Genomic DNA, 65,112 nt, shown 5'->3' with positions numbered 1-65,112 from the left:
TATCGGTCACGTGAATTTGCCATAGTGATACGCGCATATTACTATAGAGTGGGAGTGGTGGCCTAGTGGTTAGAGCACAGAGCTTCGGTCCCAGAGGTTCTGAGTTCAACTCCCACAAGCTGCCATTCTGGGTCCCTGAGCAAGACCCTTAACCCTCAATTGCTCCCCAGGCGCCGCACAGTGGCAGCCCACTGCTCCCCAAGGGGATAGGTTAAGATGCAGAAGTGAATTTCTCCATTGTGAGATCAATAAAGTTCTATTATATATATATACACACACACACAATATTTCTGTGATACTGAGGAAATTAAAGGGGGGACATGCTCTTTAAAGTTTGATACAGCATTATCTGATAAAGATCTACTGTAATGTGGAGAATTTTTTTAAATCAAACTCAAAGGTTATCAAAAAATGGTCAGATAGGGCATGTTTGTGAGGAAATACTGTTAGTTCTTCGGAATCAATGCCATATGTCAGCACAAGGTGGCCCTAGACACCAGGTCCCATATTCTTGGTTTCCAAAGGTCCAAAGTATGAAGGCAAGAGTCCGTAAATTATAATTAAATTATTATCGCATTGTAAGCAAAACCAATTGACTCTTAGATAGTTTCAAAGGCTACATTAAGGTTATGAAATTTAGTGTCAACAGGAATGTTAAAATCCCCCACTATAATAACATAAGTCTGAGAACTGATCTAAAAACTGAAAGGGCCTGGTGGACGAAACATAACAAAGAGAACACGTTTTATTGCTTTGCAGTTTGAATGAGGAAAACTGAGGGTTAAATGTTCAAAAGAAGTTTTGTTATTAATTGGCCTGGGACTAATTAATAAATCAGATTGAAAGATGGTTGTTGCTGGTCCTCCTAATCCTGTAGTTCTGGGAATGTGAAAATTTAAATAACTGGAGGGAGTTGACTCATATATACTAACGTAGTCCTCTTGTAGCCAGGTTACAAAATTAATTCATTAAGTAACAGGGTCTTTGGAGGGAGAGACCTTATATCTAATAAACCACATATTGTTTTATTTTTTTGGTTCAAGTTGTGGCCTGTTGGTTTTTATTATATTTTTTATGATTTGCTCGTTTTAGATCAGTTATTAATTTGCTTGGTTTTTGACGTGGGAAAGACACTGTCTCCGTGCGGTAATGGGTGGGTAACAGTACAGAAGCTGCAGAGAGGTGTGTTAAACTATGGCTCTGCTTCCTGGTCTGGACCCTGGGTTGTCAGCAATTAGGAGAACTAATAAATCTGGCCAGATTTCTAGAAATTAAAGCTGCACCATCCAAAGTGGGATGGATGCCGTCACTCCGGATCAGAATAACAATCCTACTGCACTTACACTTAACCAGCAGTTTCAGGTAGGATTTGATGTTGCCCGTTCTGGCCCCTGGCATGCATTTGACTATGGTCCCTGGTGTCTCTAGTGCTACGTTTCTGACTATGGAGTTGCCAATTACCCGAGTCGGCTTCTTAGCACAGAGTGGGGAAAATCTGTTAGAAACGCAGACGAGTAGGTGGAATCCAGAGCTTTGCTTCCTGCGTATTGTCACCCAGCCGAACTGGTTACATGGCTGCTGCTGCTGGAGTACTGCTATGTGAAGCTAAACTATGTGCTCCGCGCTAACTAAGGGGCGGCTATCTGCTGGTTTTTCAACAGCACGGAGCCAGGTCTCCAATTCTGACACCCTCGCCTCCAAAGCTATAAAACACTCCATTTATTACATGCACCATTATCACTAAAGGAGACAGAGGAATAACTAAAAATCAGACAGAGAGAGCAGCAGAGAGGGGGAGACTTAGACAGAGACCGAGAAGCTGATGATAGGATAGGAAGCCATAGTAAGGCTATGTAAGGCTAAGGCTAAAGCTAGGCTAGGGTTGGCAACATCTTACAACGCCGAGAAAAGCAAACTGTGTCAAACACGAAGTGCAGCAACAGAGATTGAGTTTTAAATATGTGTTAGAAACAGAGAGATGTCACTGCACAGAGATTTAAGATAAAATCGAGAGAGTCTGGAACACCAAATCCCACGAAGCAACAGAAAACAGCAAGTGACGCAATACGCCTTACTGCAATCTATGGAGCTCAACAGCTCCTCAAGGTTTTATCAAATTATAACAAAGTATAACAACTTTACATTGTTATAATCTGTCCTATCTAAAAAATAAATAAATAAATAAATTCTGCAGGGGACCTGAAAGGGTTTGGCCTTCATTGTATATGACCGAATTCATCAAATTATATATTTATGTATAGAAATTGCATCTCTGTTTCTTGCAAAGTGCAGTCACATCACATTTGCTGTAAATCTGTGATTTCTAAATAAACACTTCAGTCACTAAGGAGAAATAGAGAGGAGCAGTGTGTTCAGATTTAGAAGCATATTGTACCCATCATGAGATACAAAAAAACAACCCTCTGGAAACTTTAAAGTTGACTTAAAACAGCAAAAAATACTCCAAATGGTTTTAAAAAGACATTTTACTTAGTTTGTACACTGTTGACGCTCTGACAGGATGGACCCAGGGTTCGTCTAAAGATGAGTCTGACCATTGTGAGGATCGTTCCACCATAGAGCCGTCTAAACAAAACAAATGAAGACTACAGCAGAAGTACAGTAAAGGGTACAGATATGACACAGCAGGTAAACAGTTCAGATCACAACACTTGCTCTTAGATCATCGGCACGAAGTTGACGGGGATTCATGGCGAGGCTCGGGGACACAATCACAGCTCAGTGAACAAATATGGCACCTGGACAGACCTAACGTTGCAGGAGGCTGTCTGTTGAGCATCTATTCACTGAGAGTCGAAAGTGATGTGATGACAGTATTTTCTATTTACAGAAACATACACAGCCATTCGGAACAGTTTATTATGAAAAGAAAGAACACACAGTAAAACACTGAGGGCTGGAGACCTGGGAACAGAAGGTCTAACTGGTGGACTAAACTCCTCTCTGTGAACATCTACAAAGAATCAAATGCTGATGAAATGGGAATATTTCCATCTGTTAAATGATAGGACTGAGAACGTGACACATGGTAGCTCCAAATAGAGAAATTGTTCTGCTGTAAACTGTATTTCATAGTACCTTTTCACTGCAGGAACCTTTTCCTGTGACCGGGGCAGTTTTCTAGGCCTCTACTTCTGCCATCTCAACTTAGGGAACCAGGATGAAATCACAGTATTAGAGTAGAAAGTTACCCCAGAACACTGCCCTGTATGTATTCAGAACAATTTATAGTTGAGTCACATAATGCAGCGGAGTTAGAGATGGAGGCTGGGTAGCAGAATGCTAAAAACAGCTATACCGCCGCCTTCTCCTGTCAACACTTGTCTCTTGGCTAAAAAGATTCATTATTTACCTGTGACAGGTACACACACAGTAAGCATGTACGTCCAATAAAAAGAAAGCTGTGTTTTTATTTTGGACGTTTCCAAAGCAAGGTCTCATAATGCAGCTGGACGCAGCAGCTGGCAGAGAGCAGACTTCCTGTGCTCCTGAAGATCCTACTTCACCAATTTCATCTGGGCAGGAAAATTATACTTTACCTCCTAATAGGGCATATTTTCTGTTAACATCAAATGGTAAATGAGGAACAATTCCCATTCTTGTTTGCAAACAACATTCAGAAAGTTTCTCATATTATAAATATTGCTATAGTGCTTATATTCAAATACATTGGTGAAATTTTATTGATTATTAAAAAATTTAAGAATTTATTCATGTTACACATTTCTATTGACTTTGAAGTGATTTTACTCCAGTTTCTGCTCCAGTTTTTACTCCAGCGTGGTAGTAGAGCAAACCCTTTGTGTGTAATCCTCCACCGTCTTTGCTCTCTGCCACTGCTCCAAAAGCAAGCAAACATGCACATCTGCCAGTGCAAAATCTATTTCACGTTTGTCACAGCTAAATCCTTCCTCGAAGTTTGGAGTGACTCTACAGTACCTGCTGGGACAATGTCCTTGGTTAAATTTTATTGAGAAAAATCACCGCTTCCTATTGTTGCAATAGTGGTCTTATAAGACGTGAATGTTATATTGGTCTGATTTTTCCAGTGCATTTAGCACAGCTTAATGTGCTGCATCAGAAACTCCAGAAGTCACCAGTGAATGCCTCAGCCGTCACACGGATCATCGACTACCTGATAAATGGATCAAGGTTAAAATTGTGTTCTGAGTTCAACTCCCACTGACTACCACTCTGGCTCCCTGAGCAAGACCCTTAACCCCCGATTGCTCCCCAGGCGCCCCACAGTGGCAGCCCACTGCTCCTCAAGGGGATGGGATAAATGCAGAGGTGAATTTCTCCATTGTGAGATGAATAAAGTACCAATTATTATTAATTATTATTTGTTCATATCTTACTAAAATCCGTTCGTGTAAAATCGATATCTTCTAATTCGGCAGGAGTGGGCGCTGAAACAAATAATTAAAATATATTGTAATAATAGCAACAAAGATATATACCCCTGCAACCAGGCCACGCAGACTAACACAGCCCCTGAATGTATCACCGTTGACTTCATGCTAAAACCCCCTGCATCATGTGACTAGACTATCACGTGAGCTGAGTAAGGCTATCACGTGATCTTTGGTCGGTAACATCACAGGAGAACAGTCTACAGACAACTTAACAAGCAAGCAACCAGAGAACTCCGGAGCAGATCTAAAACACAGAATGATTACAATATATTTAAAAAAGTAGCTAACGGTTGTAGATTAAAATCAGAGAATTAAAACGTTTACTCACCAGCGACAATCCGGTTATACTCCTGCGATTCAGTCAGAGCTTCAAAATGGACCTGTGCTGTCCTTTTACATGTGAAGGGGCCGTGAGACATGTTTTAGGATTTAGCAGCGTGTCGCTTTCAGACCGGAGGCTAGCTGTGGATTTTATATTAAGGTATACTTCAAGCTCTATTCCCGCCTCCTGAGGGATGTCATGGGTGCGCCAGACCATTTGATTGTTGATCGATGACACCTAGCCCTCAGGGGATGGAAGCAAACCTTTTGATTCTAGAGACAAGAGGACGTGTCATGCAGCATCTAATAGGTTTGATCTTATTTACTTCTTGGGTGCAGTATACCGATATGCCAATTGGGGAGATGCGCGTCGGCGCCACATCATTGTCCGAGCCGCCTCATTGTTCGAACCGGTGTTTTAAAAGACACCTGGCCGAGCAGGGGGGTGGATGCAAACCTTATGATCCTATGAACATAATGAAGTGTCCTGCTGGGTTTAAACCAACTATGCCCTCTCTAAAGTCTGATTGAATAATCTTTTATCAGATTTTTAGTTCCTGGGCGCATTATGCCGGTTTGAGACGCCGACGCCTCATGCTGGGGCTCGTCTCATTGGCCACACCTAGCCCTGAAAGCCTCCCTTTTGATTCTAGAGAGGGGAGGAAGCGTCATGCAGCATCTAAACTTGTCTGATTGAATAAGCTTTGATCTTACTTTTATTTCCTGGGTGCAGTATGCAAGGTTGAGACGATGCGTTGGTGCCTCGAACAAACGCATCGGGGGGCATTCTTTTAACAAACTCCTCCTGAAAATGACCGGCTCAGCCTTACATTCAGTTGACTATATGACGGGACATATTACATTCTCGGCAGAATTACTGAGCGCGTCAGTAAATGCGTTTAAGTACCGTTTGCTTAGAGGCGAGAAAAAACTGATGATGGTATTTGGTTTTTTTTATTTGCAGATTCCCCATCCTTTTTCCGTTGTTCTGTATGAGCTAAATATTTATGTGGATAATCTGTTTTATTACCCATCAACCACAGCCCTTCAGTGTCAAGAGACAAGTTTTGATTCTAAAGAGTAAAGTTTCCTATCCTGCAAAGTGTCTTATCCTGCAAACGCAGAGTATAAATCTGGGTTCATACAACTAAAGTTACACGTTTAGGTATAAGTAACCCTACAAAAAAACAGATTTCCTGACCGTCACGATATGCATAAAAGAATTATTAAATACATAAAATAATAATCAAAAAAAATAATGTCATAAATCGTAGGGGTGTCATAAATCATAGGGGTCATACATTATTTTTTGACATAAGGTGGGCTCTAGTGTTTTTTTTACAGTAGACAGGCAAGCAAAATTATTTATAAAGCCCAATTCATACACTGGCTTATTCAAATCAGTCAAAGTTTGGATGCACTTTTCAGTTGAATCCAAGATAAAGGGCATCCAAAGCTTTACTGTTTTTGTATTTAAGTAATTTTCATTCAGAGGGGGAAAAATTAAATAGTTTGTAGTGAACCCTTATAGTCTTATCGACTATTTAATTGTTAACATAACGGATCTGGGTGCTCATTTCAGAGATAGACTTACCACTAGGGGGTTGCCTAGGGCCCCATGTTCCTGGGGACAGCATAAAATTCCTTTTATAAAAATGTGTTTATTATACATATTATTTTTAGCACATATTATGCTTTTGACTAGATTCCTTTTGCTAAAATCCCTTAAAAATTGGTTATTGTTATCATCCATTTTACTGCGCAAATGAGCAGGACCCAGAAGACAGCACAACATATGAAATACAGTACCCAGAGAAGAGACAAAGAGAAGAAAGAAGAGCAGAGCGGACTAGCGTTATGTCCGAACCCTCTCTGGGAGCTTCCACCTGATTTGCATCATGACTAGAAATAAGACAGGGTTATAAAGTTTTATCAATTTATTAAAATAAATTTAGGTGAACAAATTAAAAGGTCATTCAGATCAAAACATTGTTTCAAATTCCTGCAGCTGGTTCAATTCTACATCTTGACAGAAAGTCAAAATATATCAAACTGATGCCAATAATATAAAGTACTAGTGAGTGTAAAAGTCAGACCCCTTTTTTATATTTAACATGCAGCTCTGAGTTTTTAAATATGCACCGTAAATAAGAAAAAATATCACAAGCAATCACAAATGTACCATTAATTAGTTAACTGTTTATCTTTCTGTATATGTGAGATATGTAATATAAAGTAAAAACAAAGTATTAACAATTACGGATGACGAGCTGTCAGTCAAATGCTTCCTGACACTACTACCTGTGTGATCGTGTCTGCAAGGCCCTATCAGGAGGAAGCTTACAGAAGAGGTTTGTCTCCGCCCAACCTATCAAAACACATTTTCCTTCGCGCAAGGAGAAAATCAGTTTGAGCGCAGAGACACTTTCAAGAGCACAGCCTTCACCCAGCGTGGCTGCTGGATAGAAAATCGGTTGCCAGTCTGTCGCAGGGCAACACAGAGAGACAAACAACCATTCACACACACACTTACACCTAAGGACAATTTGGAGAAGCCAATTAACCTAGCATTCATGTTTTTGGACTGTGGGAGGAAGCCGGAGTACCCGGAGAGAACCCACGCATGCACAGGGAGAATATGCAAACTCCATGCAGAAAGACCCAGGGGTGTACTCAAACCCAGGACCTTCTTGCTGCAAGGCAACAGTGCTACCCACTGCGCCACTGTGCAGCCCAGAATAGATAATGTGTGAGGGACAATAGGATGCCTCATAGTTTGATTTAAAAAGATAATTATCAACCCACTGAGGCCTAATCTGAAGTCACATGAAGTGAAAATGGGAAATTTAAGTAGCAGGCTAGTCTAATCTGCTGAAAAGTCATTGCAGCAATTACAAATGGTACTCAGTGATTTTACTGCACCCGTGTGCTTGAGAGCGTCAGTACGTACTCCTAATGAGATGATGGGTTTTATCCTGGAGCTCCTGCACAGTCTGAGATGTAACCTAGTGGTGTCGGGGACACTGATCAACACCCCCTCTACTGATCTTACCAGAACAATATTGCACAAGTTTACCTGACTTGATATTATAATCTGATTAAAAAAATGTCCCCTTGATTTTTTGAGGAGTAGGTGGAGGCTAAAGTAACAGTTTTATGTGGTTAATTCAACAATATATAAAACATTTTAAAGTTGGATAGTATTAAAAACAAAAAAGGAGATTTTTGTTGTTTATTAGCTGGTTGTTATGACAAGAAACCAATCCTAAAATTAAAATAATGTGGCAGTCAGAAATCTTACTGCAATGAACAGATGAAATTAAACTCTTCATAATCAGACTTTTTGAACCAGGAATGGTTTCCCTGTGTCTTCATGGCTCCACTCGTGTTGCAGTTTTCTTCTTGGCCATCCTGATAGCGATGTTTACACTTTGCAGAGTTATCAACCCAGAACCAGAACTGCAGGGTGCAGATGTAGTGAAGGCCGAGCCACACGAAGGGACTGTCGGCCTTCTCAGCCTCCAGCTCAGCAAAGGCCTGAGTCTCCTGGTCCAGGATGGAGGCCAGATCTCTGTGGTGACGTCTGCAGTAGTTCAGGGCTTCTTCCCAGCTCTTGTTCTCCTTGATCAATACAAAGGGGGATTCTTGGAAAGAAAAACAAACTAAGTTTAAAGATTATAATGTGTTTAAAAAAATTCAAGGGGTTCAAGTAAATGCTAAACTATTAAGAGAAGACACAAATATTTCAGCTTGGTTAGAGGAGATTGTTCTCCACAGTCAGGTCTAACTTTCTCTATCTGCCACATTTCTGAGTATAATACTAGACAAAGATACGACCCAGAATGTGAACACCAGAGATGCTGTTATGCAGCAGCATGTTCAAATGTTACAGTAATCTGACATGTTTGCATTAATTAAAAGCTTGACTTATTCTTTGAAAATGGAAATAGCTAAAAACTATTTAATGTGCCTTTCCATGGTTGAAAGTGATGAATATGGACTTTTAAAAGTCTAGGGGTCACTAGAGGACATTATTGTCTAATTTGCATATTTGGTCATATGTGATCCAGGCTGATTGGCATGCTGTCCTTGTTGCAATACAACAGATTCTAACGAGAAAAAATCTCTTCAGCATTGCCAGACCTCTCAATTTTGATCAAAAGTTAAGAGTGAGATTATGCTAATTTTGGGGGTGGGGCTTGTTTGGGGGCAGGACTAATCAGACCCTGGAAGAGCCGGTGGAGTCAACTCCATTTCTTTTTTATCTCACCAGACATTGAAGTAGACATGTATTACTTTTGTTAAAAAGAGAAAGAGACATTAATACTTTATTGTTCAGTTAGTGGATTAAAACATAAAAACACACAATTGTTCAAATAATACTGAATAAAATAAAGTAGTTTTAAGTTATTGACTGAATTATTACACTGTTAAACATTCATCTATGGCAGGGGTTCTCAACCTTTTGCAAGCTGGGCCCCCCCAAAGCTGGTTCGTGGCAGTTGGGGCCCCAGTGCCCCCCGCCCAGATCCCCCATCCCCCCACCCCGCCCCGCTCTACCTTGCATAGATAGATAGATAGATAGATAGATAGATAGATAGACAGACAGACCTAGGCGATTATTTTTAGGCCCACATTATTATTATTACCATCATCAGTAGCGGTAGGTAGGCCTATTATCATTTCTAAGCTATTGTTATAATTGGCAGTAGCACAAGACTTCTAATGTGAGCTTGCAGGCATTATTATTATTATGAGTAGTATAGGCCTATCACCATTACTAGGCTATTGCTATATAATTGTGAGGTTACATGCTTTTTTTTTTGTTATTATTATTATTATTATTATCATCAGTAGGCCTATCACCATTACTAGGCTATTGCTATATAATTGTGAGGTTACATGCTTTTTTTTTTGTTATTATTATTATTATTATTATTATTATCATCATCAGTAGGCCTATCATCATTACTAGGCTATTGCTATAATTGGCAGTAGCACCAGACTTCTAATGTGAGCTTGCAGGCATTATTATTATTATTACTATTATTATTATTATTATTATGAGTAGTATATGCCTAACATTATTACAAGGCTATTGCTATATAATTATGAGGTTACATGCTTTATTGTTGTTGTTATTATTATTATCATTATTATTATCATCAGTTGGCCTATTATCAATACTAGTCTAACTATTGGACTGAATGTATTTTAACGCAGATGCATTCAAATAGTCACCAGAGTAAAGAAATGTATATTATATGTGAATTATGTGCGCCGTTTGGAAGTAATTTTGATAAAACTTGCTGTATAAGCGAAAGAGCACGAACGTTCTGCATTCGGGTTGTTCCGGAATGCGACGTCACAAACAGAACTACCGTGCATCAGCCTGCAAATACTACGTCTTTTGCTACCGATTTGTTCAATTTTATTAATAACTCTTACTCTACGTACAAAAAAATAAATAAAAAAAATGTCTGATACATCTTCAAACTCCCCCTCAAGCATCGGCGACTGAGATAAGGAATATATATACGAAGAAACGGAGTTTGAACAAGGTGAACCTGAGGAGACTATATCTAACGCTGGCCAACACATAGAGCCCATGCTCCATTGTAAGTACCCCTCACAATCCTCGCTCGTTAAGTGTGAATTGCATAAAACACTTTTGTCACTGCTGGCAATCCAGTCCTTTCACGTTTCTTTTACGAATGTATCCCATTTCTTTCGGACCTTTTAATCATTCGGCCAAGTATGTAGCGCTACTTTCTGGCCGGCACTAGACCGCGGTGAAGTTGGCTTGACATGGACATTCAAGCTCCGCGGCGTCAGCGGAGCACTCTTGAGAAACAAAAATCAAATCAGATTTATTGACGGTCCCACCGCGTATGGGAGAAAGGAGCAGCTGAGACACGCTAGCCGAAATCGGAGTCCTTCAACCGGATCAACCCTGAGCTAGATCCCGCTGACTCCGCGGAGGTTGAATGTCCAATGTCAAGCTAACTTCACCGCGGTCTGCACTACAGCTGCTAACTACGGCGATTTTTTTTAATATACATACATGTACAATGTATGCAAACCCTCTGGCATGAGTCTGTGAAAAGGATTAATAGGACAAAAACACCGAAATAATCCTTAGTGAACAATGTTTGTTTAAACCTACCGGGCGGCTCGTCCTCTTTTCTGAAGCGCTGTGTGTCTGCTGTGTGTCCGCTTTCTGATGTTACACAAACATGTCTGAACGTCCATCCATCCATTTTCTGACTCGCTTAATCCCTCATGGGGTCGCGGGGGTTGCTGGTGTCTATGTCCCGATATAAAATAATTCTTAGCCGTCCAGTGGGTTCATGGTTCCATGCTCTCTCATGTGTATTGCCTGCCGTGTTTATAAGGCAGCTAAGCTACTAGCTATGTCGCCGTACAAGCCTTGGCCAGCATTTCACAGACTCCCTCCGTCCCTTCAGGCTTTTGCTGTATAAATCTGGCAATATGATACCATCAACCATCAACTTACTCTTAAAACGATCTTGTGATACGTTATCTAAAGAAGAAAAATATGCCGAGAACTCGTCAGGTTCCTTCCAGTCCAGCGCGCATGCGCGAAAAACCCGGATGAAAACCGCTTATCACCTGCATTTGCGCTCACTATCGACAAAACAATCAAATTTGTTCAAAACTTTTTTTTTTAAATCAGTCCAAACACATTTTAATTTTTATTCAGGAGTTATGTATATACAAAACTTTAACTTTTTATGAAAGTAGTTTAGTGATAAAAAAAAAAGTGCAAATTTTTTTTCCCAGTTTTTTTCCACTCCCATCCTGTAGCCTACTCGCGCCCCCCCGGGAGAGTGTCGGTGCCCCCCCGGGGGGGGCGCACCCCACCGGTTGAGAACCACTGATCTATGGCATTGATGGGATTTTTTTTATCATTGTAGATCTATAACCTGATTGGAGTTTGGGGCTGAGTTTCATCAAGCCTTTATGGTCTGACATTTTCCCCTCAGCAGCAACACTAAAGCCCACAGAGGTTCACCCTGCGTCTTTACGCACGATCCAGCTGCTGATGTCTCCCTCTTTTCAGCTCAATGCACTTCTAAACTGTTACAGTTTATAACATTCTCATCACCTTTCACAGCGATGCCGCGCTGACCAGACAAATGTCTATTGCTCTCGTCAGTGCGCTCTGGGCGGTGAGGTCGGCGGATTTTTACCCCCGTTGGTGCGCTGTGTGCGAGGGATAAACAGTGGGGAAAATGCATAAATGAATACTGTAAAGGGCTCCTATAAAGGGAACAGGGGTACTGACAGATCTGAGATGAAGCCCCTGATGTTACAAGTTCTTTAAAATGACCCTTAAAAGTGCAAACCTGAATTAAAGCGCAAGGCAGCACGCCCACCAAAGCGCCACTGATTCTATGTTGTTAAAAACAAAAGAGCATGAAACACAGCTACTAACTCTCCTATTGACTTTAACTGGCACATGTTGCTACCGATGTGAGGACATTAAACGTAGTGATTCACGTTTTGAATGGTGAACGGTGATAAAAGCACCTGCTCCGAGGGAAAGGAGGGGGGAGAGGAGCATCGCTGAGGCACAGAAATATGTGCATGTAGTTAAAAAATGCAGAATTAATAAAAACAAAACTTATAAACAGACTAAGTGGCTTTTTAAACTACATCTGGTTAGCAGAACTGTTTTATGATCCAGCGTGGCCAACGAACCAGCTTTGGGGGGGCCCAGCTTGCAAAAGGTTGAGAACCCCTGAGTTAGGCCACTGACCGGGCCACCAGGAAAACTCCCGGCGCTCCCGATTGCCAGCCCCCCCCTGCTGCTAGTTATAACTCATTTACTTGAACACGTACAGTACATATACAGCATGTACCCTAAAGGAGCAATAAGTAAGATATTTACTGTAAAATCAATATAAATCATTCTCATTTGTCACCCTGGATGGAGGTAACATTCCCTATAAACAATCGATCTTCTCCATCAACAATGTCTTAGTCAAAGTTTCCTCCTTTCAAACCTAGAGGTATGGTCCTGAACTACTTCCGTTCAGTGTGTAGCCCGTGTTTACTTCCTGGTTCCTGAGCCAAACATATGGGAATTCCCAGGCTTCTCAAAGCAGAGCACAGCATTTGGTATTATATTTTGGCAAAAGAGCAGCAGCCTGCAAACATGGAAGCCAGTAAGAGAAGCAGACCAGAAAAAGAACAAAATACAACATTATATACCACATTTTTGGGACTTTAAGGCGTATTTAAAATCCTTAAATTTTCTCACAAATTGATGTTGCGCCTTATAATCCGGTGCACCTTATATATGATTACCGTTGTGCTTACTGAGTGATTTCATGCAGTACAATGCACTGAAAAAATCTGTTAAAATGTGTAAGTACGAGTTTCTTAGCAATGAAGCCGCTACGCTCAATGGACATTCGGAGCGGTACACTGTGTCATTACCTGATCTGACCCCTGAGCTGTCTACAAGACTGCCTGACTGTAATGTCCGAGCCTGGGGTATGTGCTAGCAACAATAAACCTAGTAAGTTAACTCAATATAAAAGTTACGTTTATTTTTGGCCTGATGTTAAAAACAGGGCGGTGTCGTCCAACTACTCTGTCCTCCCAGCAGAGATGGATAGCTCTCCCTGTCAGGAGAGAGCTGTGTACACGGAGAGGCGCATTGCAAAAAGGGACATTTTTCTTGAAAGTAGTACGTTTTCCTTGATTTCAACAGCTAGATAAGACTATTTGCCAATGGAATGAGTATTTTTACTCATTTAATATTATAATTAGATATCCTGTACTTGAAATAAGATAATGCAGATGAATTGTTCTTATTTTAATTGCAAAAATCGTATTCACTTGGGAAGAATATTTAATGAGCCTTATAATCCGATGTGGTTTATGTTTGGACAAAGACACATTTAGACGTGTTAATTCACAGTGCGCCTTATGTTTCAAAAAATATGGTACCCGTCCTGTCTAAGTAAACATTCAATGGAGTTTCACAGCCGCGGGACCATTGAGTAAATTGGCGGGTCTCCATTAAAGGCACTGTGTATGTGTTGTTCCAATTTTAACTATGTGTCATAATTACTCATTGTTCCTTTAAAGCAGAGGCAGACTGGGACAAAAATCCAGGCCTGGTACTTCATACCATTCCAGGCCACCACCAGTTTAACATAATAACCTGCAGGTAAGTTTGCGCTCTTATATTGTAGCTGATGGTTCCTGCTCTGACTTCTTATTGCAAATGTCCACCTTGGCAGGAGGCACTTCTGCAATACTATAGCTGCTGACTATAACTGACTTTGCTTTCTTCATCACCTTTGTCCTATGGAAGCTACTCTTTCAATTATTTTGAGGATGATTGGCTTGTAATTTGTCCAGTTAATGGATTTGACACTGAAATGGTAAGTGACAAATTGCTCACTGCAAAAAGGGAACTCAAAGTAAGAAACTTTTTCTTGAAATTTGTGTATTTTTCCTTGATTTGAGCAGCTAAATGAGACTATTTGCCAATGGAATAAGATTTTTGCACTTAAAATAAGAACAATTCATCTCCATCATCCTTATTTCAAGTGCAGCATGTCTAATTATCTTATTTTACAGGTAAGAAATACTAATTTCATTGGCAAATAGTCTTATTTAGCTGCTCAAATTAAGTAAAAATATACTCATTTCAAGAAAATTTTACTTGCTTTGAGTTCCCTTTTTGCAGTGCTTCCATCTTGTTGTGCTTACGGTTGACATAAAAAGAAATGCATGTGCTGCTGCTCTCCTCTATGATCAGGCAATGTCACATCCAAAAGGCTTCTTTCATCTTAGATGCAGCTCTATGCTTAGTGTGATTTCAACTTAATGTGTTACAATTGTCTTCGCTAGGTTCAGATGTCACAGAGAAGGATACTCCTGTCCTGAAGAAGAAAGTAGCCTTTTGAGCACGCTGAAAAACATTGCATGTGGGGTTTTTTTAAGTACATTTGCTCCATCTAATACCTTTTTTTGTTCTTCATCCCAGTGGCCTTAATCTGATCTTTAGTAAAAATATGACCTAATTTCTATAGTGAAAACTTTCTTTCCTATGACTGGATAAATGTTTTCCGTGTTAAGTTCATTTATCCTTATTAATGTGATCTTTTTGGCACTTGTTATGGAAAATATCATTAGTTGTTATAATAATCAGGCATTTTTATGGGAAATAATAAGAGGTACTTCTTGCCTCTAAACTGTGTCTCCCCTCTGAGGCAGAAAACACACAGCTCACAGGGTGTTTGCTATAAGGTCTGAAAGCTATTTTATGGTTCTTGAGGTCATCTAGGTTGACCCCTGATAGGACAATCTGGGTGCTAAATCAGCCTTACTTCGTGAACACCCTCGAAAGAACAGTCTCCGTGTTTTAGGAGTAGAAATAACTTGGAGCCACAATGTCTGCCCCCACAACCCCCAAACTAATCGGGAGGGGTTGGTCAGTCTGATAAAAGATGGGTTTGTGAAGAAGACGGTAGACAAAGAAGCTTGCAATGGCTGGGAGAAGGATGTCGGTAACATACTGAAACTAAGATTGTAAGTTTTTCTGTGTGTCTTTGGAATTACAAATGAAGTAAATATGCATATTTTAAAAGTTTGTCTCTTCGAATCTGTTTTTCCTTTACTATCAAATCTTATACCGGGGTAAGACAAGCCTTCAGAAATAAGCAAGAGCAGGGCCATATTAATTTAAACACTCTCTAATTCCATCCTCATTTTTTTCACCTCAGGTCCCTGCTTTGTATAATAACGTTTTTTGTTATTTGTTTTTGCAAAATTGGCACATGCCTACTTTATCACCTAACAATGAACATTTTAATGACTTACTATTATACAATAGTTGTGAGTTTATATGCACAATCACCTGGGTTATACATACATGTAGTTCTCCTTTCACAAGAAATTTTAAAAATGAAATGGAAAATAATTCATCCTTGGTCATCAGTCAAAACATCTAAACCCCCATATTTTCCTCCAAGTCATTTAAAAGTTCTTTAAAATATAGATCAGCTCTGCCATTCAGCTCATTTTCCATCTGATAGACGCTAGAACAAACAGACTAAATATCTGCTACACATGGGGAGGGTGGAGGTTTGGAATTATAGGAGTGGGTCCTGAAAACAGTGATATTCATGATTTTTTTTGAAGGGTCTAGATCTGAAGGTAAGCTGGAACAGAGCTCTTAACCTTTTGGTGTATTGGAGGAGGACAAAACCTAGCTTTCCCACGTTAGCATGCAACAACTGAATGTGCTTTAAAACGGGTAATATTACTCCTGTTTGGTTTTCTTTCGGTGCAAAACGATATCATAAACCAATGTAAACATTTTATATTCATCAGTGTAATGCATAAACACTTATTTTTATCAATATAGATGATCTATAGCCCCTATGTATTCTACAATGTGTGGGGAATATTGTTTCCACGCTAATATTTAGAACACAGATAAATGTTCCTACTGTTCCTAGAAATGCTTTGATAAAAAGCAGCCAGTTAAGAAATCAGTAATACTGGTCAATAATTTTAGGGGGGGAAAGAGAAATTAGTATTTATTTTTAAATTTTTTTTATTTACAGTCTTTTCCCTGTCAGCGCTGAGATGTTTAGAACTACTGAGGGCCAATTGTGTCGTAACTCTCTGTCTATACGGCGCTGTTAAGTACTGTATACACGCCTAAGTTCCTCAGGGAGTGTTGTTGTTGGCCAGTGCAATCAGCTGTTTAAGAAAGGAAAATACATTGGAAAGATCATGTGTTGTGTCTGTGTGTTATGTGTAACTTCTGAGGAGGTGTCTGCCTCATCAGAAATTTCATTATGGTAACAAATATTAAAGCTTCTTGATTCTTGACCTCAGGCTACATGGATTCTGGGCTTCTCCACACTTACTCACGATCATGATTTCCAAATAAAATCAAAACTTCAGCACTTTGAAAAACCAGCTTCATAGCAGGGACCTGTGGCTTTGTCTACCTTATTTACTTTCTGAAATAATAGACAAATATATACGTTTTCATGATATTCCATTTTTTTAGATGCACCAGTACATAAAGCCAGGTGCTGGTAATGAACTAAGCTCTATTGGTCTATCACAAAAAAGTCCATTGAAATACATGCAATATGTGATCATAACAAAATCAGAAAAGTTCAAGGGGCATGAATACTTTGCAAGGAGCTCAAGGACCACTTTGAACACCCTGAAGTTTTTCCACCTCCACTTACCTTGACATGTGTAATTCACCTCCAGGTACTTGCGGGTCCCAGGGCAGGGATCTCCAAACATGAAGCTTGTTGCCGGGACAGAGCAGTTCCTCTTCCCGTTACAGCTGTGGAGGGACATTCATATGAAGGGTTAGAGGTTTAACTTAAAAAGGATTGTTTTGCTCTAATAGCACACTACTGTCTCCTGTTGTATCTGTGGATTCAGATCAATGTCAGTTTCTTAGAAGATTTGATCAGGCCTCTCTTAGAATTTCTCACTCCCTCATTTCCACACATCAGGTTCGGTAAACTGAAGAATTGTTCAAACATGGCTGATCTCTACAAAAGACTGAGCATCTGTACCTGTGAGCAACTTCGTCTGCGCTCCCCGAGCATGATATGTTTTTTATATTGTCATAGGGGCACGTCTCGTTGTTACTACGTCCATACTTTGCTCTGCTCACAGATATAAGCTGACCTTTGTCTGACAGAGAGGAGAGGAAGTGTCAGAGAGGCAGAGGAAATCTAAATCTGTTCACTGTTTGATAAAAACATGGATCTTACCACACAGGAGCTCAGCAACAGATTTTTCACATGCCACGATGTGTTTTTTGTTCTGGGAGCTGCTTCCAGGAGCTGTCATATCAGAGATTAAGATCACATTATTAATCCTTTCATAGAAGGCTGGAGAAAGACATGAGGGAGAAAGCTGCACCCTCTGTGGCTTCATTAGTGTTAAAAACAGAGTGAAAGTGGAACAGGCTCAGCAGCACTTCCAGCTCCCAACTCTCATGTGATTGTCATGTTTGAGTTGTTTTGTTGGTTAAAGGCAGCTTCTCTTAATCCAGCTGCTGATGAAACATTGTTAATGGTTCTTTAACACAGCCAAGAAAAAGACTTTTATACATTACAATGTTTTAGAGATTAATGGAAATGGTTTTTATTGCTGAGGCGGCTAGTCTGAGCTGTGGTCACAAGATTGTTGGTGCATGTCGCGGCGGCAACTCTCGAACACACTGGTGGACACCAGCGGTGAGGGAAGCCGTCATGCTGAAGAAGGAGTCCTACCGGGCTTTATTGGCCTCTGGGACTCCGGAAGCAGCTGATGTGTACCAGCAGTCGAAGCGGCGGGCGGCTCGGCTGGTCGCTGAGGCAAAAACTCGGGCATGGGTACAGTTCGGTAGCCTCGTGAGACCATCCTGATCTCGCGAGCTTTCAAGGTTTCACTCGCAGATCAGTCTGGATACTCTCCGTTGAAGAAAATTTGGAGCCGTTCACCAAACGAACGTCCAATCAGCGTTGGCTTTGAGGCAGGTTGAGGTGTGACGCAACGGGAAGTGCGACAGTTCAGTCTAAAGAACATGGCGGCTTCAGCCGATGAAACTAGCGTTAGCGTGACTATCGAGCAAGTTTTATCGGAATTACAGAGTATTTCTTTGCTGAGCTAACGAGCCTTTACCTGCAGCAGCAAGAGTAGCTTGGCTTGTGGTTGTGTTTTCGTCGTCGCTCGTAACAGAGCGACGACGAATCTGATTGGTTCATTTGGCCCGTCTATCACCAACATAGGCCAATCAGCTAACCAGTATTTTCGCCCCTTCCCAAAATTACTTCAACGGAAGGTTTCCAGATGGATATGCGGAGCAAATCTATCTGGCGGAGTCAGGTAAACAGTTCGGAGCCATGGAGAAACACTTCCGTACGGCTTCGAAGCGATTCTGGTCCACCATCCAGTGTCTCAGGAGGGGGAAGCAGTGCAGTACCAACACTGTTTACAGTGGGGGTGGTGTGCTGCTGACCTCGACTCGGGACGTCGTGTGTCGGTGGGCGGAATGCTTCGAAGACCTCCTTAATCCCACCAACACGTCATCCATAGCGGAAGCAGAGCCTGAGGACTCTGGGTCGGGTTCTCCCATCTCTGGTGCCGAGGTTGTTAAAAAGCTCCTCGGTGGCAGGGTCTTGGGGGTGGAAGAGATACGCCCTGAGTACCTTAAGGATCTGGATGTTGTGGGGCTGTGTTGGTTAACGCGGCTCTGCAGCATCGCGTGGACATCGGGGGCAGTTCCCCTGGATTGGGAGACTGGGGTGGTGATCCACCGATTTAAAATGGGGGACCGGAGGGTGTGTTCCAACTACAGAGGAATCACACTCTTAAGCCTCCCTGGTAAGGTCTATTCAGGGGTTCTGGAAGGGAGGATCCATCGGATAGTCGAATCTCGGATTCAGGAAGAGCAGTGTGGTTTTCATCCTGGCCGTGGAACACTTGATCAGCTCTACACCCTCAGCAGGATCTTGGAGGGGGCATGGGAGTTTGCCCAACCAGTCTACATGTGTTTTGTGGATCTGGAGAAGGCATTCGACCGTGTCCCCCGGGGGATCCTGTGGGGGGTACTCCGGGAGTATGGAGTACCGGGCCCTTTAATAAGGGCTGTCAGGTCTCTGTACGACCGGTGTCTGGTCCGCATTGCCGGCAGCAAGTCGGACTCGTTTCCGGTGAAAGTTGGACTCTGCCAAGGTTGCCCTTTGTCACTGATTATGTTCATAACTTTTATGGACAGAATTTGTAGGCGCAGCTGAGGTGTTGAGGGAATCCGTTTTGGTTTAGGATTGCGTCTCTGCTATTTGCGGATGACATGGTCCTATTGGCTTCATCAGGGCATGATCTACAGCTCTCACTAGAGCAGTTCGCAGCCGAGTGTGAAGCGGCCGGGATGAAAATCAGTGCCTCCAAATCCGAGACCATGGTCTTGAACCGGAAAAGGGTAGAGTGCCTCCTCCAGGTTGGGGAGTGCTGCCCCTGGTGGAAGAGTTCAAGTATCTTGGGGTCTTATTCACGAATGAGGGGAAGATGGAGCGGGAGATCGACAGGCAGATTGGTGCGGCGTCTGCTGTGAAGCGGGCGCTGTACCGATCCGTTGTGGTGAAGAGAGAGCTGAGCTAAAAGGCGAAGCTCTCGATTTAGCGGCCGATCTACGTTCCTACCCTCACCTATGGTCACGAGCTTTGGATCGTGACCGAAAGAACGAGTTCCCAGATAGAGATAGAGCTCAGTCATCCGGGGAGGACTCAGAGTACAGTCGCTGCTCTTCCACGTCGAATGGAGCCAGTTGAGGTGGCTTGGGCATCTGGTTAGGATGCCTCCCGGACGCCTCACTGGTGAGGTGTTCAGGGCACGTCCCACCGGGAGGAGGCCCAGGGGAGGACCCAAGACACGCTGGAGGGACTATGTCTCTCGGCTGGCCTGGGAATGCCTTGGGACTCCCCCGGAGGAGCTGGCCCTAGTTGCTGGGGAGAGGGACGTCTGGGCCTCCCTGTTGAAGCTGCTACCCCCGCGACCCGACCCCGGATAAGCGGAAGAAGATGGATGGATGGATGGATGGATGGATGGATGGATGGAAATGGTGTTTATTCAGATTGGGGTGAGGTTTTCCCCCTACACGGCATTCCAGAAGATGTTTCGAACAGGAGTCCCGATTCATCTTGAAGTTCTGGAAGGAGTTCTTTTCCCTGTTGGGTGGGACCATGAGCCTGTCCTCTGGGTTTCATCCCCAAACTGATGGAGTGACTGGAGAGCTAGTGGCAGGAACCGGGTTAGCCTAAATAACGGGAGAAATTGTGGCACCATGGAGCAGATTAATGAGCTCATTCACCCATGTCTCTAACCCAGAAACAGCTAGATCAACACAAGAACACCACTGTTGTGTCAGCGATGGTACATTTTTGGCCAGATTCTGCTGTAATGCAACAAGTAGTTGATGTGAAATACACAGGAGAGAAGGATTATTATGGTCCAGCTCCAACCCATGGACAGGCCAGCAGGCAGCACAACCCCAGGAAAGGTAGAAGCAACCCTGAGGGGTCATCGGGTCCCTGACCAGGGGTCACACAACCATTCAGGACACTCCCAGATGAATATTATGCCCATTCTGTGAGATCAGTAAGTAGTAAATTAGAGGAGGTCTGGAGGAAGAATGATGGGGAAGAAACTGAACGAGGTAGAAGGTAGAGGAACCCTGGGGGGTGGGACTCAGGAGAGTTTGATCCACCTAGAAAATTAACTTCATAAATGTCATGATGAATTACAGTAATTACAACATTCAACGACTAAGAGAGAAGCACACAGACAAGTTTATTACACTAGACAGAAGGAACGAGAGGAACATGCAACAGGAAATCTGTTGCAGCTTCCTTTGTTGCGCACACCCCAGGGAGATCAATATCAGCCTTTTCAGTTTGGAGATGTTCAAGCAACAGTAGATAAGCTTCCACCTATGACAGGAGGAGGCACTCTGTGGCTAAAAGAATTGGATGTGTTGACTAAGGGGCTGACATTAGCTCTGGGAGACGTTAGGGCCATTTTGGGAAGATGTGTCACTAGAACCACAGCAGCTGAAATTGAACCAGCAGCCAAAAAATTTACATGCTCTGAGGAAACCAGACTAACTTCTGTGCATACTACCCTTGGACAGGCAAGAAGAGAAAAGTTTCCCCTGTCCACTGCTGCACCAGTACCTACATTTCTGTGGGATCCAAAGCAGCATCCCAAGAAGTTCTTGGACAAGGCTATAGTGGTATGGATCAGGCACACTAGCAGTCACCAAGGTAATGAAATTACAAGAAATTACATTGAAAAAAAAATCCTGCTTGTTATTTTGAAACTGAGTAACATGCAATTAAATACATGTGTAACTCTCTCTAAACTTCAGCCTCCCACAATATGATTTAACCCCATTTTATTCTGCTGAACAGTAGCAGCTTCACTGGCAGTAAAAATGGACACAATAGCTTAGTTTGGTATTGCAAATTTTAGTCACTTAGTATTTTAAAGCATAAAAACATTTAACAACCAAGGAAATTAGTGACTTACCAATCAAACAGATGAGAAACAGCCTCAACAGCATTTTTGGACAAAGAATGAAATATGTTCACCAAAATTAGTTTTTTAATTAGTTTTTCACATACAACTGAACTCTGTTCAGAGCAGAGACTCTACTTCCTCCACTACAAAATGAGAAAAACAAGAGTCTGTTTGGATGCTTAGCATTGCCATTTTCATCCTGACACCTGCATTTGAATATTCTTCCCTTCCTTCACAGCAAAAGCTTTGATGAAGATTTGACAAATGTATATGAGGGTTTTTGCATCTTATTTGGATGATGGTTGTTGTGACACACAGCATGTTTGTGTGAGACAAGTAAAGTAAAAAGGTCAAATCTCCCTTAAGGGTACCTTTTCAATCATCAGAGTGAGCTACAAAGTCGGTGAAAGATGAAGCAGCACAGGAGAAGAGGAACACAGCAGGTGAAAACCAACAGGAGAATGAGACAATTTGGTTTCATATCTGATCATTTGTAATATTTTATTTTAGGTTATGCATTAGGACACAAGAAACACAAGGTTTTTAGCCTCAACTGTATCCCACAAACCTAATTAAAATGATATAACAACAGCTTTTTTAGCATTTCCTACTGGACCCTAGTTTGGCCAGAACCCTGCCCATCTTTTATCCGGCATGACCATTCTAGGTGCCTGTACTATTCATGACAACAAATGTAAGACATGCATAAACTACAACCAAACTGATCATAAAGTTACATGGACAACTGCCAACTTTACAAATTTTAGCCAAATATTTTAGAAGCATTTTAAGTTTTCCACAAAAGACAATTCATTCCATTCTTGTAGGAGAAATCCTTTTAATCTGGCCCATGATCAACACATTACATAAATTGCACATCGTGTTTTAGAATAAATGTCAATATTTGGTTGTTTATTCACGTCACCAGAGTTTATTAGAGTAATTCTTGTACCACTAAACAGCTGTTCGTTTGTAATCTTAACCAAAATACAGAACTCTTGATAACGGGCATTGCACAATACTTCACATAACAGCAAATGTAGATTTTCTTCACTGATGTGCAGTGTTACTTGTTACATTAATAATTGTTTAGAAACATTCGTTATCAGAAACAATATGAGCTCCTTTTTTGAATTATTTACAATTACATGTGTTCAGTAGTCAACAAGGGTGACTGTGGCTTGACGGGTGGGTTGAGTAGTCGGCTGGCAACCAGAAGGTTGTGGGTTTGATTCCAGCTTCCACTTGCCACATGTTGATGCCCCCTTGGGAAAGGCACTTAACCCCAAGATGCCTACCGAGCTGCATCTCGGTGTATAAATATGTGTGCGTTAGTGAGAGCGACTGGGTGAATGTGGCTATAGCTTTGGTGGTCAGCATGACTGGAAAAGCGCTATATAAGTTCAGACCATTTATAACATATAAACGTTGTGTGTAGATACAGGGTCTAACTATCTGAGTAGAATTTATAGCTTTGAGAAAGTGGATAGTTGATATTTGGCTTAGTTCTGTTCTAATTAGAGAACCTCCGGCCAACGTCTGCACTGTGCAATTACCATATTTTTTTAATATATGAAAAAGATATACAAAACATGTATGGAAAACAGTTCAGGGAATGTGGAAATTTAAATAAGTGGAGGGAGTTGACTCATCTATATATAACGTAGTCCTCTTATAGCCAGGTTTCTGTCTGACAAAATTCAGGGTTTCCCGCAGCGCTGTCTTGGCGAGGCGGCCGCCTCGCCAAACTCACGCTACCGCCTCACCAACATTCCAAAAAAACAAATAAAAAAACAACAAACGAACTCGATATGCTTGCATGTTTATTTGACGTTAACACGTGTTTTTTTGTTGCTGGTTTTGCGCGTGCATATACTGAATGGCAGGGAAAAAACACATGGATATGCAACCCCCCCCCCTTGGTCCGCGCAAAACTTGTCGCGTCTCCCCCCGCTCTGTCGTTTACCAAAGGAGGAAGGACGAAGAAAGAAATGGACATTTTCAATGAAAAGAGCGCAGGCAGACACTCCCAATGGACTGGGGGAGCCATCATACTACGACAGAATTTGCAGTCTACACTTCATCTCCGGTAAATACAACTTAATTCTGCTCTAGTAATTGTTCTACTTAAAAAGCGGCGGAGGGGAGGTGGCGATCGCTACACGGGCCGGAGAAGCGGCTGCTGCAGCAGCAAAAGGCAGACAGCGGCTGCTGCTGCTCCATTACGCCCCCGTTCACGGGCGCTAGTACTTCTGTGTTTACGCTGCAATGTCGCCGACACCCCCAACCATTTTAACAAGACAAAAACACCAAAATAATCTGTAGTGAAGAATTGTTTTTTTTTTAACCTACCGGGCAGGTCTTCCTCTTTGCTGAGGCGCGGTCCGTGTCCGACTCCGCGTTCGTATGTTACACAAACATGTGTGAACATCCATCCATTTTCTGACCCGCTTAATACCTCATAGGGTCGCGGGGGTTGCTGGTGCTTATGTCCAGATATAAAATAATTGTAGCCGTCCAGTGGTTTCATGGCTTTCGTGCTCTCTGTCCGTACTGGCCTGCGTGTTTATAAGGCAGCTGTACGTCGCGGTACGGAACAGTTGGCCAGCATTTCACAGACTCGCTCCGTCCCTTCAGGCTTTTGCTGTGTGGATCTGGCAATCTGATACCATCAACTTACTCTTAAAATGATCTTGTGATACGTTATCTAAAGAAGAAAAATACGTGGAGAACTCGTCAGTTTCTCTGTTTGCGTCCGCCATTGTGTTCGCCTTTTGCCAACCAGTCCGGCACGCATGCGCGAAAAACCCGTATCAAAACAATAACAATGAACTGGTCTATAGCAGGGAGCCAGATCTCCAATTCTGACACCTTTGCCTCCAAAGCTATAAAACACTATATTTATTACATGCACTGTTATCACTAAAGGAGACAAAGGAACAACTAAAAATCAGACACAGAGAGCAGCAGAGAGGGGGAGACTTCGACAGAGGCCGAGAAGCTGATGATAGGATAGGGGAGAAAGCCATAGTAAGGCTAAAGCTAGGCTAGGGTTGGCAACATCTTACCACGCCGAGAAAAGCAAACCGTGTCAAACAAAAAGTGCAGCAACAGAGAATGAGTTTTACACATGTGTTAGAAACAGAGAGATGTCACTGCACAGAGATTTAATATAAAATTGAGAGAGCCTGGAACACCAAATCCCACGCAGCAACAGAAAACAGCAAGTGACGCAAAATGCCTTACTGCAATCTATGGAGCTCAACAGCTCCTCGAGGTTTTATCAAATTATAAAGTATAACAACTTTACATTGTTATAATCTGTCCTATCTCAAAAAAACAAACCTCTTGGTTGATGAATTAATACAATTGTAAATATTTTCTGCAGGGGGCCTGAAAGGGTTTGGGCATTCATCAGATTATACATTTCTGTATATAAATTGCATCTCTGTTTCTTGCAAAGTGCAGTCACATCACATTTGCTGTAAATCTGTGATTTCTAAATAAACATTTAAATCACTAAGGAGAAATAGAGAGGAGCAGTGTGTTCAGATTTAGAAGCATATTGTACCCATCATGAGATACAAAAAACAACACTCTGGAAACTTTAAAGTTGACTTAAAACAGAAAACAATACTCCAAATGATTTTAAAAAGACATTTTACTTAGTTTGTACACTGTTGACGCTCTGACAGGATGGACCCAGGGTTCGTCTAAAGATGAGTCTGACCGTTGAGAGGATCGTTCCACCATAGAGCCGTCTAAACAAAACAAATGAAGACTACAGCAGAAGTACAGTAAAGGGTACAGATATGACACAGCAGGTAAACAGTTCAGATCACAACACTTGCTCTTAGATCATCGGCACAAAGTTAACGGGGATTCATGGCGAGGCTCGGGGACACAATCACAGCTCAGTGAACAAATATGGCACTTGGACAGACCTAACGTAGCAGGAGGCTGTCTGTTGAGCATCTATTCACTGAGAGTCGATAGTGATGTGATGACAGTATTTTCTATTTACAGAGAGATACACAGCCATTCGGAACAGTTTATTATGAAAAGAAATAACACACAGTAAAACACTGAGGGCTGGAGACCTGGGAACAGAAGGTCTAACTGGTGGACTGAACTCCTCTCTGTGAACATCTACAAAGAATCAAATGCTGATGAAATGTGAATATTTCCAGCTGTTAAATGACAGGACTGAGAACATGACACATGGTAGCTCCAAATAGAGAAATTGTTCCACTGTAAACTGTTTTTCATAGTACCTTTTCACTGCAGGAACCTTTTCCTGTGACCGGGGCAGTTTTCTAGGCCTCTACCTCTGTCATCTCCAATTAGGGAACCAGGATGAAATCACAGTATTAGAGTAGAAAGTTACCCCAGAACACTGCCATGTATGTATCCTCCTAATAGGGCATATTTTCTGTTAACATTAAATGATAAATGAGGAACAATTCCCATTCTTGTTTGCAAACAACATTCAGAAAGTTTCTCATATTATAAATATTGTTATAGTGCTTATATTCAAATACATTGGTAAAATATGATGTATTATTAAAAATGTTAAGAATTTAACCATGTTACACATTTCTATTGACTTTGAAGTGATTTTACTCCAGTTTCTACTCCAGCATGGTAGTAGAGCAGACCATTTGGGTGTAATCCTCCAGCAGTTTCTGCTCTCTGCCAATGCCTCAAAAGCAAGCACACATGCACATCTGCCAGTGCAAAATCTATTTCACGTTTGTCACAGCTAAATCCTTCCTCGAAGTTTGGAGTGACTCTACATTACCTGCTGGGACAAAGTCCTTGGTTAAATTTTATTGTGAAAAATCACCGCTTCCTATTGTTGCAATAGTGGTCTTATAAGACGTGAATGCTATATTGGTCTGATTTTTCAAGTGCATTTAGCAGAGCTTAATGTGCTGCATCAGAAACTCCAGAAGTCACCAGTGAATGCCTCAGCCGTCACACGGATCATCGACTACCTGATAAACGGATGACAGTTTGTGAGACTGAAAGGTAAAGCGTCTGACCAGGTGGTCAGCAGCACAGGAGTGCCACAGGGGACTGTGCTCTCTCCATTTCTTTTTACTCTGTACACCTCAGACTTCCAGAGGAAGTCATCTGCACAAATACTCAGAGAACTCTGCAGTTACCAGGATTATCAGAGATGAACAAGAATTAGAGTACAGAGAGCTGGTTGACCGCTCTGTAGAATTGTGTGGGAACAATGATCTCAACCTGAATGTGGTCAAAAAAACAAAATGTACATGTCTTTTCCATTTTCCATTCCTTTTTCAAAAGAAAAAGGAATGTATCAAAAAGTATTGCTGTTGTCCGAGAAGTGGTGGAGGAACATACATGTCTGTGTTCCCCTGGACAAAAGATTGGACTGGAGACACAACAGTGAAGCTGTCTGCATCAAGAGACAGAGCACAGCATCTAAAAAGGTTAGATCCTCAGTTTTTACATATATATGCTGCGTATCTTCTATATGTCTGCTGTGGAGAGCGACAGCACCTGTTGGTTTAGCAGCATCAGAGCCAGTGACTTAAAAAGGATATAGTCCTCTAGAAGAAGTCCTGCCTGCCCACAGTTGTCATCAGCTGTAATTACTCTTTGAAAAAGCTTGGATATTTGAGTTAATGAAAAATGTAGTTCCCTTTGGGATTAATTATTGAATTAAGTTTCACAGTTTCTTTATGTCATTGTTGGCTCCGCTGTAGCTGTGGGTGGGGATCTGTCTTTACAGATGACTGAAGCTAAATTAGTGATTGAGTTTGAATGTTGTTTGCAAAAAAAAAAAAAAAAAAATCAAGTATTCCATTAGTACTTTTATTAATAGATTAACAGCCTATGGTGCATTGCACGTTTACATTTAGAAAGAAGCAACACTCCCAAACCTGGAGGAGTGACACTAAACTTCAACAGAACGGGTTTAAACGCCACATTGGAAATGCAAACAAACAGTGAGAGGATATTAAAAAGTCCCCGGACGTTAGGTAATAGGGGGGAAATGGTTCAGGGCAACACAGTGGAAAGGTACCTTTTCGTATCATTTTGTATGTTTTCCATGAAAGGAGTTAAATTTGACCATGAACAAATTTCTCTAGAGTCAGACACATGATCATGACAATGAACCGTTTGCTGAAGTCAACCTTTTAAGAAAAATGTATTATGTAATTATTAAAGCCAAAAAAACAGTTTAGCCCTATTCAGACTGTCCCAAGTACACCAACCTTACATTTAATATATACAACATGAGATGTTTGTTCTGGTTATCGCATGCAACATATGACAAAAGAACACATCAACATTACAGGTTATCCTTTTCATAGACAGGCACTTGTCACTTAACAACAAAATGCATAACGATTTTTCAGCTCTTTGTCAATTCCTAAAACCAAGATAAGTTACAGCAAACAGTCAAAGTCTGTTCAAAGGATAATCATATAAATGCTGTCGGGGCAACTGAACGTGTCCCTGTCTGGTTGTGACAAGTGCCTGTTGACAAAATCCAACTAGCTTCATTAAAAAGGCTTAAAATTGACTTTCTGAATAAAGTTTCAGTTTCTGGTCATAATCTAACGTCAGAGGAAAGCAGAGTTTCATCATTATTTAGTTTGAACAAAACTTCTTTAAGGTTTTGGATTTTCAGATTAAAGAGTTCATGAACTTGAGTTCAAACAAGTGTAGGAGCCATGTAGGCACGAAGGTTTACCAATAAAGCGTCATCAGAGTCTTTCTCCGATCAGCGAAGAACAGTAGCTGGGTTTTCAGATCATCCAAACTTTTTCTTAAGTAGTAAGAAGAAGAAAACAAAAACACAAAAAAGGGCATCGTTTGGTAAATTTTCTACAAAAAAGGAGATGCCATCTCGCTTCTGAGACTGTTCACAAAAGTTGTTTCAGCAGTTTTCAGTCCTTTGGTTCCCGGTTCCCCAGTGTGTCAGTCTGTGATGAAAGGGAACCCAACAGAACAGTGCCCCCTGCTGGGAGGTGCAAGTCATGAGTCTAGTCATTCATTTGACAACAATGACTCAATAAAAAGGCATAAGGAGTCATTAAGGGGTGAATGGAGCAATAACAAAAGATGTGAGACAGCTCCCGTCATTTAAAGCAAGACAATCAACAAAAACAACAACTTTTAGGCTTTGTCAGATTGACGGATTATCAAATCGGGGGCTTATGCAACATACTTTAGTGCAAATAAAAATGGTGCATGATTGTTCTTTTTTTTTTTTTTTTTTGAGCTGTTATAAATGTCCAGCTCTGTAAAACACATTGTATATAAATAGAAAGATCAATACACTGATTATATTCCTTCTTGTCAAAACCACAGGAATATAAAAGGCAAAATACTGGTTAGTCATAAAAAAAAACAAGTTTGGTCTCTCAGAGCCATTTCATGGTACAATATGAGACTTAAGGTGCCTAATCAGGTGGAAAAGTGCAAACTTTTGAAGATGAGTTTAAGTGCTTTAGGGGGTATTTTTTTTCAGTGCAAAATAGGTTCAGATTTTAATTTGAAATACTGTTAAACCTTTTTTTCCTCACAGCACAATGATTTACACATCTTGTGTCAGTGATTTTGTTCTAATTATAATCATGATCGTTTGGTTCTCTCTGAATCCATCTGGGATCCACACTTAGATCCACCACCAATGAAGAACATTCTGTCTTTTTTACGATTTCAGGATTTATACCTCACAGTGGGCATCGTTGTCTACAGCGTCTCCAGCCACGAACTGCTCTCTGTACGGGAGGCAACACTTCCAACTTTGGCACAGCAGATTTACTGTCTGGATCTAAGTATCCCTTTTAAAAAGGGTCAAAACAGCACAGGACATTTGTTTTTATCAAAAGATGAAAAAAAAGAGTTTAAAAACATTATTAGGACTCCACACACATTCTGCGGCATCTCCACCATCGCATTTGCAGATGTTCAGTTACAAATTTCTCATGTTACTAAAGCAGTAAGGCAGTATAAAGGGAAAACATTCTGTCCTATTTAAAAGCATCTTAGCATCGGCATCTATGCAGCATCTGGCTACTCGTTTTATTGCCAAGTTAAGCTTCAGTCTCAGACTATGGTGTCGTTACGACTCCTGGTGAGCACAAACTGAAGTTTTCAATGAAATTTAGACACTAGAATCAATAATCAAAGTAAATTCCACAATTAGATTCATAGTTTTTTTGTTACCAATCCTCAGCAGATGTATATAGACACGCTCAGTTTTTGAGAATCTTTTTAATTGTGCAAGTTGCAACTCAAAGTGAACATTTTACTATCAGTGTGAACAAACTGTAGTCAGTTTTAGAACTAAGGACATTTCAGCTTTAAAGGAAAAAACTAAGGTTACCTTAAATTTCTCAGTCTTTATACCTCATCATCAGAGGAGCGAAAAAACTGATAATTGAACTGACGACTGAAAGCTGGTTAAACTGACTACTTTCACAATTCAAGCCAGCAAAGGTTTTCCATGTATTTTTCAATACTTTAAAGTTTAAACTGGAAACCTGGCATCTTTAAAGTTTAAACATGCCAGGTTTCCAGTCAGCAAGTTTGTTTACTTTCAGGAACACAGTGGATGACCAAATTGATGATTGCCCAAATAATCCACCTTTTACATTATATTATGGATGAGATATTTGGGGGTTTGGGGGTCTAGGGGTTGGTGGGGGGTTACATTCTCAGCTCAGTTTTAACACATTATTCTCTTTTTGCAAAGTTATTTTGCAGCAGCTGCTTAATAAACTTTGTCAAAGTTTGATCTTGATCCTTTTTCTTAAAAGATGGAACTGAAGTTATTTGTGTCTTATGTGCACTCGATTCAAGAGGTTTTTGAGAAAAAGTGAAACAGTAATTGTTCATGCACGTCAGTGGCAAACAAACAAGCAAAGAAAACTTAATTTCACTAACTGACCGGTGTTGACCTAACGGACTCCATTTTCAGGTCAGATCTCAATCTTTAGTCTTCGGAAAGGGACAAACTTTTCCTGACGCTACGTGACGGCTCCCAAACCTCACTGTCGTCTGTTTCGTCGCCGTCGTCCTCCTCGTCATCTTCGTCGTCCTCCTCTTCTCCCACTCCTGCTTCAGCCTGCTCCTCGGCGTTGGCCGATCTCTCTCCGTGTGTCTCTGTTGCTTCTTGCTGCGCTGCTTTGTCCCCACCCGTTCTCCCCGCAGCCGGCTCCGGGAAGGGCTCCAACCCCGAGTCCAAGCGTCGCTGAACTTCAGCAAACCACTCCCTCACCTTTTCACAGACAGAGATGGAGCTTAAAATAGTACCTGCAACTAGTGGCACATAGTAAGGCACATTTGCTCCTATTTAAACCAGCAATACTACATTACATACTGCCGTCACAAGGTGGCAGCACAGCACAAAACTTCCAGCACCCACATTGCTACATTGTAATCCTCTCAAACACTGGGAAAAAGTTTGCTATGACATAAATATAGATGCTCCTGGTGTGCAAGAGAGAGAAAAGAACCAATCTAAAGACTACAAATCTCTGATGAGGTGAAAAGTCCTATAAAATGGGAGCTTAACCTGAAGCGAGGTTCAATTAAGCTTTCATTCATAATAATTGCCTGTTGCAGAAAGATGTCTTACTGTAATGAGTTTATGGAGAACTGAAGAAATTCTAAAAGCAGCTGAAGGCTAAGAGGTAGCCAGACAAAAGTTGCTGTTTAGATAGATTTCAGAAATTTAAAACAAGTGAAAAAGTTCCTATTCATGGGATACGGCCCTATATTACACAGAATAAACATTTTCTGTTTTGCACGACAATGTGGCAGTTTTGTCAACCAAACAACGTCCCTGTTAGCACATTAAAGTCGGATGTGTTGAGGTAGCATCCATCTGCCAGATCTGCTGCAACTCATCAACAACAGTTTTTATTATAAATCTGAACTCTATCGTTCACACATAATAACATTTCATGTTTTTGAGGTAGGGTAATGATTTTTATAAAATCTGATGCAGAATGGGGAAAACTGGAGACAGACGGGAGAATCCAGAGGAACACACTGAGGCTGTTTCTGCTGCAGGTTTTTCCTTCCTGTTAAAGGGGAGTTTCCCTCTCCACTGTCACTTCATGGATGCTCAGTATGAGGGATTGCTGCAAAGCCATCAACAATGCAGACGACTGTCCACTGTGGCTCTACGTTCTTTCAGGAGGAGTGAATACTGCTCGTCAAGACTCGATGCAATCTGCTGGGTTTCCTTAGATAGGAAACGTTTGACCAATCTCTCTGTATGATTTGACTGAAATTGACTTAGTAAACTGCCTTGAGATGACATGTGTTGTAAACTGGCATTATATAAATAAAATTTAATTGAAAATTTAATTGATGTGGGTTTGTTACAGGGCCAAACCAAACATAAAAGATAAACAACATGTAGCATAAGATGGATCACTGACTGTATGCACTACCTCTGCTCAGTTCCTTCTGCATTACACAATCGGTGGATTTTGTGTGATTTGAAAGAAATGAATGTGATGTAAGAGCCACAACTTATACCATATGTGTAAAAAATGCAAGTACTCTCTAAACTATCATAACAGCAACATGATAATACCATTACCCAATCTCATGCTACATTATGCAGATGCTCAGTCTACACTGCTGAAGATTCACCACCATTCTGCAGGGCAAAATGGTTCAAGCTCTGATCAATTCAGCTAAAAATTATATGACCACTGATAAAGTGCATAGATTTTTGAACTGTCGTGCTATTGTAACTATACAATATAGCAGACACACGTTATTCATAGTTGTGACAGAACTTTTCGTGAAAATAACATTGCCCACAGAAATTTACACATACTTAATGAATAAAAGATGATAAAAAAGTTAAATCTAGGCATAAACTACACCACTAAGGAAAGCTAAAATAACGTAAAATGGAGAGAGGCTCTCACCTGTTCTTTAGATGCATTAGAAGGGGGTGGAAAGCTCAAAAGCAAAATAATAATGGATTCTGAAATCTTCCTTCACTGAAGTATTTGTACATAAATGTGACATTTTATATGTTTAGTTTATGGAAACACATCACCTGCTATTTTCATTTACAATCTACAGTACCCACCTGTTCATAGCTCATGTTGGTCTTGGAGACCAGCTCATCTAAATCTTGCTCACTGAGGAAGTGGTGCTTCAGGTAGTACTCCTTCAGGATTTCCCGCCCACTCTTGAATTTCTTTGACGGAGGGGATCTTTTGACATCTGCACTGGAAGAGGAGGAGGACCTCTTTGGCTGCTTCCTGGTTTTGGACCGGGCCCAGCCACGATTTCGACCGCGTCTTTTCCGGCCTCCTGTTTTACTGCCGCCTGCGTCGCTTGGTCCCTCGACGTTGCCACTTTGGTACTGAAAGAACCATTTCAGGTTTCCGTTTTTCCAGGAGTACCGGGAATCCCCGAACCAGCTGACAATGTAATGGCGGGGAAGGCCGCTCTCTTCCACCAGCTGATCGTACTCCTCCGGCGTGGGCCACTGCGTCCGCACGAAGGCACTTTTGAGGAGGTGGAGCTGCTCTGGAGTCTTTTTGCTTTTTTCTTTCAGGTCTTTCTTGCTGCTACCAGACAGCTGCTTGCTGCGACCTCCTGGAGGAGTTTGACTCCCCTTTCTAGAGGAGGAGGCAGATGGAGGGGAGGCGCTTGAACCTTGTATTTCCCCTCCTTCCTCTGCCTTTGAGTTATCCGTTTCAATTTTCCCTCCCTCAGAGGAGTCCGGAGAGGACGTACTCACAGCTGGAACTTTTCGCCTCTCAGTGAACCAGGCATCGATCTCCCTCCGAGTCAGTTTGGTTTCTGTCCTCAGGCGACTCAGCTCTTCGTCTGACGGCATGCTGCTCTTCTCAAAGCTCTCCTCCAGCACCACCAGCTGCTCGGGAGTCTTCTCTTTAAACTTCTGCAAAGTGAAGTCGGGGAAAGGATTCCAGGTTTTGACTCGGGTCTCTTTCTCCTTTTCCTTCTCCTTCACGGGGGAAGTGTTTGGAGCATGGGGGGATGTGGGGGTCTCGTCGCTCGAGTCAATAACGATGGGGGTGTTTGCAGCAATGCCAGAGCTGCTGCCCCCGCGGCCGCCTCCGTCGTGGAAAACAATCACGTGGCTGTTCTTGGAGTTGCGCTGGTTGTAGCGGGTGTCACTGAACCACTTTTTGATCTCGCCCTTCGTCAGATTGGTGAGTTTCATCAGCCGGGCGATCTCTGCGTCTGAGGCGAAGTGGTTTTTCAGGTAGCTGGCCTTCAGCTCTGCCAGCTGCTCTTTGGACTTCTTAGGTCGCAGACTGAAAGAGTCAGCACTGAGGGCTGAGTTCTCCTTGGAGAGGCAGAGAAAAAAGTCAGCCATCAACATGGTGTTCCTGTGGTGTCACTTTACACAATGAAGCAACAAACGGGAAAAAGGCAAATGGCAATAATGCTGAAACCACTTAATTATGGTTAGTACAAGTTTAAAAACAACAGTGAAATACGTCTGAAGATGCAACCAAACAGCAAGCACATCCTGATGTGTAAGGTGTCCCAACCTGTGGAGACAGAGAGGGAGGCTGGACTGTGGTAGCCCGTTTTAGCTCACTGTTTGTCGGTGTGGACTGACAGGAGACTCGGCTGGAGCTCTGAGACTGATTGGGCAATCCTGCCACAGTCAGCGTGATTGGACTAGTCACTGGAAGATTCCCACCTGGACCAACCTACAAAGAGCCAGAGACCAAACCGGTTAAACCTGCTCACTGACTCACGCACTTGCATAACTATCAAGACCCTCTGAAATGTTGCATGTTTGTTCACTTTGCAACAAATTTCATTGTAATTTAGTGGGATTTACGGCCACAGACCAACTAAAAATAGTGTAGAATTGTGAAAGGAAGGAAAATTTAAAAGTTTTTTTTTAAATAACGTTCAAATGCATTTGTATTCTGCCTCCTTGATTAAAGTCTTGTGCGGGAAAAATTGAATTTTCCAATTAGTCTCATAGTGATTTAGGTCTGTACTTTGACTGGGCCACTATAACACATAAATATGCTTTGATATAAAGCATTCCCCTGTAGCTCAGGCTGCATGTTTGGGGTCACTGTCCAGCTGTGAGGTGAACCTCTGCCCAGGTCTCTCTCTGCGACTAAAAATATATTCAGGTTTGTTGTGGTAATTTGACAAAATGTAGAAATGCTACAGGGACATGAACACTAACAATATGTAAGGGAACACATTATTTTTTAGCAGTCAATTTAAGGTTTCTAACAGAAAGTCCAAAGGCAAAGATGATGTTCATACGGCGAGCTTGAAATCCAAAGCCACATTCCCAGCTTGTTGAAACGTGGACCAGTCTTTCCTTCTTTCCCTACCTGTGTAAACACAAGGCCCGGTTGGCCCACGATCTGACAGGTCTGCAGGATGGACTGCAGGCCGTTGGCAGCAGCTGACAGTTGGTGTGCAGGGATGACGGTGATGGTCTGAGGCACTGTGTGCACGGTCCCGTTGAACTGTTTCCTCCTGGCCTCCTCCACTTCCTCTGGAGTCCAGCTGACGCCGTGCTTGAGACGCTGGGCTGAGAACCACACCTGCGCACAGATCAAGTGTTTTTATATATATATATATATATATATATATATATATATATATATATATATATATATGGGATTTAAATGACATGTCTTGGTCGAAAACAACACCAAGATTTTTAACTTTATTACCAGAGGCCAAGTTAATGCCATCCAGAAATGTATAAAAATGCTCATTCGGTGCAAGGTAATCATCACTCGGCATCATGCCAGAAACCTCTTCAGCTTCGGTCCTCACTAACGCTCAGATCCATCCCGAGGGTCAGAACGCACGCCCCAACCCACAACATTCTTCGGTAAGTTCTAATGAATATATTCTAACGATTTTTAAGTTATATGTTGAATATACGGTGGGGGGAATCCCCCCCCCCCTATGACGCTACTGATCATGTGATACCGTAGTAATGTCACTTGGGGAATCCCCCCTTACGCTTTTCGGCCGTGTAACAATATATGTTTAATTATTTTTCAGACCTCACAGGTGTGGAGCAAGAAAATGTACTTTTAACACCGTTGAACTACGGTAGGATTTACTTTCATAAAGATAAAGTATCTAAAGCAGGGGTGTCAAACGTACGGCCCGCAGGCCGGAACCGGCCCGCAGAACAATTTGGTCCGGCTAAATTCATGATCAATATTCAACAGTGATTTTTAAAAAAAAAATACTTTTTTCCTGCAGTTCCCATACTGTCCACGGGGGCGCTGTGTTTTATTCAGAGCAGCAGCATTATGCAACACTGCATCAGAAGAAATACCAGCTTCAGGTTCTGTTGACGGCTTCGATTCTATTGCTTTACCAGCTCTTTATTTTGGCCCTGGCAACCTCTTCACGAAATGTGTTTGTCAAAAAAGAGAAAGGTAGACATAGAGTGTCGCATTTTTCAAGTAAAAATGGACTTCTTATTTGTTCACGGAGGTGAATGGAAAGCCCGTATGCCTTGTGTGCCTGCAACAGGTTTCGGTGCTTAAGGAATACAATATTCGCCGCCACTATGAAACTCAGCATGGCGAAAAATACCAGCATTTGCACGGAGAATTGAGAAAACAGAAAATAAATGAAATGTTGACGGGTCTGAGGAAACAGCAATCTGTTTTCACCCGGAGTCAAGAGGTCAGTGATGCTGCGGTGAAAGCCAGCTACCTAATTGCTAGCGAAATAGCGTTGGCATCAAAGCCTTACTGCGAGGGAGAGTTCGTCAAGAACTGCATGCTGAAGGCTGCCGAAATTGTTTGTCCCGAGAAGCGACAAGCTTTTGCCAATATTAGCTTGACGAGAAATACCGTGGCAGACAGGATTTCGGAACTGTCGGCAGATTTGGACAACCAACTCAAACGCAAAACGGAGTCATTTCTCGCATTTTCTGTAGCAATTGATGAGAGCACTGATATTTCGGACGTCTCGCAGCTGGCCATATTCATTCGTGAAGTGGACGAGACATTGACTGTCACAGAGGAGTTTCTCGAGTTGGTGCCGATGACCGACACCACAACAGCTGACGACATTTTCTGCTCCGTTGTTGGAGCGCTGGACAGAGTCGGGGTGGACTGGTCCCGCGCCGTAAGCTTGACCACTGATGGTGCGCCGTCAATGATCGGGAAAAAGGCTGGTGTTGTGACAAAGTTCGGAGAGAAAGTACACGCTGCAAATAAAGGGGGTGAGTTTTGGACATTTCATTGTATTTTGCATCAGGAGGCATTATGTAGCAAGTCGTTAAAAATGGATCACGTCATGGAGGTGGTTGTCCGAACTATTAATTTCATCCGAGCCAGAGCTCTCAATCATCGTCAGTTTGACAGCCTTCTCAGTGAATGCAACTTTGGATATGGTCTACCATACCACACTGAAGTTAGATGGTTAAGCAGAGGTGCTGTGCTGAAGCGCTTCTTTGATCTACGTGGGGAAATTGGACAGTTCATCGAGAAAAAAGGTAAACCTGTTCAGGAATTACAGTGCCCGCTATGGCTGCAGGACCTTGCATTTATGGTTGATATTACAGGACACTTGAATAATTTGAACAAAATGTTGCAAGGACGCAAAAAAATTGTAACACAGTATTATGACAGCATATGTGCATTCAAATTAAAGCTGATGTTATGGGAGACGCAGATGGCAAGCGGGGACCCTGCTCATTTTCCCTGTCTAAGAGATATGTGCGCAGCAAGCATTAACTGTGATGTGAAACGGTACAAAGATACAATTTCAAGGTTGCTGAGTGAGTTTGAGAAACGATTTCAGGTATTTAGCGAACTTGAGACAGAATTCTCAGTTTTTCGCTCACCATTCACAGTCAGAGCTTCTGATGTGTCTGTTGATATGCAACTTGAAATCATTGATTTGCAGTGTGATGTGGAATTGAAGAACAAATTTGCATCAGTTGGCTTGGACACATTTTACAAATGTCTCCTACCAGGATATCCTAAATTGACAGCACTGGCTGCAAAAATGTTGTCCATGTTTGGGACTACCTACCTTTGTGAGCAGATTTTCTCACTAATGAATATAAATAAAACAAAGCTGCGCTCAAAGCTCACACATAAGCACTTAAATGAGACTTTGAAACTGGCTGCTGCTCAGGACATGATGCCTGATATTGATGGACTTGTGCAGGCTAAAAGATGCCAAGTTTCAGGGGCAAATACTGAATAAAACTAAATCCTATGGAATGTTACTGTCAATGTTGCACTATAAAAAATTACAGCTTTGAATAGTTGCTGAATTTCTTCTGTTAAAGTTATTGATAGTCAGTTACTGATTTACAACAAAAGAGTTTTGTTGAGTAAAATATTTCTCATACATGCATTACATGTTTTGTATGCAAGTTTTTCTATATGTACACATTTTATGCATAAACAAGAAAGGTGGCAAATGTACTTAATTAAATGTCTGTTTAAAACAGCTAACACTTAAGATTTCAAATGTGTGAAGCCAGATAATATGTTCATATTGCTTCCCAGATGTGGAAAATTGATTTAAAATAATTTCTTAATTTTTATGTTTGATGTATTTTGTCATACAGGACAGTGTTTTTAAGTTCCAAAAACAGTGAATTAATGTTTTGCAACATTGTATAATCACTGTGATCAGTTCTTAAGCATAATGCACTTTAATAAATGTTTAACTGAGTAAAAGTATTGTTGAAATTGCACATACTTTTCTTAAAAACACTGAGGTTATTCATAATATATTTGTAAAAGTGAAATTCATTCAATATAGAAATCAACAAGTCCACTTTTATTAGTTCTATTTAATCTTGCAATGAGTTTATTTGTGTGGCCCTCTTGAGATCAGATTAAGCTGAATGCGGCCCCTAGACCAAAATGAGTTTGACACCCCTGATCTAAAGTATTTAAAGATACTAATACGTTGTTTTAACCATTTTATTTTTATTGTTTTAGGTTTTTTTGATGGGAACGTTCTATAAAGGTGAGGAAACACTGAGCTAGCAATATATTCCTTGTAATGGATAGCTTATAAAAAATAAGTGGTTTGTGTGTTCTTTCTGTGGGGTTCCTTGTTTGGTTCCTTAGATAACGAAGGAGTCCTCAGAAGAACTTTAAGTGAAGCACACTTTCCTCAGTCGGGAAAAAGTTACAGAAATCATCTTTTTCTTTCGCCCGACGGCAGCAAAATCCTTTTTGCAAAATTAAGATTGGTTTGCTTTTCTACATTGAAACGTTTTACAACATTTTTCTTTTTAATGTGCATACTGTTTGTTTTCAAAGGCTATTTCTACCACAAAATCCAAGAATCAAACCCTTCCCATGATTACTGCCTCCTCTACAACCTAATCGACGGCAAAATATTTACTAATGTTTATTGGAGTAATGCTTTTTCTTAAAAAAAACAATGATTTTATTCTTGTGTTTTTGCCCCCAAAAAACAGCAAGCGGTCTAACCCAGACAGAAGGCTACAAAGAGATCTGCAATAAGGAAAAGTATCCCTCTTCAGCACACTGTGAAAAGGACAAAGACATTTATGTGTGAAATGTTTGTCTCCCCTTTTTAGATAATTTCAAGGCTCACAATCCATATAAAATTAACCATGGTAAAAATGAAAAATGATTGTAGCTAACTTTATGGTGCTTACTGCTGTTTCTTGTTCTTTCTTCATTCAATTTTGCATAAATATCCTATTTCTCAATAAACTATACATTAAAAGAGTGGCTCAAGATTTTTGAAGTGGATTTCTGTTATTACAAGTTAGTCACTGGCCTGCAGTATTAGCCAAATAAACTTTATTTGTAAAGCACTTTTCAGTTCTGCCTCACATGGGTTAAAAAAAAGAACTAAACTGAGAGAAAAAGGTTATATAGATGAATTAAAGTAATTTATGAGGAATGGCTGAAAAACAGTTGTGGAGTTTAATGAAGAAACTGCATTAAATATGAAAACCTAACACAAGCTATCATCATGAAAAAGCTAAATGTTTTAACAAGGTCTGCTGTAAATGTCACAATTTAAAAGACATAATACAAGATGTTCATTATGTCAAACTTCCATGAAGTTGAACTTAGTTATCTGCTGCAGATATCAGGGGCTTCTCATTTTACCTCACTGTTGATTAATATAACACTTCACATACTAAAACACAGTTTTCTTGTTAAACAGAATTCTTTCTTTCTGAATTTTTACAACATTTTTGACATTTGAGTAAAACGTTTAACCTTGGCTGAACAGAAGATGGGTCTTATTATCGATATGTCCATAAATTCTAAAACACGTCAACCAGCTTCTTGGGAGTCAGGGTAGGAAAAAAAAGCCTACTCTGTGCAACCATCACAAACTGAAAACCTAACTGTTCTGGGACTTAGACTGGAACTGTGTGCTTCAGTCAGAAGAGACTAAGCTTTAGCCTTTTGGAAACAAGCACTGCAGCAGGGTTTGGGGTACTATCTTATTTATTAGTAAATTAAATCTACCTGTGTATCGTTTTGTTTCTTTGTTGTTGTTTTTTTTTTTTTTTTTTTTTTTTTTTTTGGAGCCAAGGATTTCGGCATTTCTGTTTCAGAGATTGGTTTCTAAATCTGGTTTACTGGATAAAACATAGAAAGTCCACTATTACCATCCTTAAAGCAGTCAGCTTCACCACGATAGCACGTTAAAATTCATTGCGTTTAAATAAAAATAAACAAAAGTAAATTGTAACAATATGGTTCTAATTCATCAGATCTTGACTAATTTAACCTTTTTCCTACTAGGTTTCTAAACATTGAATGCTTTTTCTCAGGATTCCAAAGTGTGTATAACCAATAAATCAGTTTTTCTCACTAATCTCTAATTTTGTATCTTAAATGAAATATTTCTTCAAAGGAGCAGCTAAAATGTTCTTTCTTATTATTCTTCTGATAATTTAAGTCACACACTATTACACCCCAAAAGTTTTTGGTTTTTTTTAATATCTCACGTTCAATTTATCTTTGGATCCTCTAAAGAATCATCAAGGTCTTTTCTTAGCTAAAAGCAATAACTGAGTAGGTCAGTAATACGGGGCTGCTAAGAGCAAAATGGATTTAACTATAAGATGTAAGAATGTATAGACATTTTTAGATGATACTCTTCCACTTCATATTTTTATTTTTGGGTCTCATGTTTAGCTTGATTTCTATATGTTATGCCACTACTGCTCAATAATTCCCCAATTCTCAGATGAATAAAGTACATCATGTGTTATTTGAGTTTGTCCAAATGAATTGATGCCCTGTGAAAACAGGGCTTTCGCTGTTTAATGAAAATGTATTATAGGCACACCATCACTTTGTTCCTGGTGTGCTTTTAATACACGTAACTGCCGTATGCATGTATCAGTTAAATATCAGCCAACGTTCTTACAATGTGAAAGACTTCAATTTTAAATACAATAATGATGAAACTATATAAAAATTATACAGGTAGTCTGAAAAGTTATTTGAGTAATTTAATTGAAAGTTTTATAATGTATTGATTACATTTTTATGTAAAATGTCACAAAGTAAAGGCTATATGATAAGAAACACTGCAGAAAAAGATGCATATTTTTTTTGTCACTGTTGTTAAATCTGACTATATCAGATATTCTTTTGATTATTTGACTCCATTCTGATTTCAGTTTCAAATGAACAATCCTTTATAATTTCAGCACACAGTCTCTTGCAACTAGGTCCTCCTAATGCAAACCGTTAATGCTATAAAATAATAACTTGGGTGACATTCGTAAACAGGGCTCGTAAACAACTCAGCAGGTTTTTAACCACTGAAATTAGACCCCTTATAAACTTCATACTATCCATCCTCTTTACCCAACACAGATTCAAAGTCCATCCATTTTCTGACCCGCTTAATCCCTCATGGGGTGGCAAAGGCAAAAGGCAAATTTATTTATATAGCACAATTCAGTACAAAGACAATGCAAAGTGCTTTACATGATTAAAATATAGCAAAATAAAACAGAATAAGAGCAAGTAGGAATAAAATATAGATAGAAAATAGAACAAAAAAGTGGTGATTCAGTTAACTAGGACAGTTGAAGGCAATTTTAAACAAATGTGTTTTTAATCTTGATTTAAAAGAACTCAGGCTTTCCGCACTTTTACAGTTTTCTGGAAGTTTGTTCCAGATAATTGGAGCATAGGAACTAAATGCTGCTTCTCCATGTTTGGTTCTGGTTCTAGGTATGCAGAGAAGGCTGGAGCCAGAAGACCTGAGTGGTCTGGATGGTTTATACGCTGATAACAAGTCTGTGATGTATTTAGGTGCTAAGCCATTTACAGATTTATAGACTAACAGAAGTATTTCAAAGTCTATTCTCTGAGATACAGGGAGCCAGTGTAAGGACTTTAGAACTGGGGTGATGTGCTCTACTTTCTTAGTCTTAGTGAGGACGTGGGCAGCAGCGTTCTGGATCAGCTGCAGCTGTCTGATACACTTTTTAGGCAGACCTGTGAAGACACCGTTGCAGTAATCAATTCGACTAAAAATAAACGCATGGATTAGTTTTTCTAGATCCTGCTGAGACATCAGTCCTTTAATCCTAGAAATGTTCTTCAGGTGATAGAAAGCCGACCTTGTAACTGTCTTTAGATGCTTTTGAAGGTTCAGGTCTGAGTCCATCACTACTCCCAGATTTCGGGCCTGATCAGTGGTTTTTAGCTGAAGCGACTGAAGCTGTGTGCTAACTTTTGATCTTTCCTCTATTGGTCCAAATATTATTACTTCAGTTTTGTTTTTATTCAATTGGAGAAAATTTTGGCACATCCACGTATTGATTTCTTCTAGGCATTTACTCAGTGCCTGAATTGGTTCATAGTCACCTGGTGACATGATGATGTAGAGCTGTGTGTCGTCTGCATAGTTATGGTAGCTGATGTTGTTATTTTTTATTATCTGGGCTAGAGGGAGCATGTAGATATTGAAAAGGAGGGGACCCAGGATGGACCCTTGGGGAACCCCAAATGGGATTTTTGTCATCTCTGATGTAAAGTTACCTACTGATACAAAAAAGTCCCTGTCCTTTAAGTAGGATTTAAACCAGTTGAGTGCTGTACCAGAGAGGCCGACCCAGTTCTCCAGGCACTTTAACAGAATGGAGTGATCAACAGTATCAAATGCTGCACTAAGGTCCAATAGTACCAGCACGGTGGTTCTTCCACAGTCTGTATTTATATGGATGTCATTAAACACCTTGATAAGGGCGGTCTCTGTACTGTGGTGAGCACGGAAACCTGACTGGAAAACGTCAAAGCGGCTGGTCGTTGTTAAGAAGGTGTTTAATTGTTGAAATACAGCTTTTTCAATAATCTTACTGATAAAGGGGAGGTTTGAGATGGGCCTGTAGTTCTGGAGTAGAAGTTTGTCTAAATTATTCTTTTTCAGCAGTGGTTTGATAATTGCTGTTTTTAGGGACTGGGGGAAAACACCTGACAGGAGGGACGTGTTTATTATCTGAGTCAAATCAGACGCTATGACAGGTAAAACTTTTTTAAAGAAAGCTGTGGGTAGAACATCAAGACAGCATGAAGAGGAACTTAGCTGCTGAATGATCTGCTCTAAGCTTTTGTAGTTTATTTGGCTGAATTGGGACATTTTGTCAGAAGTAGTTCCTGCTGAATACAGCATTGGTTCTGGAGCTGGTGTGGATGTACAAACTGATCCTCTAATTTTTAGGATTTTCTCAGTAAAGAAGTTAGCAAATTCATTGCAGGCCCTGGTGGAGTGGAGTTCTGAAGCCACGGACACAGGAGGATTTGTTAACCTGTCGACTGTGGAAAATAAGACACGGGCATTATTAATGTTTTTCTTAATGATCTCAGAGAAGAAAGATTCTCTTGCATTTTTCAGTTGTAAGTTATATCTGTAAAGTCTCTCTTTATAGATGTCATAGTGAACCTGGAGTCTATTTTTTCTCCACCTGCGTTCAGCTTTGCGACATTCCCTTTTTTCACTTCTAACTGATTGAGCATTTCTCCAATGGCGGGGGTTGCTGGTGCCTATCTCCAGCATTCACTAGGCGAGAGGCGGGGTACACCCTGGACAGGTCAGCAGTCTGTCGCAGGGCAACACAGAGACAGACAGGACAAACAACCATTCACGCACAAGGAGAATTTAGAGAGGCCAATTAACCTAACCGTCATGTTTTTGGACTGTGGGAGGAAGCCGGAGTACATTCAAAGTCTGATAAGCAATAAAATATTTTTTCTGCAAGATTACCCTAAAGGAGTAATAACCGGTGGGTTTTTATAGCATATATACCGTAAAGTGACACACACACCCTGACCTATTTGGCACCTTAGCCCATAGCCCAGAAAAAAGTGAGTGCCTCATTTTACATTCAAGTCCTCACTTTACTAGTAAAATTAGCAAAATTATTTGTCGCTCAGCTGCAAGTACAGGGAGGCTAAAGTTACTATCCACACTCGTATTGTATGTTGGGTTCTTACAACTACAAAATACAACTTTAGAAAGAAAAAAAAAAGACTCCGGTTTTCAGGTTTTAATTTGATATTTTTCCATAAATCGACATACGATACAATTTTACTAACACTATCAATCTGGCTGAAGCCCTACATGAACATAGGCCGGCTGAGGCCTATTCATTTGTTGTCATTAAGCGCGAACTGCACTGATTTTTCCTCAATCCGGCGCTGCTCTGTAAAGACGGTGAATATTCAACAGTCCTGGGGGATTGTGATCCCTTTCATCCGTACTTCAGAGCATAAACGCTGAAAATATGCTAACTTTACAGGTTAAAATCTCTTAAAAAGTCAGAAGATTGCTACCGTTGGCATATCTGTGGTGAAGCTCAAAGTGGACGTTCAAGCCTCATTTGATTAAACATTTACGCCAAAGATTTGTAGATTTTATCAAAGCGGTTGAATGCAAACTCTATAAAGCAGTGGCATTCACAGAGGGTTGCTGGGTCTAGTTGTGTTTGTAAACTAGATGAAAACTAAGAGAAACTTCCATCCTCCACAAAACTCCACCTTTAGTTCAGGGTTCATCCTTAAAACTCTGCCTTCCTACCAGGGGTCCGTTTCTACCCACTTTTAGCCATTTAGCCCCGGATCCTGCAGCAGAGATGTAGCTTTAGGGGTTTTACAACACTGGTTTAGCTGTTAGAGAGTCTGGTGTTCTGCGGCTGCCTTTGATTTCACAACAAAATCCAACAATTTTGTGTTTGTCAGCAGTTTTGTCGAGTAAAAGAAGAAGTTTAGACAATTACTGCCATCATTCAACAAGAAAAAGCCACTTCCAAACCTGTTGATTTGACCTAAGCTCCCCCCAACTAAATATGACCCCGGATAGAAAGCCCCAGCCTTCTCTAGTTGTACACAAAAGCAAGACCTCAAATCTGAATTCACAACAAGCAGCAACGGAAACACATTTTGTGTTTTTGTATAAAGTAATGTAAGTATTTCACTCTTTTTAGTTACAGTTGGAAAAAAGAAAGAAATAATGAAACCACCTTCCAAGCAAGAATCACTGAAATTTAAAGCTAGATGTATGAAACAACAACTTTAACGAAGATGATAAACTCTACATTCAAAGCCAACTTAACTGGACACAACTTGACTGAAGAAATGCACACAGAAGTGTGGGCAAATAGGAAATTACCATAACTCTTATTTTAAGCAAGTTTGAATGACCAGTTATCATCATCAAGTAATTTATCTTGCAAACATTTATATGTAAAGAGCACAATACGTGTTGAGCACGTGCTGCTGTGCAGGTTGGTGTAGGTGACAACATCTGAACACCTGAGCTTCATCTGAAATGATTAAAAAACTAAGTTTGAACTAATGCCGGTCATCTGTGTCACAGAGCAGAGTCTGAGTGAGATTTGTTGCTAATTCGTATTTTACGAGGAATTTGCTTTGGCAATACAGCGAGCAAACGTAGAAGTAGTGTGAATAATACAAAACGAATCAAAGCTGTATAGGAATAGGCAAGAACACCTATTTGCAGAGGAAGAAATGGCAGATGTTTACACACTCAATATTCCGAGTTTGTGTTGCATTGCAACAGATTGAGATCGTTGGGATTTAAGACAGAGAAAGGCAGAAAAAAACTATGTTGAAAAGCTGCCACCACCATGTTTCACAGTGGGCATGGTGCATACAGGATGCGGTGTTAGTTTTCCAGCCCACCAGTATTTTCAATGTTAGCCTGATCTGGCCAGTGTCACACTTTAAATGGGACTAAAGAGTCTTTCAATATATAATATGTCATAAAGGTCGGATTTGCAGTGTAGGATGTGCTTGGGAAACCACCAAATAAAGGCCCCTTAAAGGCGTCTGCATCAGACATTTAAATGACCCCAGTTGACTCCTCTTCTCTATCTGTAAAAATCAGACATTTGACTTCTGAGTAAAGATGGAAGGTAGCATAGGTCTGGTATTACTAAGGCCACAAGCACTTATGTGCAAATGAAAGATAAGCTTACTCTGCATTCTCATATCTTTTACAGTGTTATTTCTAAAGGCAGATAACCCTGAAAAATCACCTCTGGATTTTTATTTTGCGATTGTCTCAAAAAGAATTTACAAATTGAATGGTATAAGAGGCAAAGGCAATTTGGATAAGCAAGAACCATATATAAATAGAAATGTACAATGGATGCAAAGGCATTTGTACTACTTGAACTGTTTTGCATTTTGTCAAATTATGATTACAAATGTCAGTGTATTTCACTGGTATTTTATGACATTGACTCGTACAAAGTAGTGCATAATTGTAATGTGGATAGAAAAGAATCTGTGGTTTAAAAAGTGGTTTTCAAATGCAAATCTGAAAAGTGTGGACTGCATTTGTATTCAGGGCCTGCTATTCCAAGATAAAAAGAAATGGCTAAATTCTAGTCAACACAAAGCTTATTGTTCAATTGAAATCGGAAAGAGAAGGGCATACCCTTACCAGGACATGGTCGTCAGCCTAAACTGACGGGCTATCACTCGGAGAAACATCTCCTTCTTTAAATTTATTTTTCAGAACTACCTTGAATGTAGTTAATCACCGGGAATGCAAAAAAATTAAAGCAAATTAAAACTTTAACAAAGAAATAACCAAAATACCAAGCAAAATGTCTCCCAGGGAGTACAATGTGTCTCATTGATACATAGGTTATTATCTTATTTCAGACTTTTGTTTTCTTTCTGATCCCTTTGGCAATGCAAATTCAGTTATTAATGCTTTTAAATATATACAACGTTCCAAATCTCTACTTTTTAACAATGACTTGACTTATAAGTATTTATCAGCACTAGCCATGATTTTAAATTTATGAACTTCTAGTGTCTCTCTACCCCTGGAATTCAGCATCGACAACAGTGTCCAAAACAAGATTAGAATTACAATTTTAACCAGTGTTGTATAGTAACTAAGTAAAAATACTTCACTACTGTACTTAAGTATATTTTGGAGAACTTTATACTTTTCTCGGGTCTAAAATTTTTTTGATAACTTTTACTTCACTATATTTCTGAACTTAATTGCATACTTTTACTCCAATACATTTTCAATGTTTGGTTTAGTTACTCGTTACAAAAAGAGAGACTCGCCAGTGATTCCCGTTCGGAATCACAGGCAGACTCGCAAGTGTTTTGACCCCACCTACTGATTGACTGCGACAATGTCGGGACTTGCCTGGGCTTATTCATGACCACCAACAGGATAAGAAGCTGGTTCAGTGGTAGGGCAGGTTAAATTAACCTTGTGGTATAGGTAAAGCATCTAATAGCAGAGAGTTTTCTTAACTAAATGATAACCTGCAGGTGTATCTATTAGCAGGTTGGCTGGACCTGGTTTATCAATTAACCATGTTCTTAGTATACACCCCCTGGTCTAAATTTCTCCTGCACTTGGCTGTTTATATTATTTCAAGTGAATTTGACTTTTAAAGTTTACCAAAAATGTCATTCAAACTGCATTTGCTTTGTTTTACTTCTTACTTTTTATTACATTACTTGAGTACATCTATTTTTACAGTAATATTCATACGTAAGTACAAGACATTTCAGATACTTTTACTCAAGTAACATTTCAGTCAGTGACTTGGACTTTTACCAAAGTCATATTTTGGAGAGGTACCTATAATTTTACTTGGAGTTCTGACTAATTAGTGCCCAACAGGTGTGACAGATTGCTGAGGGAGTGGAGGGTGAGCTTCTTCTTTTTTTTACTGGTGTCTTGCAATCAAATACTGCATTATCACTGCCTACTTGATCTTTAGTTACTTTTCCTTAAATCGGTAGTTTTAGTCCAGTTTGTTGTAGATAAGATGACATGATCTTAAGCACCATCTTTTCGTATTTATTTGAGAAGATATTTGTAATGTTCAGTTGTTTAATTCCTTCTTGTTCCAGTCCATTCCTTAGATCCATTCTTTGATTTGAGTATTTAATACACTCAAACAGCACATGTTCCACAGTTTCTGGAATGCTGAAACTATGGATGCTTCCCAGTAATATGCTGCATAAACCTACAAATAATCAGTTTTAAACACCTTAACTTTTAATTCAGGAATGTCAAAAGCACAGCTTCTTTTTCCATTCTCTGGATTTTTTTACCAATCCCTTGAATACATGTACATAATACCCATATCTCTCATGTATCAAAGTGTTCACATAAGCGTGTATACTTAACACGTTATTGCTTGAACTAATCTTTTTTAATAAAGAAAGATCAACGCTAGGTTGAGGTAGTAACCATGATAGTATAGCCGGCATTAAGGTAGACTAACGCCCCAGTTATCGATTCCTAACTCCTCAATTATCTGAATAATTCCCTTACTAAATACCTCCTTTTTAATTTTACTATTTTCCCAACTTTCAATTAGTATTCTTTTTGTTAGATGTGTTTCTTTTTGACTTTGTAAATGAGCCCATAAATTTGCCCTCAACTGTTTCCTTCTAAGACATAATGGCATTCCTCTAACCTCGATTTTACTGCTCCACAACATATTCTCAACGCTTGAGCCTGAATTATGTCCAACCTTTTTAAAGATGAACCGTATCAAAAACAATACAACCGTAATCTAGGACTGATCTAACTAATGCAATATATACATTTTTCAACGCTATACGATCAGCTCCCCATACACTTCCTGTTAAACACCTCATAATATTCAATACTTTCTTAGTATTGAATAGTTTCCACATAAGCAAACTATCAAACCCCAAGAATTTAAAAACATTTACCCTTTCTAATCTTTGTTTATACAATTTCAGACAAATATCTTCTTTGACTTTCTTTCTCGTGAAAAACATTGAGATTTCTCAACAGATAACTTAAATCCCCATTTCAAAGACCAAGCTGAAGAGGTTTCTGGCATGATGCCGAGTGATGATTACCTTGCACCGAATGAGCATTTTTATACATTTCTGGTACTGAGAGGATGCGCTTACCGAGAGAGTCGTGACTTCCAGCGGTATACTAAGTTTTACCGAGGCCGGATACCCCGACCTGCGCGGAGCAGTGTCTTATTGAGATAAGTTGAAACACTTCCTGTTCTGCTGACTAACTAACAATGGCCTGGTGTGTGGCGCACTGAGCGGCGATGGTCACTGGTTTATTGAGATAAGAGGGAGGTTTCCTGTTTGGCTCCCTAGCTGACCAGGAAGTGTAGTGTCCATCCACTGATCTGCGCTGACCAGACACTCTGTTGATGAAGATAACAGAGAGGCTCTGTGTTTTTGTTTATTAACTAACAATGAAAGGATGTCATGCTCGTTGAAAGGACGGTTTTGCTGTTGTGTGAAAATGATAACGCTCTGCACGAATTTGCTGACTGCAAATGCCGGATCGATATTGTCTCCCCTTCCTGCAGTGCCACACATGTGTTTGACACAGCTCCTCCTCTCTTCTACAGATCTCGTGAAACTTGGGTCGTGATCAGTAAGAGAGGGAGCGGCTGCACTATTAAGACGCCTTTTGTCGTGCTTCCAAACTGAATTAATCTTTATATCAGGATTAAAGATTAAGGATTCTCTATTTCAGCGCAATCACAACGGTGCGGGACGGAGGTTTTTTCCACGTAGGATCGGTATTCGGCAAAGCTTACGTAGAGTGTGGCTGGTATGCTGCTGAGCGTTAGATTGAGTGCGTATAAGATACATTAATTGCATGTGTACAACCGAAATAAATAGATATAATTATAAAGTGAATTGTATTATAATTAATATCATCATTTAATATGGATGGTATGCTGCTGCTGCTAAGCATCAGATTGAGTGTGTATAAAAATTAAATAACTGAATGTGGAAAAAAATTAAATCATTGGATGTGTATAAGATAAATTAAATAACTGGATGTGGATAAACTGAATTAAGTAGTTGGATGTGTATTAAAGGAATCATTAGACATACTTAAATAATCACGATAATAAAGTTAATAACTATATTAATAATAATATCATATTAATGATAATAATATAATATGGGTAAGGCAGGAAATCAAAGGGAGGCCGGAAATCAAGAGGGGCCAGAAATCGAGGGAGGCCGGAAATCAAGGGAGGCCGGAAATAGGGAGGGGGGACCGGAAATCAAAGGGGAGACCGGAAATCAAGGGGGACCGGAAATGATTCGGGTCATTAATCACCCGTCAATTAAAAAGTGGCAGAAGGGTATATCCTTATGTCTCTAACAAACCTCATAAATTATATTTATATTATCTTAAAAATAAGATATACATTATTTTCAGTATTTTTATTTAAGCAATATCTTTGAATTTCAATGTGTTGGTTTGAATGAGGAGTTTATCAGTTGGTTCACAGTATCCCACCTTATTTATTTAGTCTTATAGCCTTTTTTGCAGATTAACTAACCTATCAATAATTGTTTTACTTGCATTTTAATAAATAAGACAGCCCAGTTACCCCAGTCATCGCTCTTGATCATTTCCACCTGCCACCTCTAATGGGGTACCGCGCGCGAGCTATTTTTAGAAACACAACGTCACGATGACGTCACATCACGTGGTACGCAGTGGGGCAAACTCCGGAAACCCGCCGCTGTTTTGCTGTAAAAGAGACGTGCGTTAGCCTAGGTTTTACTCGGTAAACGACTGCTTTTTCCAAATCTAAGACCATGGTTTTTAAACATTGTTGCTATGGAACGTGCAACAGCGACTCAAGTTACGCTGATCGGCCGCATATGAAGGATGTTTTCTTCAAGACTGCCAAGGAGAAATGTGTACGCTGGGACCGGGGCGGTCGGCCTACACAACAGTTCAACCCGGAAAAAGTTACCAAATTCAAGTACATATGTAGCAAGCATTTTGTCGGAGGAAAGGGCCCAACCAAAGAACATCCTGACCCAATTCCAGCGACATCAAGTCAAGGTAAGAGTATTTTGGTGGCCGACATGTTAATAAAGTAGCGCCTGCTACCATGACAGCATATAGGCTATCATGGTAGCAGGCGCTAACATGATAGCCTGCTACCAGGATAGCTTACTCAAAAACATTTCAAATGAGACAAACATTAAACATATACCCATTCCTGGACGGTGATTGCAAACAACAACAAAAAAAAAAAAAACGGCCGACGCTGCCATGATCGCCGCGCAGGAAAAAAAAAACAAAGCTTACCGTTCATCAACTCGGCCAGTTTTCCAGTCTTTTTAAGCCCTCGAACCTCAAGCCATCGTTTGAGCTGAAGGTTGGTGTGTTCTTCGACAGTTCGGCCAGTAATCCGTGTGCCTGGGACATCGTCTTGGGAAAGTTTAATGGCTGTAAAGTCGGTCATATCGCTGGTTCTGTTGCGCTTGTAATAGCTGGGTTATCCGTGCTTTCTCTCCTGTATGCCCTACCTAAGCGGCAAAAGGGGCGTTGCTCTTGAGACGGTGACGTCACGTGTGCGGTACCCCATTAGGGTTACTCATTCCACCTGTCCACCAGTATACTTAAACCCTTCAAAGCCAGCTCTTCCCCTCTGCAATGTCTTCTCACATTCACCCAGTTGCTCTCTGCCTCACTCACCTTGTCCTGCCTGCTTTCTCGCCAAGAGCCCATGTCTCCTTGCTGCTGAGCAACTGGTTCCCACACAACCCAAACGCCTGTTCTGCCTGACCCGGTGATTCCCGGGTTTTCCTCCGTCAGATTCCACTCTGTCCTGGGCTGCTCTCTTCGGCCATCATCTCATCCCCGACCGTCTGCTCCTGCTCCAGCCTGGTACTGTCCTTCTGCTACTTCCTCCATAACCATCTCCTTCAATAAACCTCTCTGAACAAAACTGTATGTGGCTGAATTCGGACTCGCCAACCCCTGTACATGACAATCCTTAATTACGTGAGAGAGCTTTTAACAAAAGCTGCTCGTAAAGCCCTGGCGTCCCACCCACTTTCAGCGGCTGGAAAATCTAGCAACCAAAGCGTTCCCCTGACGTTAGGATAACAACCATTTCTTGGCCTCCTGGCCCTGCATAGGATGGTCAAGAACCCGGCGTAGCTCAGAGGTAAAAGATTTTTTTTATTATCTATTTATTTATTTTTATTAAATCAGCATAAATCACAGCACAGGATACATTTAAAGAGTTAATGTATCAACCTAAAAAACCTCCCTTCCACACTCCCTCCCCTCACCCCCCCTCACACTCATTCACATTCATTCACCCACATTGAATGAAATCATTCATCCTCAAAATTACATTTTCAGAATAAACATTTGAGAACAATAATGAATAAGTATAGGGACAATGGGCACCCTTGTTTTAGACCTCCTAGTAAAGATATTGTCCCTCAGAGGTGTCCATTATTTATAATTCTACAATTAGTTTTGTTATATAGTGTCTTGATCCAGTGTAATATTAAGTTGCCAAAATTGAAAAAAGCTAAGCTTTTACATATAAAATCTAAGCTAATTTTGTCAAATGCCTTCTCCAAATCTGCAACAAAAATGTATCCTTTTTTATTCTCCGTATTATAATTTTCTATGATTTCTAATAACTGTTGTTAAAGAAATGTGAATGTAATCATTTTCTTTTTATTAGGGAATGTTATACTGTTTTAACTTCACACAGGAAGAAACAGATGTTTCTCCCAGACAAGGAATGTCTTGCTGTATATGTTAATCCTACACCTCTTTGTGTGTCAACCCCATGTTGTAAAACCCCCTTGCCCATTGTATGAACTCCTGACTCCTCCTGCCACTTCTTTGATGTCTGATAATGAAGGCAAAGAGACAGAGGTAACCAGCGCAGATGGGAGCCGAGACTGTGATGAAAACGGCCTCACGTTTCTGACCCTTCTGTCCTCTGTCTTTGAGAAGAGTCAAAACGTATGTTTGTGTTGGTTTTCCTTCCAGAATAATGGGTTATTAAACTTGACTCTATCAGCTGGCGCCGTGACGCGGATCCCAACATATCGACTCGCTGACGAGAGGAGCAACGCGCTGAAAACCACTGGAGGTCAGAGCCAAGGACCTGTTGAAAGTCCTGGGAGGTGATTTCCTTGCTGGGCCAGCGTCATAGGTTAACTCCTTTCGCCAACGAGAGATTGACGGGATTCCGACCGGGGAGAAAGCCAAACAAAGAAAGAGATAATCTCGTCTTTGCAGGCATCCAGGAGCAGCAGGGAGAGGTAGCCGAGAAAACAGTCTGTGGCTTTCTCCAGCAGAAGCTGAAAATCCCGGCGGATCAGGTAAAAAACATTACTTATCATCGAGTCCACCGGCTCGGAGGTAAGAAACCCGACAAAACCCGTCCGCGTCCGATTGTAGCAAAATTTGAGCATTATAAACAAAAATAATTTGTTAGAAGTTGTGGCAGGGAACTGAGAGGGACAGACTTTAGTGTTAATGATCAGTTTCCTAAAACTGATCATTAGATCGCAGGATTTCTAGATCCTGCGATCTAGAAATCCTAGATCGCAGGAGAGCACTGTTCCCAATCAGGAAGAAATACATGATGGACGGCGTTAAAGCCACCATATCGGTTGACAGACTTTATATTAATGGACAGTTGTTCAGGGATCAGAAGTTCACCCCTTGGCTTTATTAGTTACACCACAGGTGGATTTAAAGCATGTTTCAATGATTTAAAAAAAAAAAAATAAAAAAAATAAATAAAAATAAAATAAAATAAAATAAATTAAAAAAAGGTGCACAGATCGGTACATGGTGGTAAATGAAATACACGCACAGCTCAAGAGCACTTTGGTATGGTTGTTGTTCACGGTTGGGTACACGAGGCACGGGCTATCGTTTATCCTTTTTCACATTCTCTTACTCTTTGCACTTTCTTATTTTCTTGTGTATATCTTATTTGTCTGCTTCTTTCCTGATCATCAGACAATCACAAGCACATCATATGATGCTACCTGGGTCTATGTATGACTATTTTCTCGAGGGCATGCACCTTCTAACTTCTCACTCACATCTATGGCGAATGTAAAGTTTGTGACATGGAATGTGCATGGGGCTGGCTCCAGAGAGAAAAAAATTAAGATCATTAACCAGCTTACTAGATTAAAGGCAGATGTTGTCTTATTGCAAGAAACCCACAATTCAGCTACAAGTACAAGTGAGCTTAATTCACCTGAGTTACCTAATGTGTTTGCGGCCTGCTATAACTCTAGACAGAGAGGTGTAGCAATCTTAATCCACAAAAACGTTAGTTTTAAAATATTAGACAAAACTATAAATCCTGAAGGTAGATACATAATAATTAAAATAGCTATCCATAACCAGAAGCTATGTATTGTCAGTATATATGGTCCAAATGTTGATGACCCCTCTTTTTTCCACCAATTCTTCCTTGCACTTTCAAAACACGGGGATTGTTCACTAATTATAGGAGATGACTTCAACTTTGGTTTAAATAACAATATAGACAGGTTTAATACAACAGGGACTCAGCGTAGTTAGCAGTCAGTAAGTGTAGTCAAACAATACATGAGTGATTTTGGTCTTTGCGATGCATGACGTTCTCTTCATCCTAATAGTAAAAAATATACTTTTTTTCTCAAATGTTCACCATTCGTACTCTCGTCTGGACTACTTTCTAATAAGCAGCTTACAGCTGTCGGAAGTTTCAAAGACGGTAATTCATCCTATTGCTATCAGTGATCACGCTCCTGTTACTCTCACCTTAATTAATAAAAAAATAACCCCACAAAACAAAAGCTGAAGATTTAATACATCACTGCTTAAAGAAGAAAAATTTATAAAATTCATCAAACAGTGGGCTTCATACTTGGAATACAATGATCAACCAGGTACATCTGCATCGATATTGTGGGAAGCTGGAAAAGCAGTGATGAGAGGTAAAATAATTTCTTTCTCATCTCATAAAAAGAAAAAAGAAAACAAAAAGATTCAGCAATTAGAAGAAAAACTTAAGTTACTAGAATCCTCTCAAGAAGAAGGAAAGTTAGGCAAAATCTGTGAAGTAAAATTAGAACTAAACCACTATATTGAAAAGCAAAATACTGTAGATTTCTAATACAAAGACTCCGAATAGAAAATTTTGAACATGGCAATAAGTCAGGAAGCTTTCTAGCTAATCAGCTTAAAATAAATAAGGAGAAAACTACTATATTTGCAGTTACAGATTCAACTGGTAATACAGTAAGTGAACCAGAGTGTATAAATAATACCTTCCGCAATTTCTACAAATCTTTATACACGCCACAGATAAATCCATCAGAGAATGATATCAAGCAATTTCTGGATAAAATTACACTTCCTAAATTATCAGATAACCAAAGAATGATACTGGACTCCCCGGTGACAACAGTTGAAACCCAGGAAGCTCTTAAAAGCATGCATAATAAAAAGGCTCCAGGTCCAGATGGATTCCCTACTGAGTTTTACAAAGAATTCTGGAATATTCTAGCACCAACGTTCCACAGAATGTTGCAGGAAATACAGGAAAAAGGCAGATTTCCAGCTAATTTGAATTCTGCCACCATCAGCCTTCTGCTCAAGCCAGACAAAGATCCTATGTTGCCCACCAGTTATCGTCCCATATCCTTAATTAATGTGGATATTAAGATAATCTGTAAAGCTTTTGCAAAAAGATTAGACAAAGTAACTCCACTCATAATACATCCAGATAAAACTGGTTTCATCAGAGGAAGGCAGTCATCCACAAATACATGCAGATTACTTAATTTAATTGATTATTCCTTTTTTTTTTCCCAGTGTCCTGTCTAGCAATATGGCAATAGGAATTGATATCTCAATGCCAGATAGAGCTCGACAGATTTTGCTTTTACAAGTGGAGCAAACAGCTTTCGCCATAGTGCTCCACTTGATTTATGCTTGTAAATAGCTTTATTATGATTCCTGCAAGGAGAATTTCAAATTATATGGACATGACAATGGGAGAGTAAAGGAAGAACAAAAAGTGAAAGAAAAGAAAAAAAAGAGTAGAGGTGAAAGAAAGAGGAGATAAAAGGAAGAGAATGATAAAACGTCCTCTGTCTGCTCCATCACCTGGAAAGAGACACAAAAAGAACAGCACAACCAACAAACATAAAGCAACAGATACACTCGAATAACACCTAGATGCCATTGCTAAATCATATATATTATTATGTAAGCTGACATGTGTAATGTGATATTTGAAAAAAGAAAGTGAAAAAACATAAATAAATAAATAAATAAATTATAAGATTACCCCCTCCCTGGGCTGCCACCTTACCGTGGTGGAGGGGTTTGAGTGTCCCAGTGATCCTAGGAGCTATGCTGTCAGGGGCTTTAAGCCCCTAGCAGGGTCACCCAAGGCAGACAGGTCCTAGGTGAGGGACCAGACAAAGCGCAGCCCAAAACTCCCCTTATGATGAGTACGATTGTTGGACCTCGTGTTCCCTCGCCCGGACGCGGGTCACCGGGGCCCCACTCTGGAGCCAGGCCTGGAGGTGGGGCACGTTGGTGAGCGTCTGGTGGCCGGGCTTTTGTCCATGGAGCCCGGCCGGGCTCAGCCCGAAGAGGCGACATGGGTCCCCCTTCCGATGGGCTCACCACCTGTCGGAGGGGCCAAAGGGGTCGGGTGCAATGTGTAACGGGTAGCAGTGGAGGGCGGGGACCTTGGCGTTCCGATCCTCGGCTGCAGAAGCTGGCTCTTGGTACGTGGAATGTCACCTCTCTGGTGGGGAACGAGCCTGAGCTTGTGCGCGAGGTTGAGAGGTTCCGACTAGAGATAGTCGGACTCACCTCGACGCACCGCTCTGGCTCCGGAACCAGTCTCCTTGAGAGGGGCTGGACATTCTTCCACTCTGGAGTTGCCCATGGTGAGAGGCGCCGAGCTGGGGTTGGCATACTTGTTGCCCCCCATCTCGGTGCCTGCACGTTGGGGTTTTCCCCGGTGAACGAGAGGGTGGCCTCCCTCCGCATCCGTGTGGGGGGACGGGTTCTGACTGTTGTTTGCGCTTATGCGCCAAACAGCAGTTCAGATTACCCACCCTTTTTGGAGTCCTTGGAAGGGGTACTGGAGAGTGCCCCTCCTGGGGACTCCCTCGTTTTGCTGGGGGACTTCAACGCTCACGTGGGCAATGACAGTGGGACCTGGAGGGGCGTGGTTGGGAGGAATGGCCCACCTGATCTGAACTCGAGTGGTGTTTTGTTGTTGGACTTCTGTGCTCGTCATGGATTGTCCATCACAAACACCATGTTCAAGCATAAGGGTGTCCATATGTGCTCTTGGCACCAGGACACCCTAGGTCGCAGTTCAATGATCGACTTTGTTGTCGTTTCATCTGACCTGCGGCCGCATGTCTTGGACACTCGGGTGAAGAGAGGGGCGGAGCTCTCCACCGACCACTACCTGGTGGTGAGTTGGCTCCGATGGCGGGGGAGGAAGCCGGTCCGACCGGGCAGGCCCAAACGTACTGTGAGGGTTTGCTGGGAACGTCTGGCGGAGTCCCCTGTGAGGCGGAGCTTTAACTCCCACCTCCGGGAGAACTTTAAACACGTCCCGAGGGAGGCGGGGGACATTGAGTCTGAATGGACCATGTTCCACGCCTCTATTGCTGAGGCGGCTAGTCGGAGCTGTGGCCGCAAGGTTGTCGGTGCATGTCGTGGCGGCAACCCTCGAACCCGCTGGTGGACACCAGCGGTGAGGGAAGCCGTCAAGCTGAAAAAGGAGTCCTACCGGGCTTTTTTGGCCTGTGGGACTCCGGAAGCAGCTGATGTGTACCGGCAGTCGAAGCGGCAGGCGGCTCGGCTGGTCGCCGAGGCAAAAACTCGGGCGTGGGAAGAGTTCGGAGAGGCCATGGAGAAAGACTTCCGTACGGCTTCGAAGCGATTCTGGTCCACCATCCGGCGTCTCAGGAGGGGGAAGCAGTGCAGTACCAACACTGTTTACAGTGGGGGTGGTGTGCTGCTGACCTCGACTCGGGACGTCGTGCGTCGGTGGGCGGAATACTTCGAAGACCTCCTTAATCCCACCAACACGTCTTCCATTGAGGAAGCAGAGCCTGAGGACTCTGGGTCGGGTTCTCCCATCTCTGGTGCTGAGGTTGCCGAGGTTGTTAAAAAGCTCCTCGGTGGCAAGGCTCCGGGGGTGGATGAGATTCGCCCTGAGTACCTTAAGGCTCTGGATGTTGTGGGGCTGTGTTGGTTAACGCGGCTCTGCAACATTGCGTGGACATCGGGGGCAGTTCCCCTGGATTGGCAGACTGGGGTGGTGGTCCCCCTATTTAAAAAGGGGGACCGGAGGGTGTGTTCCAACTACAGAGGAATCACACTCTTAAGCCTCCCTGGTAAGGTCTATTCAGGGGTTCTGGAAAGGAGGGTCCGTCGGATAGTCGAATCTCGGATTCAGGAAGAGCAGTGTGGTTTTCGTCCTGGCCGTGGAACACTGGACCAGCTCTACACCCTCAGCAGGATTCTTGAGGGGGCATGGGAGTTTGCCCAACCAGTCTACATGTGCTTTGTGGATCTGGAGAAGGCATTTGACCGTGTCCCCCGGGGGATCCTGTGGGGGGTACTCCGGGAGTATGGAGTACCGGACCCTTTAATAAGGGCTGTCAGGTCTCTGTACGACCGGTGTCAGAGTCTGGTCCGCATTGCCGGCAGTAAGTCGGACTCGTTTCCGGTGAGAGTTGGACTCCGCCAAGGCTGCCCTTTGTCACCGATTCTGTTCATAACTTTTATGGACAGAATTTCTAGGCGCAGCCAAGGTGTTGAGGGGATCCGCTTTGGTGGCCTTAGGATTGCGTCTCTGCTATTCGCGGATGACGTGGTCCTATTGGCTTCATCAGGGCGTGATCTACAGCTCTCACTGGAGCGGTTCGCAGCCGAGTGCGAAGCGGCCGGGATGAAAATCAGTGCCTCCAAATCCGAGACCATGGTCTTGAACCGGAAAAGGGTTGAGTGCCTTCTCCGGGTTGGGGAGGATGTCCTGCCCCTAGTGGAGGAGTTCAAGTATCTTGGGGTCTTGTTCACGAATGAGGGGAAGATGGAGCGGGAGATCGACAGGCGGATTGGTGCAGCGTCTGCTGTGAAGCGGGCGCTGTACCGATCCGTTGTGGTGAAGAGAGAGCTGAGCCAAAAGGCGAAGCTCTCGATTTACCGGTCGATCTACGTTCCTACCCTCATCTATGGTCACGAGCTTTGGGTCGTGACCGAAAGAACGAGATCCCGGATACAAGCGGCTGAAATGAGTTTTCTCCGTAGTGTGTCTGGGCTCTCCCTTAGAGATAGGGTGAGGAGCTCAGTCATCCGGGGAGGACTCAGAGTAGAGCCGCTGCTCCTCCACGTCGAGAGGAGCCAGTTGAGGTGGCTCGGGCATCTGGTCAGGATGCCTCCTGGACGCCTCCCTGGAGAGGTGTTCCGGGCACGTCCCACCGGGAGGAGACCCAGAGGAAGACCCAGGACACGCTGGAGGGACTATGTCTCCCGGCTGGCCTGGGAACGCCTTGGGATTCCTCCTGAGGAGCTGGCCCAAGTGGCTGGGGAGAGGGACGTCTGGGCCTCCCTACTGAAGCTGCTACCCCCGCGACCCGACCCCGGATAAGCGGAAGACAACGGAACGGAACGGAATTATAAGATTACTGTATATAAGTGAACACTTAATACCTGGGACCCAGCACCTGTGGGAGATGTGAAAGTGCACTAGTTTAGGTGAAGATTATCCAGAAATAGCTTGATAGTGATTGTGGAGAACCGAAGACCCACCTTCCCCGAGCACAGAGGCAGGCGTCAGGGGACCCGTAACCCCGGACTCCCAAAGGGGTCCCTAAAGCAGGTCGCCCAGGAGGGGCCGACACAGGATATCTGCAACCCCCCCCCCCCCCAAGGAAGGAGCAGAGACGACCCCGAGGAAATCCCCCAGCCACCGCAATGCCGACGCCCTCAAGAGCCGCGGAGACGAGCCCGTGGGCTCCGCCGGCAGCTAGCCCCGCTGAAGTGGTCCCGGCCATGGGCCCTGAGGGCCAGAGGCCCCAGGGGCGCCCCGCCCCCGCGACGAGGGCCCCGGCCGCCCCCCGGGGGGCCAAGCCCCGCGAAGAGGCCGCCGGGAGTGGGCCGGCGCACGCCCGGGAACCCGCCCCAAACCCGAAGCCAACCAATGCGCCAGGGGGCCAAGGCGCCCGCCAACGAAGTGGAGGAGGGCAGGACGTGGGGGGATGGGCTCCGCACCTATCGGAGACTTGAGATGTTCTTGGGAGAGGGAGCGGACCACACCCATACCTGGAAAAAAAAAAAAAAAAAAAAAAACTCATTCACCCCATCCCTCCCTTGTGCCCCACTCACCACACACAGAAAATAAAAAAAAAAGACGCTGTACACACATTCTTACATAACACTCACATCCAACACTGACCAAAGGGGGGGGGGTCACCCCAAATCGACTATACGACTGCTTGTGCCCGACCCCCGGCCCCGGCCCCAGACCAGACGGCCCCCGGACCGGGCCCCCCCAAGAGGGCGGGCCAACACGACCCGCACGAGCCACCCGGCCAGAGCCCCCCCTCCCCCTAAATACCTAATAAACCCCCTCCCTCCCCCCACCTTACCCTTGCCATCCCTGCCCCCCGCCCCCTGGGGGGAGCAGAGGCATCAGCCCCAGACCTGGCAAGCCGCTGACTGCACACCGCAGCCCCCCGCCAAGACCCCGGACACAGTGGCCCGCACCTCCTCCAGGCCCCAGACTCCTTGCCGCCATCGGAGAACGGGGGTGTGCAGAAGACCCCGACCCTCCCTACGCCTGCTCAAATGTTGTGTTGTTGCATGTTGTTCTCAAGTGCGTTTAAAAACTGGGAGCGCCGAAGGGGATGCACGGCACAGCCCACCCCCCTTCCGGAAGGTAGCTGTTGCCAGCGCACCCCCTCCGTGTGACTGCCCAGAACCCTCAATGTCTAAGTGGGAGAGGAGGTGAAGGGAGCCGTCCGAGGTGAGGCCCACACAACATAAGCCCCCCCCCCCCAGACGTCTTCCCCCCACCCCACCCCTACCATGGCCTATATGAGTGTGCGATGTGAAAAATGTTTGAAGTGAAAGTGTCTAAGATGCATGATAAAATTGGGGAGAGGGGCGTCACCAGAAAGTGGCAACCTCCAGTAACGCCCCCTCCCTCATGACCTACATGTGTGGCGGCGTGATGGAGCAGGCAGAGGGAGGAGTCCGGGGATGGGGAGCAAATGACTGGGAAGCCAACCAAGGGAGCCAGCTCCCCTACTGACTCCAATAGGCACCCCCGCTCCCCGAAAGCCCCACCCAGAGAAGGGGGCCTCGCCAGCGGCACCACCGTAGCCCGGGGGCCAGGGAGAGGCCGCAGGGCCCGCCAGCCAACCACCCACCAGGACCAACACCTCAGCCCCCCCAGCCCACCCACCAAGCCTACTTAAACTAAATAAATAAATAAATAATAAATAATAAATAATAAATAAAAATAATAATAATAACAATAATAATAATAATAAGAGGGGGGGACCCTGGCCAGCCGGCCCGCACGAGCCATCCCAAACCCCACCCCCCAGGTGAAACCCGCACCGGAAGACGACACGGACCAGGACCGGGACAGGGGGCCGGACACAAGCCCACCAGAACGTCAACCCCCCCCCCCCCCCCCACCCGTGGATTTAATCCCTCCCCAACACTAACGTTCAAACAACTCACCATACATTCGACAGTAGACATCCAGGCTGGGTAGATCCCTACTCCCCCTCCTTTCCCCCTCCCCCCACTGGCAGAGTGCCTATCCAATGAAGGAGAAGAGCATCTGCCCAGAGGTGTTAATGACCATGCCCCCCTACCAGCTCAACGGGCCCCGAGGCCCCCCAGCGCACCAGAGGCCCCGTGCAGGGGCGGACACCCGGGCTCGCGCCGGCCCACACCAAAAGCGGCACACCCCCCGGAACCGGAACCCCCGAGGCCCCGCCGGGGCCCGCGCCCGAGGGCGGCGCGCCCCAGGGACCCCAGACCCTCAGACCCACCCCGGCCCCACCCAGCGGCAGCACAGCTACCAGGTCAGTAACCCACGTCCGTCAACACGCAGCTCCCAAAGAGCGCCGCAAGCGGCTGCTGTAGGCCACCCGTAGGCCTCCCAAACTCCTCCCAGATGGGGGCAACAGACCCCGGAGGCGGATCCACCAGGTGCCCTACTCCAAGTGCCCCCAGGGCCCCAGGAACCCCTCCATCCAGCCACTGCGCCCTGCAGGAAGCAACCCACCGCCCCCTATTCCACTAAGTGATGGTGTTGATCAGAGGAGCCCAAAGAGACCAATCAGATGTGGAAGCAGATGCCGTCTCTAGATTAATATGATCCAACAAAAGATCTCTATACTGATTGATACTGAGATTTTGTTTACTTTTCCAATTCATGAGGATAGTTTTCTTTGCGATGCATAAAGCAGTAAAAACCATGTAAACTGTTTCTTTTTTCAGAGGACTTTCCTCAAAATTACCGAGCAGGCAAACTGATGGGGATGGTGTAATTTTACAGCTCAAGCACCTTGATAAGTCCTTACATATCTGTGTCCAGAACCTCTGGACTGGTGTGCATAACCATAACGCATGAAAATAATTATCAGGATGATTGCCTATGCAGTGTGGGCAGATATTAGATTGTGCCAGACCCATCTTGAATAATCTTTGTCCTGTGTAGTGTACTCTGTGAAGGATTTTGTATTGTATTAGTTGTAAGTTGGTGTTTCTAGTCAATTTGAAAGTTCTTAGACATGTCTGAGCCCAGAAATTTTGTTCAAAGGTGCCTGATAAATCTTTTTCCCACTTCATTATAGGAAGAGATATCGAATCATCTATTTTAGTCAGTGTCCTGTATGATTTAGACAGTAGTTTGGGGGGGGGTTAAATCTAAGAACTCTATTATATTAGTTGGGACTTGTAAACCACCATTAATATGCTTATATTTATTTTTAATTATAGATTTAAGTTGTTCATATTCCAAGAATTTATTTTTACTAATGCCATATTGCATATTTAGTTTAGCAAAATTGATGAACTCGGTTCCGTCAAGTAGATGTTCCAGATATTTAATACCTTTATTCTTCCAGTATGTAAAGTTTATCAATTTATTATTTTGTAGGATATCAGGGTTATTCCAGATAGGTGTACGACTGCATGGGATAAGGGATGACTTTGTCATTTTGAGGAACTCCCACCATGCTGTCAGAGTAGAACTAATGTTGATATTTTTGAAGCATGTATGCCGTTTTATATTTGAGCTTATAAACGGCAGATCTGAAATCATGATATTATTGCACATTTCCTGTTCTATATCTAACCAAGGCTCATCTAAAAGACTATTTTTTATCCATTTAGAGATGTATTGTAGCCTATTTGCTAAGTAATAGTTATGGAAGTTAGGCAGATCTAATCCTCCCCTGTCTTTAGTCTTCTGTATTGTCTTTAAGCTAATACGTGGGGGTTTATCTTTCCAAAGAAATTTAGAAATGGAAGAGTCTAGAGATTTAAACCAGTCAGATGATGGTTTATTGGGGACCATTGAAAATAAATAATTAAATCTAGGTAGGATCATCATTTTTATTGAAGCTACCATGGACCGCGGAACGCATTTCAAATTGGTCGGGCCCATCAGTCCGGCGCGCATGCGCGAAAAACCCGGATGAAAGTGAACTACCCATTTATTTAATTTTTTTTCTGACGTTCCAGCACACACGCCCCGTATTTATTTCCACTTACAATCATTATATTACAGCTAACACAATATTTACAGAATAAAAATACTTTAAAAAGAAAAGTCAAACTCACCCCTGCTCTAAATATTCCCGAAAAAGTGTCTCCGTCTGTCATTATGTGATGTGGTATCCCTCCGCCCCAGCATGTGCTGGAACGCTCTTATATTTTAATATTTGTACAATAATGACCACCTGCCCTTTTTACTAGAGGCCAAATATATAACTTAAGTCACTTCAGCGATCTCTCCTCCGCTGTGTGTGTGTGTGTGTGTGTGTGCGCGCTGCGCTGCAGCGCCGGAAAAGCCGTGCTGCGGCGGAGCGCGCACACACACACATGCGCGTGTATACATATATACTGTAGGACCCGACTAAGTTTGCACTGGAAATAGGTACGCTGGATTCCGTCAAAAGTCCGGTTTCTGTCAAGAAACTCTTCTAAAAAAATCCATATCGCTATCAGATGATGATAGCTCCACGGAACTCTCATCACTGTCACTAAGTACTTCATCACTCTCTGCTTCGTACAGAACACCAGTCGTCGCCATGTTGGAAAATAGTGCACCGTGACAAACAGAGCGTTGAAACTTGCTCAACTGCGGGTCCGCCGAGTGACGTCAAAAAATGGGAGGTGACAGTACTATTCTTGACCAAGATAGATTCCGCCACATAAACATGATTAAATTAAAATTATTCATAATTAAAAAAACGTATAATTTTTTGCACAGTATGTAGTAGTTTTATATTTAAAGTACTTTCAGCAGTTTGAATTCTGATTTTGACCGGACTTCTCCTTTAAACTTAACTCTATCAGCTGTCTAATATTATTTTCTATATGTCTTCCTTGTAAGAAACATGATTGGACTTGGTGAATAATATTTGGTAAAACAGACTTAAGTCGTATAGCCAAACATTTTGCCAGGATCTTAGCATCATAACACTGAAGTGCTATTGGTCTCCAATTTTTTAAATATATGCTGGGTCTTTATACTGGCCATTTCCTTCCTGTTTCAATACCAGGGAAATAAGACCTTTTGTTTGAGAGTTTGACAAAAAACTGTTATATATGAATAATTAAAACTAGCCAGTAATGGTTTCTTCATAAAATACTTGATAAA

General features: G+C 42.2%; 2 protein-coding genes across 2 annotated transcripts; both read right to left on the bottom strand.

Annotated features, from left to right (window-relative positions):
* Positions 1 to 7,441: 7,441 nt before the first annotated feature.
* On the bottom strand, positions 7,442 to 17,636 carry LOC118558597 (L-rhamnose-binding lectin CSL3-like). Its single transcript, XM_036129058.1, has 4 exons — positions 17,558 to 17,636; positions 17,357 to 17,477; positions 17,015 to 17,118; positions 7,442 to 8,401 (listed from the first exon to the last, which is right to left on the bottom strand). The coding sequence occupies exons 1-4, from the start codon at positions 17,634 to 17,636 to the stop codon at positions 8,055 to 8,057; spliced, it is 651 nt and encodes a 216-aa protein (XP_035984951.1). The 3' UTR covers positions 7,442 to 8,054.
* A 10,045-nt stretch (positions 17,637 to 27,681) lies between these two features.
* Positions 27,682 to 46,822, bottom strand: LOC118558596 (zinc fingers and homeoboxes protein 1-like). The gene is made up of 6 exons (XM_036129057.1): positions 46,815 to 46,822; positions 41,102 to 41,127; positions 35,213 to 35,430; positions 34,397 to 34,561; positions 32,956 to 34,188; positions 27,682 to 31,116 (listed from the first exon to the last, which is right to left on the bottom strand). The coding sequence occupies exons 1-6, from the start codon at positions 46,820 to 46,822 to the stop codon at positions 30,832 to 30,834; spliced, it is 1,935 nt and encodes a 644-aa protein (XP_035984950.1). The 3' UTR covers positions 27,682 to 30,831.
* Positions 46,823 to 65,112: the final 18,290 nt, after the last annotated feature.

The sequence above is a fragment of the Fundulus heteroclitus genome, unplaced genomic scaffold (genome assembly GCF_011125445.2).
Source record: "Fundulus heteroclitus isolate FHET01 unplaced genomic scaffold, MU-UCD_Fhet_4.1 scaffold_132, whole genome shotgun sequence".
NCBI classification, from domain to species: Eukaryota; Metazoa; Chordata; class Actinopteri; order Cyprinodontiformes; family Fundulidae; genus Fundulus; species Fundulus heteroclitus.
This window is presented reverse-complemented; position numbering and strand designations above follow the sequence as displayed.

Bases quoted from the DNA above. Each gene is read 5' to 3' on its own strand.
- LOC118558597 (XM_036129058.1), bottom strand. From the start codon at position 17,636: ATGACAGCTCCTGGAAGCAGCTCCCAGAACAAAAAACACATCGTGGCA. The intron at 17,478-17,557 runs GTAAGATCCATG...CCTCTCTGTCAG, and splicing joins TGTTGCTGAGCTCCTGTGTG to ACAAAGGTCAGCTTATATCT. The intron at 17,119-17,356 runs GTACAGATGCTC...GTCCCTCCACAG, and splicing joins GCAGACGAAGTTGCTCACAG to CTGTAACGGGAAGAGGAACT.
- LOC118558596 (XM_036129057.1), bottom strand. The intron at 35,431-41,101 runs AATAACACATGA...TGATCTGTGCGC, and splicing joins AATTCATTTGGACAAACTCA to AGGTGTGGTTCTCAGCCCAG. The intron at 31,117-32,955 runs GTGGGTACTGTA...GTCTGTGAAAAG, and splicing joins CCAACATGAGCTATGAACAG to GTGAGGGAGTGGTTTGCTGA.